General features: G+C 34.7%; 3 protein-coding genes and 1 non-coding gene across 6 annotated transcripts; 2 read left to right on the plus strand and 2 right to left on the minus strand.

Moving 5' to 3' along the window:
- Positions 1-12,441: 12,441 nt before the first annotated feature.
- Positions 12,442-12,523, minus strand: TRNAS-AGA (transfer RNA serine (anticodon AGA)). The gene has a single exon. It is a non-coding gene; the product is annotated as a tRNA-Ser (tRNA).
- Positions 12,524-23,143: 10,620 nt separating this feature from the next.
- On the plus strand, positions 23,144-28,176 carry LOC145092656 (uncharacterized). 3 transcript variants are annotated; one of them, XM_079030620.1, is made up of 6 exons: positions 23,479-23,595; positions 23,692-23,924; positions 24,308-27,013; positions 27,353-27,427; positions 27,677-27,821; positions 27,911-28,176. In XM_079030620.1, exons 2-5 carry the CDS (start codon positions 23,907-23,909, stop codon positions 27,794-27,796), a joined length of 2,919 nt encoding a protein of 972 aa, XP_078886746.1. In that variant the 5' UTR covers positions 23,479-23,595; positions 23,692-23,906; the 3' UTR covers positions 27,797-27,821; positions 27,911-28,176. The 3 variants fall into 3 exon arrangements, with proteins under 3 accessions (XP_078886744.1, XP_078886746.1, XP_078886745.1); XM_079030618.1 differs by lacking the exons at positions 23,479-23,595; positions 23,692-23,924 and adding an exon at positions 23,144-23,461; XM_079030619.1 differs by lacking the exon at positions 23,479-23,595 and having other exon boundaries at positions 23,620-23,924.
- Positions 28,177-31,524: 3,348 nt separating this feature from the next.
- LOC145094522 (uncharacterized) lies at positions 31,525-33,608 on the plus strand. The gene is made up of 2 exons (XM_079032683.1): positions 31,525-31,851; positions 32,408-33,608. The coding sequence occupies exons 1-2, from the start codon at positions 31,696-31,698 to the stop codon at positions 33,353-33,355; spliced, it is 1,104 nt and encodes a 367-aa protein (XP_078888809.1). The 5' UTR covers positions 31,525-31,695; the 3' UTR covers positions 33,356-33,608.
- Positions 33,609-55,342: 21,734 nt separating this feature from the next.
- LOC145092657 (kirola-like) lies at positions 55,343-56,163 on the minus strand. Its single transcript, XM_079030621.1, has 2 exons — positions 55,921-56,163; positions 55,343-55,787 (listed from the first exon to the last, which is right to left on the minus strand). Exons 1-2 carry the CDS (start codon positions 56,102-56,104, stop codon positions 55,519-55,521), a joined length of 453 nt encoding a protein of 150 aa, XP_078886747.1. The 5' UTR covers positions 56,105-56,163; the 3' UTR covers positions 55,343-55,518.
- Between the last annotated feature and the right edge of the window lie 15,926 nt (positions 56,164-72,089).

A 72,089-nucleotide genomic window follows, 5' to 3' on the forward strand; every position in this document is an offset into this window, starting at 1 on the left:
TCGCCCACACTCACCTTCCTACCAGGCACATACATGCATCACACAGACAACAAGTATACTCTATCATGCAAACCATTCCTTGGGCACCCGCTCGACATTGGACCTTGGTCCTGAATATTATACAAGCAAACAGTGCCTAGGGCTAACCCCTGGGTCTTCCTACTCATAACTACATGGGTCGACATTGTGGCCTTAGACCCATTCACACAAAGGGAAATTCACCTGCACTGAGGAACTCTTGCTGATAACCCTCTAACTGCTGACCGACAATTCTCTGAACCGATGCTCCACTAGCTCCCCGAGCTACCAATATCAATATACATAACACTTAGATCCAAGCAAAACTCTTAGAAGCCATCTAAGTCCACTCTTGCCAAAGTCAAATTCATGGTCAAAGTCAACCCTCTTAACTGAATCTACTCGCCGAGTCACCCCAAGACTCATCGAGTCCATGAATTCAGATACTCCCATAAAACGACTCAACTCGTCGAGTCACCCCAAGACTCGTCGAGTTCAACGATCTCTGAGTCCTATCCTGCCCAACTCACTGAGTCACCACTCAACTCACCGATCTAAGTCTTAACCAGAAAAGGTTGAGGTTTTGCGACCCAACTCATCGAGTCCAAGAACAGACTCATCGAGTCTATGGCAATATTCAACAGACTCGCCGAGTTGTTCTTCCAACTCGTCGAGTTCCTGCCTATCTTCATCCAACTCGGCGAGTCCACCCATGTGACTCGCCGAGTAGCTTCAGTTCTTAATCCATACAGTGGATTTTCGAGCCATGCAGGGGCTCCATCTTGTAGATCCACTCTTCCAAAGTCCATTCCTCACGTAAAGTTGCAAACTTTACGTGAAACCAAGGAGCTATAGGCTTAAAACACTCTAGGGCTATGGTTTGGGGCAACCATGCTTAACCAAAAACTTATTGGCATAAACTTTATGGCTTTCTGGATCCTTAATTGCCTAGATCTGAGGTAGCAACCTCAGATCTACTCCAAACTCGAAATAAACCTTCTCCATACTCAAAATGCCCAAATCTCAATCATAAGATAGATCTTAATGCAATAAGGTTAGCTTATCACCTCAAAGGATTTGAAAAGTCACACTAACTCTGTATCCAAGGCTTCCTCTTGCACAACTATGAACCTCCTTCTCTTCCAAGCTTCAAATCACTTCACCAAGGCTAGATCTTGCTCAAAATGGATATGGTGGCTAGGGTTCGGTATTCTGGTTGAGAGAGACTGCATATGTACCCTAGGGAAGAGAATGAGACGTTTAAATAGGGCACCAAGTCCCGAACTTAGGGTTTCCCAATCTACACCGGACTCGCCGATTCCACTCGCCGACTCGTCGAGTCAGTCACTTACTCTTCGACCCGAATCTCACTCGTACTCGTCGAGTTCCACCCTGGACTCGACGAGTTGACCCCTTGACTTAGGGTTTTCCTTTCCTTTCTTAGTCTTTCTGATTCTGGGTGTTACACCCTAACCCTAAACCCTCCCTTATGTAGCAGTCGTCATCCCCCCTTATGCCCCCTCACCGGAGCCGCCACCACCACGTTCCCGATCAGCCAACGACCATCGGACGACCATCCTTTTCCCCTTATTCTCCTTCTTCAGTCGCTGTCAGTTGAGCTTCATCCACTCACCACTTCGCAGACCGGAGTTGTCGCCGCTGTGAGGTCGAGTTCGATCACCATTGTTGCCGTTGAAGTCGAGGAGCCACGAGCCGATGCGGGTTGGTCGGGAGATCAAGGATCGTGCTACTGCTGTTCGCTATTTGGGTCGCTAATCTCCTCCGTCTCTATTTCTTTCCACTGTGGTGTCACTGCTATTCTTGGCAGATGTCTCGCCTCATTTTGGTTGCCGCCGCCGCTCACGATTCTTTCATTTCACTGCTCCGGTCAGCGTTTACCGCTCTGTGTTCGTGTAATTAGGCTTCAGGTGAGTAGGGTCGTGAAGAACCACCATGGCAGCTAGCTATGGTGGCTGCTACCGCCTTATTGTGGTGCTGTCACCCTCATTCGCCATCGGGTGGGTGGTAGGCTTCCCTTTCCGAGTAAAGAAGTGAAGATGTGCGTGTTTCAGTTGGTGTGTGTGTGTGTGTAGTTGAAGTTCTCGGAAATGGCATCACCACCACCATAGGGTGGTGGCTGCCGCCATGCACCACCGTCGGCCACCATAGTGTGGCTGTGTGTGTGTGTTATTTTATGAGTGTGTGTTATTTGGATATTATTGTAAATTGTGTTGTAATCAGAATAATCATAGAAAATCCATAACCACCACCGTGAGGTGGTGGCTGCCGCCTCCTGCCACTACCGGCCATCGTGTAGGGTGGTGGTGTGCTTAGTTGTGTTGGGATTGCTTGTTGGATGTTTGGACAAAGGACTAAAACCCTAATGGGCCTATTAAATCCTAATGGGCCTAATGAAGCCCTAGTGGACCTAAAAGCCCAATAAATTGATAAATGGGCTAGTATTTGGATTGGAAAACCCTAATTGACCTAAGGAAAACCCTAATGGGCTTAAGGACTTGGTTGTGGGCCTATTGGGCTAAGATGAGATTGGAAACCCTAATTAGGGTTTAGAAAACCCTAATATTGGATTTATGGGCTTAGACTTATCGGGACCCACTTTTGGGCCATTGGAATGGAATTGTGTAATTAAGCCTAACCACACCATATGACTTATTTAGAAGAATGATGGACTTAATGGATTAAGACCTTAATAGATTAAGTCTTTAATGGGTTAAGTTTGAAACACTTAACCCTAATCATCATTTTATGTGAAAACCCTAATTTCACTTGGGCCTTGAGTTGGGCCTTTCCATTGGGCTTTAGTGATGGTATTATTAATGGGCCATCCAAGAATAATCATATGGACTAGAATATGTTGTTGGGCTTTATGGTAAGGCCCATATGAGGAGTTGGGCCCAATTTGAAAAATTGGGCCATAGTTTTATGCCTTAATGATTATATGATATTGGCCCAGTTGAATGTCAAAGGTTGGACTGGAATAAATGGTTGGGCCTTAGCATGAGACCATGTAGATGTTTGGGCCCAATTTGGAAAATTGGGCCATATGTTGGGCCTTGATTCACAGATTGACCTTTGGGCCTTTGGATTGGGCCTTGAGCCTAAATCAAGCTAAGATATGGGTAAAATAGTCTTTTACCCCAAGAATGGACTTATGATTTTTATGTTGGGGCCCAATTATTAATTGGGTGTTATTTTGAAGTTGACAGATTCAGGAATCTGTCAGCCAACAACCACAACTTTATCCGTGGGACTTCAGCAGTGTGAGGTGAGTCTCCTCACTGTTTGTATGGGTCTAAGGCACCAATGCCGACCCATTTAGTTTATGTATGATAGGAAGACCCGGGGGTTAGCCCTAGGCATTATGCATGAAAGACCAGGAGGCGGCTCCTGGCACACGCCACACAGTATGTTATTATGTATGGTAGGAAGACCCGGGGGTTAACCCTAGGCAATATGTATGAAAGATTAGGAGGTGGCTCCTGGCGCACTGTATGCTATTATGTATGAAAGACCAGGAGGTGGATCCTGGCACACTATATGCTGATTAGCTAAGTAGAGTAGTATGTATGCTAGTTGTCTTTGTGATGCTTGCATGGAAGACCAGGAGGTGGCTCTTGGCACTTGTCTGTGAGACCGAGGGGGTGGCCCCTGGCTTGGCAAGGAAGACCACGTGGCGGTCCGTGGCATAATGGCAAGACTATGTTTGGCACATAGCATCTTTAATGATTATGATATATGTATGGATCATGGTTATGTATGACAGTATGCGAGTATGTATTTATATGTTAGACAGTATCCGGTTGAAAGAGACCGAAGGGGTAGGCCAGCACCCAGATATTCTAGGCAGTACGTGTTATGTATGGTATGTGGTATGATGGGGGAACTCACTAAGCTTCGTGCTTACGGCTTACAATTTTGGTTTCAGGTACTCGTTTTTAAAGGAAAGGAGCCGACTTGATTGCAGCGCATCACACTATGTTTTCTGCACATGAGATCTTTGGGATTACATTCTGATATTATTTTATGATAATATGTTTTGATTACTGACACTTTGGTTGACACGAGATATTATTATGAATGTTTTTATACTGATGGTTTTATGCAATAACTTAATTAAAACAAAATTTTTGGCCTTGAATTTTGGGATGTTACATGACCCTGCATGGGAGGGTTTGGGTACCGTACAGGGGAGGAGTACGGCAAGTATTGATGGATGAGGCCCACAAGTCCGGATTTTCCATCCATCTAGGGGTGACGAAGATGTATAGAGATCTCCGACCCGATTACTGGTGGACCTACATGAAGTGGGACATAGCTTAGTACGTGGAGATATGTCTGACCTGTAGAAAGGTCAAGGCAGAGCACCAGAGGCCTCACGACAAGATGAAGCCGTTAGACAATCCTGTGTGGAAATGGGAGGATATCACTATGAATTTCATTACTAAGCTTCCCAAGATCACATGTGGGGTCGATTTGATGTGGGTCATCGTGGATCGGTTGACCAAGAGCGCTCATTTCATACCAATCCAGGAGAGCATCTCGACCGAGAAGCTGGCTGAGATTTATGTGCGAGAGATAGTGGCACGTCATGGAGTGCCTGTCTTGGTGGTGTCAGACCAAGATGTCCGTTTTAATTCCAAGTTTTGGAAGCGGTTTCACGATGAGATGGGTACTCGTCTCCATTTTAGCACCGTTTTCCACCCTCAGACAGACGGTCAGAGCGAGAGGACGATTCAGACTCTCAAGGACATGCTTCGTGCATGCGTGCTAGATTTCGGTGGTAGTTGGGATACGTATCTTCCGTTAGCGGAATTTCGTATAACAACAGCTACCACTCCAGTATAGACCGGCCTCCTTTCGAGATGCTTTACGGGAGGAAATGTAGGACCCGAGTTGTTGGGGTGAGGTCGGTCAGAGGTTCATAGGGAGTACGGAGGTAATACTCAAGACCACAGAGTGGATTCAACAGGTCCAGAGCATGCTTCAGACTGCTCAGAGTCAGCAGAAGAGTTATGCCGACAAGCGGCGTTTGGACTTGGAGTTCCAGGTGGGCGATATGGTCCTCTTGAAAGTGTTACCCTGGAAGGGTGTTATCAGGTTTTGGAAGCGGGGCAAGCTGGGCCCCAGGTTTATTGGTCCATTTAGGGTTTTAGCCCGAGTGGGTCGGGTTGCTTACCAGTTAGATCTTCCAGCAGAGCTCAGCCAAATCCACAGCACTTTCCATGTTTCTCAGCTGCAGAACTGCTTGGTGGATGATTCAGCAGTGGTACCCTTAGAGGATATTCAGGTTGATGATAACCTGAATTACATAGAGAGACCGGTGGCGATTCTGGATCGCAAGACTAAGGAGCTGAGGAACAAGAGGGTCGAGCTAGTGAAGGTGCAGTGGCAGCACCGCAAAGGTTCAGAGTGGACGTGGGAGCCCGAGGAGGAAATGAGGGAGCACGACTCAGAGTTGTTTTCAGACATAGCAGACTTCGAGAACGAAGTCTAAGATAAGTGGGGGAGAATTGTAACGCCCCGTTCCTGGTACACAATTATTTAAATTATTCATGTGTTTAGTTGAGCTACTCGACAAGTTGGTAGCTCTAACTCGTCGAGCAAGTGGCAGAAAGGACGTGAGATTTAAAGAGTCTACTCGGCGAGTCCAAGCATGGACTCGACGAGTAGTTCTGCCAGAGGGAAACCCTAATCTTTAGGGTTTGCACACTATTTAAGCAACATATCAGGCCTCCATCCCAACCTCCGTTACCTCCACCCCTTACTACCGAAACCCTAAGCAGCCATTGAGTGTTCTTAAGCTTTTCTTGCCATTTTTGTGTGATTTGAAGCTAGGAAAAGGAAGGAAACCCTTGGTGATTCAAGAAGAGGCAGTAGATCCAGTGCTTGTGTTGCATTTCAGAACCTTTGAAGGTATAAAGCTTATACCTTGGCTTCTTCTCACTTAGATCTTCATGAAAGCTTGCTTGTTGTTATTTTTGGGCCATTTCTAAGGTCATTTTTGAGTTGTGAGCATTTGGGGATGTAAGGACTTCAGATCTAGGCACTCATGAGCTCTAGAAGCTCAAAGTTGCCACCTTTATTCGGCCATGTCCCCATTCTATGCATTAAGCCTTCATTATTAGCTAAGTTTTTGTGTTTAAGCCTCATAACACCATGCATGCACGTAAAGTTAGCAACTTTACGTGTAATGCTAGTCTAAGAAGTCTAGATCTATGAGTTAGAAGCATTGGAGTGGTTTAGAATTGACAGAATGGATATGTCACATGGAGGGATCGACGAGTTGTTCTTGGACTCGGCGAGTCGGGTCGTGAACCCCAACTCCTTTTCTATTTGTGAGTGAAACCACTGAGTTAGGAGGCGACTCAGTGGGTTGGACATGATTAGGGCTCGGGAGCTGAAGAACTCGACGAGTCCAAGGAGGGACTCGACGAGTTAAGGTCAATATGTCCCGATATTTTGGCAAGAAGAACTCAACGAGTCTGGGAAAGGACTCGACGAGTTGACTTAGTTGACCATGTGTTTGAATTGTTCATGAACTCGCCGAGTTGGGAGGTGACTCGACGAGTTAGGGTTGACTAGGGGTTGACATTGACTTTGACTTTGACCAAGACGTTGACTTGGATCAGGGCTAAAATAGTCATTTTACCCTAAGGAGGATTATCAGATTTTGATTCAGTATTATTGTGGAATTGATAGCCGGTGAGTCGCCGAAGCAGCATGCATGGATTCCTCACTCGAGTTTTTAGCAGTCAGTCTTGCGAGGTGAGTTTTCCTCCAGTAGGAACGGGTCTAAGGAACTAATATCGGCCTGTTTATGTAGTTGCAGTATGTCGGGGTTAGCCTGATGCAGTTTATATGTTTCCGGACTTCGGTCCGATGCCGGGGTGGTCCCGATAAATAGTTATGTATTCTTGATGTCTTTGTGATTCATGCATGTTTATGATATGTGTTATATGTTCCGGACTCCGATCCGATGTGAGGAAAGCCGATGCAGTATATGTGATTATGCTATATGTCCGTGTTTATGTTATGTTCAGACATTCCGAACTTCGGTCCGATGCCCGGGGGGGCGATGCAGTTGGCGGGGCCCAAGTTATTCCGGACTTCGGTCCGATGCTCGGCGGAGCCCAATTTATACCGGACTTCGGTCTGATGCCGGGCGGGGCCCGATGCAGTGGGCAAGGCCCAATATGTGTTATATGTGTTTGTATGATATGTGGTAGTTTGGGGGAGCCCACTAAGCTTCGTACATACAGTTTTTCAGTTTTGGTTTCAGGTACTTCCACTAGCAAAGGGAAGGGCTCGGGATGAACGCATGACACACACCACAATCACAACCTAGGAGTTTACTCTGATGTTTGTTATGAGATTTTGATTTGAGACAGATACTATGATGTTTTATGATACATGATTTATGATTTTACTTATAACTTTGGATGGTTTATGATTTTAATAATGATTTGAAACGAAATTTTTGGGTCTTATTTTTGGGATGTTTCAGTTTACAAACGGTCAAAAATGTGACCGTTCCCCTCAAAATGCAAGCCAATTCAAGCGTTTCCTCCCGTTACCACCATAACATGCAATACCCAAACGTTGAAAAACGCGAGCCCGAGGTGGTACTTTTGCCGTGCCACATCGGAGTAACGCGGGTGCACATTGCTCATTCTTATACAGGATCTAAGATCGGGTTTTTTTTCTTATTAATATTAAATTTTTTATTGAAAATTGAAACCTATAGTTTTTGTGTTTTGTATTTTTGCATATTTAATACTTAATGTTATAAATTATACTTTATTTTATTTTTTAGTTATATTTTTATTCATTTATTTGCAAAAATAATAGGTTGTATTTTATAAATCTTCAATTTGTAAGCATCAATTGGTCTTAAATGTTCGATTTTTTTTCTTATTAATATTAATTTTTTCTATTGAAAGTTGAAACCTATAGTTTTTGTGTTTTGTATTTTGTATATTTAATACTTAATTTTATTAATTATAATTTATTTTATATTTTATTTATATTTTTATTCATTTATTTACAAGAATAATAGGTTGTATTTTGTAAATGTTCAATTTGTAAGCATTGATCTTAAATGTATAATTTTTTCTTATTAATATTAATTTTTTTATTGAAAGTTGAAGCCTATAGTTTTTGTGTTTTGTATTTTTGTATATTTAATACTTAACTTTATTAATTATACTTTATTTTATTTTTTAATTTTATTTTTATTCATTTATTCGCATAAGTTGTATTTTGTAAATGTTCAATTTGTAAGCATCAACTGTTTTTAAATGTTCAATATTTTTTTTATTAATATTAATTTTTTTACTGAAAGTTGGAACCTATAGATTTTATGTTTTGTATTTTTGTATATTTAATACTTAATTTTATTAATTATACTTAATTTTATATTTTAGTTATATTTTTATTCATTTGTTTGCAAATATAATAGGTTGTATTTTGTAAATGTTCAGTTTGTAAGCATTGATTTTAAATGTTCAATTTTTTTTCTTATTAATATTAATTTTTTTTTATTGAAAGTTGAAGCCTATAGTTTTTGTGTTTTGTATTTTGTGTATTTAATACTTAATTTTATTAATTATACTTTATTTTATTTTATTTTATATTTTTATTCATTTATTCGCAAAAATAATAGGTTAGTATTTTGTAAATGTTCAATTTGTTAGCATTGATCTTAAGTGATCAATTTTTTTCTTATTAATATTACTTTTTTTTATTGAAAGTTGAAACCTATAGTTTTTGTGTTTTGTGTTTTTGTATATTTAATACTTAATTTTATTAAATATACTTTGTTTTTTAGTTATATTTTTATTTATTTATTCACAAAAATAATAGGTTGTATTTTATAAGTGTTCAATTTGCAAATTGATTTTAAATGTTCAATTTTTTCTTATTAATATTAACTTTTTTTATTAAAAGTTGAAACCTATAGTTTTTGTGTTTTGTATTTTTGTACATTTAATACTTAATTTTATTAATTATACTTTATTTTATTTTTTTAGTTATATTTTTATTCATTTATTCGCAAAAATAATAGGTTGTACTTCTCTGTCCCATATTAATAGTTTATGTTTTATTTTTGTTTTATCCCAAAATAATAACGTATTTCTAAAAATAAATATAATTTTTACTGAAATACTCATCATTATTAGTTAACTTACAATGAAATTAAATTCAATAAAAGAATGAAATTAAATGCAATAAAATGATATGATTGTAATTTAATAAAGTTAATGTTAATTATGTTTTTGACAATATTATAGGATAAAGAGTAATGTTCATTTAATTTAATAATCATAATTTAATAAAGTTAATGATAATTATGTTTTTGACAATATTATAGGATATGGAGTAATGTTCATTTAATTTAGACAAAACTTCAAAAATAGTCCTTGTGGTTTTTGAAAATATCAAGTTTAGTCCCTAATTTCAAAAAACCTCACAGATGGTCCCCGTGGTTTCAAAACTTTTAACATTTGGTCCTTCCGCCTAACTCCGTCAGCTTTCTACCGTTAAGTGAGGGGTATTTTCGTCATTTCAACACCAAGGGACCATTTATGAGGTTTTCTATTTTTTTTTTGAAAAAAAAAACATTAAATTTAAAGGGGTCCTCTCTCTCTCTCTCTCTCTCTCTCTCTCCAACTCCCAACACTACCTAAAACCATCACAAACCACCCCCCCCCTAAACTGACCCTACACCACCTTATAATCCCTTTTGATCATCAACACCTCCAGCCAACCCTTCCCCTCGTCAGCATATCCTCCAAAACAGAAGACAAAACGATGGAAGCAGCCACCGGAGTCCCTCCTGCCACCTCTTTTCTTCCCACTGAAAAACGCACTGCTACCTGGCAAGCTTCCTCCACCTCCGAACTCGCTTCCCCTTCCCTTCATATACACCAAACAACAAGAAGAAATCGATAACAGGAGGCTGCCGGAGCTCCCCGTCATCATCCAGCCACCCTTCTTCCACCGAGCATTGCCACCATTTTCTGCCACTCCATAAATCCGAAAACCACCTCCAATATTGTCTAACACCTCTCATCTTCTCCCACTTCTGTAGCTGTCAACGAAACCCAGAAGAAAACGATGGAGGCAGTGGAGCTGCCACCGTGGGACCCACTGTGGACCACCATCACCACCTCTCACAGCTTGCTGCTACTGTAAAATCATCCCCACCATTCTTTTTGCTATGTTTCAATCTAATCATAAATCAGAAGTCTCAATTGAATTAAGGGCCATTTGCGTTTTTTTTTCTTTTGAGTCGATGATTGAATTAAGGGCCATTTGCTATGTTTCACAGCTTGCTGCTACTGCGAGGAGAATAATGCACTCCAGGTGCTCGATGAAACACCTGAAAGAAATGTTACTTCACAAAACTAAAAGTGTATAATTTCAAACCTGGAGAAGAAGATTGGCTCTCAATTCGAACAGGCCACACTCGATGAGGTGTTTGGGTTACAACAACAACAACACCACCCGTGGGGGTGGTGGTGTTTCTCGGTAGTGAAGGAAAAAGGGAAGGGCAGTAGAAAAACGTGAATGGAAGGCAGTAAGTGGTGGTATTTGAGGGTGGGTTTGAGTGATCAAACAGGATGAAAGATGGGTGGCTGGGTTGTGATTTCCGGTGGGGAAGGAGGTGATGGCAGTGGTGGTTTTATGGCGGAAGGTGGTGCTACCGTGTAGAATCGTAAGAGAGAGAGAGAGAGAGAGAGAGAGAGAGGACCCCTTTAAATTTAATGTTTTTTCAAAAAATAAATAGAAAACCTCATAAATGGTCCCTAGGTGTTGAAATGACGAAAATATCCCTCACTTAACGGTAGAAAGCTGACGAAGTTAGGCGGAAGGACCAAATGTTAAAAGTATTGAAACCACATGGACCATCTGTGAGGTTTTTTGAAATTAGGGACTAAACTTGATATTTTCGAAAACCACAGGGACCATTTTTGAAGTTTTGTCTTTAATTTAATAAAGTTAATAGTAATTATAGGTTTCACAATATTTTAGAGACAAAATTGCAAGAATGGTCCCTGTGGTTAGGTGGAAATTGTCACTTTGGGCCAAACAGGTTTTGACTAGCACTAATGGTCCAAAAGTTTCCATTTTGTTGTGAGTTTGGTCCAAAACGATTTAAAATGATGAATTTGCCCCTTTCTATTTGTTTTTTGCTTTTTCTTTTTGTTATTTAATTATTTTCCAAACAAAAAAATAAAAAATAAAAAGAAGAAAGGAATCTCTCTCTCTCTCCTCCCTCTCTCTCTCTCCAGTTTAAAGAACGTCACCGTCCTCACCCCTCCCCCAACCTTCACTCCTGCTGGGAAGCTTGAACACTACCGCCGGAAAAAGATAAACGACACCATATCGAAGCTCTGGCAGCAAAACCCTAACCCTAAAAGTTTCAGGTGGCGGCATACAGATCGAAACTAAGGTTTCTAGCAGCGGCGGCCTCTAAAAACCCTAAGATTTAAAGAAAAGAGAATGGCGATAACCTCTAAAAACCATAGGGTCTCCTTATTTCCTTCTTCAAACTCGATTGAAGCTCACCCGAGGGTCATTTGGCGTTCTTTCCTTCTTCAAACTCGATTAAAGATCACCTGAGGGTCATTTGACGGAGCCAGGAGAGTCGAGAGACGGTGGGGATGGTGGTGAAGAGGGGTGGCGGTATGTGTTTTCAGGGGTTGCCAGTGGTTTGGTCTTCATCGTTGTGCTTTGGTCTGTAAAGATGGAGCTCTTTGATTCTTAGGAGGAGGCGGATCTGAAACCCCCATTTACAAACCTTCGTTTCAGAGTTAGAACAACAATTAGGGTTCTCCCCTCTTTATCTCACAGAAGCTCGTCTGAAAACCATTGGATCTTGCTGAGATACAGATTAATGGGCAAAGTTGCTTTTGATAATGGAGATTACAATTAGGGTTTCTTTTTTCTGCATATCCTTAAGAAGAAGAGGACGATGAAGATATAGGGTCTGCAATGAAGAGAGAGAGAGAGAGAGAGAGAGAGAGAGAGAGAGAGACGGGTGTGAAAGAGAGAGAGAGAGAGTTTAAGAGAGAGAGAGGGGTTTTTTTTCTTTTTCTTTTAATTATGAAACTATTTAAATAAATAAATAAACTAAAAAATTAAAAACAAAGGGCAAAATGGTCATTATAAAAGAATTTAAAGTAAATTGGATCAAAGTGGCAAGAAAATGAATACCTGTGGACCATAAGTGCTAGTCCAAACTTGTTTGGCCCAAAATGGCAATTTCAACCTAACCACAGGGACCATTCTTGCAATTTTGTCTATTTTAGAAGGGTGAAATAATGTTCAATTTGTAAGCATAAACTTATATCAAATTAACCATAATAACTTTAAATATGAACTGCATAAATAAAAAGACGTGGACGGCAGGATTCGAACCTGCGCGGGCAAAGCCCACATGATTTCTAGTCATGCCCGATAACCACTCCGGCACGTCCACATTATTGTACAGCTCTGGTTCTTGGTACTATTAATACAATGTATTATGGTAATTTGGGAATATGCTTATATGCAGTTTACGCATTATATCATTTAAGATTTTATCATTCGGTATTCTTTTTTGTTTTTTTTCCTTTTTAATATAAAATAACTCTTAATTATTCAATTAAATAAATATTTAATCTTTAAAGTAATAAAGTTGCTATAGTTTATAATTTATATTACATGTATGTAAACAAGATGTATAAAATATGAAAAACAATAAACTCATGAAAAAAAAATCAAAAAAGCATTATATTTTAAACAACTGCTTCAGCTTAATTTTATTCCATAAAAACTACTTATATTTTTAAATATATTCTAGAAAGACAATTCATATCTAAAAAAATATTTTCAAAAGAAAATTTATCTTTTAAGAAAAAAACTTTTGTATTCATAATACAATGTAGTATTTTCTAGGATTTTCCAATATGAAGCTTAGCACGTTCTTATATTTCCAAATCAATCGCCACATTGTACCGATAATCGCGTTAAGATCATCCTTTTTCAATGTGGCCATTTCTAACATCCATACTTTTCTTTACATAAATGGGCAGTGGTTGTATAGATATAATGATGAGCCATCACACTAAAATAAAACCTTTCAAAAACATTTATCAATTACTAGAGTTACTATCTTTGGTGCTACAACTAATATTAATACACACAATAAAAGGAACGGGATTATACAACCTCTATTTGAGTTCGTCATGGACCAGGTAATGCTCACCATGCTTCATTTTTCGAACCTGGTTGTCGACACGCCACGCACACAAAGGCGATGCGCCACATTGACAAAGTAGAAACATTTTTCATCTTAAACCTCAATATAATTTTTCTAGTTGCAAAAAAGGTTTTAAAACTTTTAAACTTATAATGCCTTGATCTTATAAATCCATTATCATGCAAATACGGTTAGCACAAAGCAAATTGGAAATCTAATACAAAAATGGTGGACAAATGGCTTTGATACCATTTTTGGGGTTATGGGATACAAACATAAAAATAAAAGAGGCAACAAAGGCGGAACGGAAGCAATGAAATCACAATCCCATAATTCACTAGAGGATCGATGTTCAACCAAATCTAATGCAACTAAAAACAACATAGAAATATGAAAATCATACACTTTAAGTCCTTTGAAAACTTTCTAGTTCTTGATGGAGAGAGTATGTAAAGTGTAACAACCTGGATTTCTATATATCTAATCTAAAGGTATATCAAAGTTTTATCTAAAGGGGAGAAATTATACTCTAGTTAAAACCTTTACATCCTAGGAATAGTCACGAGTTTACAATAAAATCTTACATACAAATTAGAACAATAAGGAAAATACATAAATAGTAACATACTATCTAATCTTCCTTGTGCTCTTATCTTCTCTTATGGTACTATGGCTACAACTAGACCTGACAATTCGTGTATCCGTGTCATGACAACGCGTCAACCACGAATTTGATACGATACAATTACACGATGAGAAATAAGCTTTATCTCAATTTTTAAGGTGTATTCGTGTCGTATCGTGTCTCTCACAGATCCGTGTCTTCGTGTCTGAAATTGCTAGGTCTAGCTACAACTACCTGAACCTGCAAAACATAACATCTACGTAATATCAGAGTTGTGTCTGGTGAGTTATTCTTCTATCTTTTCTTATCTTTCATATTTCTTCTTTTCTCATACTCTATCATCCAACTCTTTCTCTAATAACATACACGATTATTCCTTATCTTTCATCTATCTCATCTCATACTCTTTCTTAGCCTCTTCCCAGGCTTTTCTCATACTATGTCTCTGTCTCTAACATTGTCTCTTCTCTACTCTAACTCTTAGGTGATGTTTGTTTTTTCGAAGCAAAGATTCATAAGAGTTAGAGCAGAGAAAAGACAATGTTAGAGACATAGATAGAGTATATATAGTGTTAGAGACATAGACAGAGTATGAGAAGAGCTTGAGAAGAAGATTCATGAAGGTGTTGTTTGTTTGTTATTTCGAAGCAAAGATTCATGAAGTCTGCAAACCACCTCTAACACTGTCTTTTCTCTGCTCTAACTCTTACGTGTTGTTTGTTTTTTCGAAGAAAAGTTTCATGAAGTTTGCGGACCTCCTCTACAACCCTTTGCAACAGAAGAGGTGGACCAAACAGTTGCAGCCTGTAATAATAAACATGTTTGCTTTTTAACATCTGCAGACTGCTGCAATAAACTGAAATTTAAATAAACTGATTTTACAAACTAAAAATAGTTCTCAACACTGAAATTTTAAAAATTCTAATCTTAAAACATTGAAAGAATACTAAAAAGAACATGTAAAAAATATAAAATTTCTAAAAAAATCTAAAAAATGTAAAAGAAGCTATCAATTTTTATAGAAAAAAAAGTAATTTTAAAGAGCATAAAAAAGGAAAATTATAAAAAAAATTTAATAAAATATTGCAAACAATGTTTAGAAAAATTTGTAAAAGAATCAGACATGTTAAAAAAAATGCAATCGAAATTGAAAATATTATTAAAAGAAACGGTAAAAAAAATTAAAAAAAATAATAAAGTATTTTTTTTAAAAAAAAAGTCAAATTGTAATAGTTATGGAAACTATAAAAAGAAATTGTATCAAATTCGTAAATTATAGTTTTTTTAAATAAAAAAATCAAAGTTTAAAGAAAAGTAAAGTTATACCAAATTTCTAAAAAAATTACTTGGAAAAAATGAAAGTTGAAGAGGTTTGAAGAGGCAAGTTAAGTGTTGTTTGAAGCATAATACACACAGAGGTTTTGTAGTCCGAAGATTTTCAAAAAACCAACTACTGCGAGATGACAAGTGTTGCTCGTGTGTTGCGTTGCACAATAAAAAGTGGTATGGAGAAGTTTTTCTAAAAAAAACAAACAACCTCTTACTCTGTTCTCTTTCCTATCTCTTCTTCACTCTATCTCTACTCTACTCTTTCTCTTCTCTATGCTCATCTCCAGTGTCGCAACACTTTGTTCTCATCTAGACCCAACACTTACATTTCATATCATACTCTAATGGGACAACATCCCACTAACAATATCAGAATCTTTGCTAAAAACAAACATGTTTCTTTTCCTCAAAGGAACCTATATCACTTGTCCTCGAAGGAACCTTTACCTCTTGTCTTATCAAGAGACCTTTTAATCTTTCTCTTCTAGTACTTAACTCATTAAGTACTTAATCTCCATCTATTCTACTAACATATTGGTATTCTACACAATACCAACAATGTCTAGACATACATACTTAACCTTATGATTATACTACATATAATCATTTTCTAAGTATTTATTCTATCTCTTAGGTATTTAGCAAATACCTATCTCATCTAAACTTACATATTCTAGGTATACATACATGCTCTGCTACATGTATCGTGCGCATACCTCATGTATCCTCTTAATATATGTACATGCTCTAATACATGTTCTTGTACGTATACTCTTAATCCATCTTCATCTCATTACTTGGGAATATTCACTTAGTGCCTCTAAATTCTCATATATATATATATATATATATATATATATAACTCACCCTCTATATAACTAACTAATAAGGTGAGTTATTACTCTCCCTTTCTATATAACTCACATTATCAGTTAGTGAAGACTAACTGATAAGGTGAGTTATATAGAGAGGGAGAGTAATAACTCACCTTATTAGTTAGTGAAGACTAACTGTCCCATTCCCCTCTACTCAGTCATTGATGCATCTTAATCCATCTTTGCTCTTAGGCTTATTCATACATATATGCAACCATCTTAATACTTGTCTTAGCCTATTAAGAGCCTTTGACTCTGTAAGTTACCACAACCACTTAATGGATCATAATTCTATCTTTTCATTCTTTATTTCTTAATCTCATCCAATTAATGAATCAAGAATCTCATAATACCTATTTCATTACAATCTCTTATAATGCATCAATTCATACTCTTATTAGTTAGGGTTTTAAACCCTAACTTCACATACATAGATTTCATCATGGAAATCACTTTCTAAGCTTGATTAAAGCATCTACACACATCCATTAATATCATAATCAAGCTATAGGTTGATCTATTCAACTAATCTACTCTAATCATACATTTTAACAAAATATAGAAATCTTACCTTATTGGAGAGAGGATGAAAATCCTTATCAAGCTCCATCTCTAGCTTCTCTTTCCTTCATTCCAACATCAAAATTTCCAGCATTTAACTCACAACTGATTGGGGTGTTTTGATTCAGAAATGAGGCTCTAACAGGTTAGAACCCGACTTAAAATCGTCGACGCCGCGTTGTGACATCTATTCATTACGTCGTAGTGTGAGCTTTTTAGTCGTGGTCAGCCTTTTGCCAAGTCGTGGTGCCTTCTCCAATAGCATCCTACTTTGGCCATCGTGTTGCGGGGAAAATTACATTGCTATTTCTTTCTCTATGAGAAGAACACGTCTGAATCCATCATAACTCTTACCACGCGCGTGGTGAGCTATGTACCGCCACGTGGTAACTGCTTGGCAACGACTCTTAGCTAATTTCATTCCAGCTTTGGGAGATTTTTTTCCTAACTTCTAACCTTCATAACTTCTTCACTTCTTACCCATTTCTATGATATTTATATCCACGAGAAAGTGTGAACATACTTTAAAAATCTGTTAAGTCATAACTCACTAACTTAATATGAGTCTTAATCTATTAAGTCACAAAGTTGGACAAAAAAGCATAAAATTCCCTTTTTACCCTTTTGAACAAAAATGCATCTTCTCATGTATTCTTTCTCTTCAACTTACTTATCTAACATTTTCTAAGTGACTTCAACTCTTATTATCCATTTTCATGTAGTCACAACTTCGTAATCTCATATCTTTCTTACAGTTGAATATTTTACCATTTCGGTCAATATTTGACTAAAAGTCAACCTTCTCTAAATTTCAAGTTCTTACATAAAGAACCCAAACTGGAAATCCTCTTTTCTAGTCGCACTTAAGGAAGACAGACCAACAACCTTGACAATCATCTTGAATCGCAAAGCTCTGAACCCTAAATGATTAGTGTTCTGCCATCACCGACGCACAACATAATCAAGGTTTTCGGAGGTTTTTGAGAGTGATGAAACGATATCCGATTTTAGGGTTAGAAATCACTTACATTTAGTTCCTAAGGCTGCTCTATTTATAGGGAAAGGTTTTGAACCCTTATGAGATAATTACATGGTCACCTCTAATTAATTATCAATAAGTTTAGTAATTATCCTAAAAGAAATTTACACTTAAACCCTATCAGTCTACATGTTTCTTATTAATTAATTAACAAACTAGACCCAATAAAATTTCATGTCATTTGTTGCTAAAATCTATCTTTGCATGTAACCCAAAAAGACTACTATTAATAGTAATATTGCCGAGTCATTGTGGATACTATTTCCAATAAAAGTAGTTTTTGATACCATGTAATGTGGAATATATTATGATAAATATTTCATTCATTTAGAAGTGTTTAAATACAAAGTAATTATAGCTACTCTCAGGCTAACATGGGATATATACATTGAAGTCCCAATAGTTTCAACGATTTGACAAGAAAATCCTAAACTTTATTTTTTTGATAGTAAAGTCCTAACTACCAGCAGTTTTTGACACGCTTACCTTTTTTTGCCGGTTAGCCGGTAATCAGGGTTTTACTGTCAAAAAAAATAAAGTTTAAGACTTTCTTGTCAAATTATTGAAAATATTGAGACTTTAGTGTAGCAATAGAGAACTAAGAAATCAGGGTTGTGTTGGCTTTTTGCAGTCTTAACAATAGAGAACTAAGAAAGCTGAAAAGACGAAACTACCCTTCTTACCCCTTCTCCATATTCACACCCTTTTGAGTAGGAGTGTGTTGTTTGTGTTTGTACAATGTGTCCCTTCTTTTCAGTTCAAGATTTGGTGGTGAACCAAGAAGAAAACTTTACAAGTCTTCTCACCCTCTCTCTTTCTTTATTTCTCTCTCTCTCTCTCTCTCTCTCATTTGTTGCCCTTGCTCGTGATTATAACAAGGTAGAAATGATGATGGTAAGAAAAATAGCGGTGTTGTGACGAAAATCACAATTAAAAGTTCTTAGGATAGGAATTGGGTCTCACAAGGCTGATAAAATTATTTGTTTCTAGGAAAACGAAGACTATACACTAAAGTCCTAATATTTTCAACGATTTGACAAGAAAATCCTAAACTTTGTTTTGTTGACAGTAAAGTCCTAATTTACAATTTGACAAGAAAAGTCTTAAACTTTATTTTTTGACACTAAATCCTAATTACCGGCTAACTAGAAAAAAAGGGTAAACATGTCAAAAACTGCCGGTAGTTAAGATTTTACTGTAAAAAAAATAAAATAAAGTTTAAGACTTTCTTGTCAAATCGTTGAAAATATTGGGACTTTGGTGTATATATCCCGGCTAACAATGTACATATTAAAGATTATAATATAACAATGTACAACACACTAATGAATTAATAAATCTGATCTAATCTCCAAATTTTTTACACTTTAACTGTTATGTTATTTCAAAACCAAATTTAATCATGAAATTAAATCCTTCCAATGTAACAATAAGGGATAATTTGACGATTAGCTATGTCATAGTCTTTTCGCTCATAACGAAATCTCTTTATGTTTCTCAGAACGGGAAAATGACTTGCGAGGTTAATTACATTTTGGTCTTGTTCACGTTTAGGTAACTTCATTTTTTTTGTACACATTTGACCATTTAACTTGGGTACAAAAAAATGAAGTTACTTAAACGAGAACATTTTTTTCTTATAGATTTCTTATATTTTTTCATGATTTCTTACAACATTTTTATGATTTTTTTTTTCTTATATGTTTTTCTAATACAATGTTTTAAACTATATTTATAATTTTTTTAAACTTTTTTTATACTTTCATATAATTTTAATACAAGTGCTTTTAAACCAAATATTTTATAAATGTTTTAAAATTTTCTTACAAGTTTTTTTTTCATATAATTTTTTTATAACTTTCATACATTTATTTCTAAAGTTTCTTTTATAATCATTTTAAAGTGTTTTACAGATTTTATATGATAATTTGATATTTTTTTATAACATTTTAAAATATTTTCGTTAAATACTAGTTTAAAACGTTATACAAAAATTAACAATTTATAAAATTCTAATTAAAAAATATTAAAAAATTGGAATAATTTTAAAACATTTACATTACATAGATTTTTTTTTGTTTTTTATTTGCTAAGTAATATTTTCTTTTTATTTTTTTAAAAGGCCCTCCATATTTTTTGTTACATATTTAATTTTCTTGTTAGATATTATTTGCTTTAAAAATATTATATATGCTTAAAAACAAAAGAAAAAAAAATATAAGAGACTATATAAAATATTTCACAAAACAAAAGCATATTTATTAATTAAAAGGTAAAGTTTAAAATTGATCAATATTTAGAAAATTATGGATATTTTAAAAATAACATTTGAAAAAAATAATACAAACAAATATGAAAAAATAAAATCATTATTAAAAGTAGGGAAAATGATTTATTAGGCTAATTAACTTTTCGTTTTGTTCACGTTTAGACAACTTTCTTTTTTTGTACATATTTAACCATTTAACTTGTTAATTTGTTCACATATTACCATTGTCACCTGCTATAGCCGGTGACCAGGGCCGACCCGAGGGGCGGGCGAGCTGGGTCATAGCCCAGGGCATCAATGAGTTTGGGGGCATCAAATTTTCAGTTCCTCTTATCGGTACGTACATTCGCAAGAACGAGAATTAAGCGGCTTTTCTGGGGTCATCTTGGTAATCTAACTATTGCATGCCTAAATCGAAATCGAGGAGTCGGACATAAGACGAGGAATTGGAATATAAACACTTCTGATTCCGATTAATGATATTGCTATATTCTTCTCGACTTCTTCCTTAATCCCTAAATCAGACACCTGATTTTTTTATTTCAACTGGTATCAAGCTTTTGGATTTCCTATTTCTGATATAGCTATGAGATATTCTAATTCTGATTTTGATTTTGATTTCGACCTAATCTACTATCAGTGAAAATTCTGGAGTGTCGATTTTTGAGTTTCTCGTTCTCTTTCTTGGGTTTTGATTTTTATATTCTGATTTTCTAGTTGATAGTTTACTTGATTTCTGATTCTGAATCCTGAATTCTGTTTTTCATAAACTAATTTATGTTTTGTTTGCTTCATTTTTCACATACTAATAGTGTTTATAATATATGTTTTCAATAGTTCAGTGATTTGGTCAATACTCAATGAAATATATTTTTAATTTAAGCATTTCCTTCCTCAAATGTGATTGGTTGGATCTGTTGCTCCAACTCGGTCAAATGCAACTGCTATATGTTGCTGGGGCTAAAAGTGAACTATGCCAATCACATTGATTAGGACCCATCGCATCATTAGGAAGCTAACCAAGGTACTGAAAAGACAATGGCAAGAGGTAGAATGAAGGAGGTTTCTCCAAAGCGGGATGAATCGCTGCTCACGGAATTGATACATATAGCTCGCCCTTATAGCTTATGGGGCACTTCACAGATTCCTCTTAGGAGGAAAAGGTCAGGCTAGTCGCTAAAGGCTTTGGCTTTACCCATCTTTGAGCTCAGAGGTTATGATCGTCCACTTTGTACGTTTGCTAAGCAGACCAATCCGGCTCCCGAGAAAGCTATTTCAGCCTTCCGGACAGTTAAGGGCAATTCCTACGCCCACGCGTTACACACCCGTTCGCCACTTTGTTCTCCAAGGTCAATAATTTCTTTCTGGTCCACCAATAATTTTTTTTTCAACTAAGAAGCAGCTTTTTCAAGTGTCAGTAGCGGAACGTTCTGTCAATCGGGGAAGGTTTTTGGTGACAAGGCTTTAGATTACCAGATCCTGGACACAATCTTCCTAGAGATGGAGAGCCCCTGCCTTTTCTAGCCTCTCCTTCCTATTCCTATACATACCTTGGCAGTGCGGTCTCCCCCGGATTTCTAAGATGAAAAGTGTTATGGCTAATTTATTATGGGATTCCAATGGTGAGCACAGGCAGAAGGTATGGGACGACCAGTTTCAAAGCTCCTCACGTTAGCATATTGTTTGTAGGATTTAAGTTTTGTTCTTCATTACTCATTACTTATTATTAAAAATTGAAAACACTCCAGCATTCTGATTTTTGAGTAGTTTGACTTTAATTTTTTGGTTTTAGGATTTAAATTGTTTGTCTAAGTATTTTGTTCTTCTAACTTTTTTAGTAAACATATGCTATTATTTTGGTTTTTTGTTGACAAACTATCGTGTATAAAATGGAGCTCAACTACATATGTTTGGATCATGCTCTTTGTGTTCATGTTAATGTTAGACCCACATGTAAAGGTACTTATGTAAACAAGGGCAATGGTTTTTGTTGCTGATTGGATAGATTATAAGGAGTTCATTGCATTTTTGGGGGTGTCGGTGAAACTTGGTTGTTGTTGATGTTATCATTTTTAATTTGAAAGCATGGGCTTTATCATGAGATGATAAGACTTTGATATGTTTTGGTTTTTCTGGAAGTTTGTTGCTACTTTAAGGTGGATTTACAAAGTTCATTGCTATTTTTGGGGTGTCTTGTTCCACAAAGTTGCAATTTTTCGTTGAGATCCTTAATACATTTTAATGTTTTTGATGATGTTGTTGATTCCATTTTTAGTGATTAGGAGTTGCTCTAAATTGTAAGATCTTCTACAATTATCCTAATTTCACATGTTTCATTTACAATTATCCTAATTCCACATGTTTCATTTGGTTGTGGTTTTGCTTTGGTGTTGCTTTTCATTTTTTTATTTGTTACTTTAATGTAACTTTGAAGCTTTCAAATGTTTGTCTATTGTTAGTGTAATGTTTGTTTCTTGTAATCTTTGTTCTTTAGCTAGTCCGATCTGTTTTTTCTATGAATTTTGTTTTTGAGGTTCTAAAAAACTTAGTACTTTTGTCTTAAATAAAAAGACTTGCTTATAAGTTTTCTATGTAGAAACTTTGGTGATATGGTTTTTAAGAAATTCTATTCCATGGGGGCAAATTTACAACTTTTCGCCCAGGGCATCGAAAATCTATGGACAGGTCCTGCCGGTGACAATGACAATATATGAACACATATAACAAATTAAATGATCAAATGTATAAAAAATTACATAAATATGAACAAAACAACAAAAATAATTAATATGATAAGTGATTTTCGCAACACATAACCCCTAACAAAACATGAAGTTTGAACCCAAATATCTATTCCCAACCTACAACCCACCTCTAATAGGAGCGAAAATGTCATTTTACCACTGGCTAACTGTGGGGGAGTGATGCATTTCAAAACCATGAAAACCACCCATATCACTCTTTCAATTCAAAACTTGAATAAAAATACAAACGAATTAACTGCATGTAATTTACTCAAATATATTTAGCATTTTACGTTAAAACAACACGGCATAAATTGCAGCTGCCGTGTTGCTGTTGACATAATAGTATTGGTGGGACCCATCTAATGCAACGGAGCTCCATTCACCGGTCAACATAAGTTCAACACTTTCCCCGAGCTTTTCCATTTTTTCTATCTCACTCAACAACTATGGACCCCACCTACATTCCACCACCGTTACCAGAAAAATCTCCCCCACCACCGCCACCGCCACCGCAGAACCCTCACACTCCTACTGCAATAATCGATGCATCGCCCGTCGATTGTTACCAGAAAGACGACCCGAGTATGAACGGAAACACGAATAACTTCAAGGCACTGGTGTCGAAGCTCACCGAGAGATTATTACCAGATAATCAATCGCTTATCGAACGACGCTTAGATGATATTTTCCCGGATGAGCCTCGCGTCCCCGATCACCCTCCTTATGCCGATGTAAGTCGTTATTATGATGCTCAATTTCAATTCTTTGGATGATCTTACATTATTTGCTCAAATGCATGCCTGTTCGACCTCCGTTTATAGATGTTTACTTTTGGTTATTCTGGGGGGTTACTTCTCAAATTCAGGTATGAAAGTTCAGCATTTACAAGGAAAATTTTGCATTAAGTATGTGGAACAGGTGTTCCGAATATAATAATGTTGGTATTAAATCTGGAATGTAGTGTCTATCGTTTTGAAAATCAGACAGCAAATGTCCAGAAGCTTGAAACTTTTTCGAAGGAGGGAATGAGGGATTGTTATTTGATGTGCTAAGCCCTCGAACTGAGATTGAAGAGATTTTGTGCTCAAATTCTGATCTTATCTTGTGTAGAAAATAACATTAACCACTAATATATTGGGGGAATGCCTTTGGGAACTGTGACATTAGGATGAAGGAATGGAATTCGTGTTTACAGTTAAGTTGATACTCAGTTGTTTGGAATCTTGTTCTTCATTGTTTTCAGTTAGATGAAACAATAAGTAGGAGATGACCTTACCCTAGGGTATCACAGAAGGTAGACAAAAAACAACCACAAAGAAAAAAAAAAGAGATCAGATAAGATCAAATTATGGTGATTACATAATGCAGCACCCTTCCCCTTATCAACACAGAACATAGAATAAATGCACATTTCGTTTGTTCACAGTTCACACTCAGATATATTTAGAGGTAGAGGATAAAGGTGCAAATAGAAATTTGTTGATCTTAGGTGACTTTTTAGTTCTTACTTTATTAATGAATCTTATAGATGGCTTGTTACTAATTTGTATATTTATTGTTTTGTGGTTGTGTTACAGATGATACTAACAGCACTTTGGGAGTTAAACACAGAAGGTGGTTCAAGTGAGGAAGCCATTTCCAACTTCATTAAGAAGGAATACCATGAATTACCATGGGCACATGCTACAATCCTAAATCATCACATCAGAGATCTTCACATGAAGGGCAAAATCGTCATGACACATGATAGAACATATTTACGCTCTCTACCCAGCTCATCTTCAACTTCAAGCTCCATTTCAAGTCCTTCTTCTAGCTCCTCATCAGATAGTGATTGGCCTAGCCCCACTTCATCCAGCTCTAGCATGGGTTTGGGCCTTCCTCACAGAAAACACAAAAAGAAAAAGAGGGAGAGAAAGAAGGGTAGAAGGGTTAAGATTGTTCAGGTCAGGGGTAGGGGTAGGGGTAGGGGTAGAGGTAGGGGTAGGGGTAGGGGTAGAGGTAGGGGTAGGGGTAGGGGTAGGGGTAGGGGTAGAAAACCCATGATGATTCAAGTAACTTCAGATCAAAATGAAGCTACAGATATGGAGGTTGAAGAAGATGATAGTGATGGAAAAAAGAAGGGAGAAGTGGTAGGATTGAGGCGATCAGGAAGAAGGAGAAATAGTGTTAGTGAGGAACAGAGGGTAGGGGTAAAAGAGGAATATCAACAACAGTCTGATGATGTCATCAATAGTGATGGTGATGAAGTAGATGAGTATGTTGAATGTATAAAACATGAAGAAGAAAGAGTAGTGAGAAATGTTGAACATGAGGAGCAAGAAACAGAAGTCAATCAACAACCGATTCATCTACAAGAACAGTGTGTTGAAGAGACTAATAAAAAACTTGAATCTTGTGGTCAAGATTTGTTGAAAAATGAGTCAACTGAAGAGCAACCTCAACATGAAGAACAAGAATCAGAAGCAAATCAAGAACCAATAATTCCACAAGAACAATGTGTTGAAAGGACTAATGAGGAACAACAAACAGAAGTCAATCAACAACCAATTCATCTACAAGAACAATGTGTTGAAGAGACTAATGAAAAACTTGAATCTTTTGGTCAAGATTGTCTGAAAAATAAGTCAACCGAAGAGCAACCTCAACATGAAGAACAAGAGTCAGAAGTAAATCAAGAACCAATGATTCCACAAGAACAATGTGTCGAAAGGACTAATGAGGAACTTGAATCTTGTTGTCAAGATTTGTTGAAAAATGAGTCAACCAAAGAGCAACCTCAACATGAAGAACAAGAAACAGAAGTAAATCAGAAAGAAAGTGGAGTAGTTGTGATGGAAACCGATGAACAAATTGATCCACAAATAGAAGTTGAAGTTTTTGAAGATGGAAATCAAGAAGAACAACTAAACAAAGTGAATGAGAAAGAAGAACAAGGTGATGTAAAAAACGAAGAAACTGTAATAACATCTGAACTGCAACCCAAACGTAAAGAATCTAAACCCAGAAAGCCAGTTCTTAAAGTTGTACTAGGTTTAATGAAGGTTGAAAGAAGATCCCAAGATGACACTGTTGTAGGAAAAAGTCGACCACAAACACCATTAAAAGAAGGTGTTGTAAGAAAAAGACAACGAAAAACACCATCAAAAGAAGGTGTTATAGGAAAAAGTCAACCACAAACACCATTAAAAGAAGGTGTTGTAGGAAAAAGTCAACCACAAACACCATTAAAAGAAGGTGTTGTAGGAAAAAGACAACGAAAAACACCATTGAAGAAAGGTGTTGTAGGAAAAAGTCAACCAGAAAAACCATTACAAGAAGATGTTGTAGGAGAAAGTCAACCACAAACACCATTACAAGGTGTTGTAGGAGAAAGTCAACCACAAACACCATTAAAAGAAGGTGTTGTAAGAAAAAGTCAACCAAATACACCATTAAAAGAAGGTGTTGTAGGAAAAAGTCAACCACAAACACCATTAAAGGAAGGTGTTGTAGGAAAAATTCAACCAGAAAAGCCATTACAAGAAGGTGTTGTAGGACAAAGTCAACCAGAAAAATCATTGCAAGAAGGTGTTGTGGGAAAAAGTCAACCAGAAAAGCCATTACAAGAAGGTGTTGTAGGAAAAAGTCAACCAGAAAAATTATTCCAAGAGGGCGTTGTAGGAAAAAGTCAACCAGAAAAGCCATTACAAGAAGGTGTTGTAGGAAAAAGTCAACCAGAAAAGCCATTACAAGAAGGTGTTGTAGGAAAAAGTCAACCAGAAAAGCCATTACAAGAAGGTGTTGTAGGAAAAAGTCAACCAGAAAAGCCATTACAAGAAGGTGTTGTAAGAAAAAGTCAACCACAAAAACCATTCCAAGAAGGCATTGTAGTAAAAAGTCAACCGGAAAAGCCATTACAAGGAGGTGTTGTAGGAAAAAGTCAACCAGAAAAACCATTACAAGAAGGCATTGTAGGAAGAAGTCAACCACAAACACCATTAAAAGAAGGTGTTGTCGGAAAAAGTCAATCACAAACACCATCAAAAGAAGGCGTTGTAGGAAAAAGTCAACCACAAAAACCATTACAAGAAGGTGTTGTAGAAAAGAGTCAACTACAAACAACATTAAAAGAAGGTGTTGTAGGAACAAGTCAACCACAAAAACCAATACAAGAAGGCGTTGTAGAAAAAAGTCAACCACAAAAACCATTACAAGGTGTTGAGAAAACTGAGAAGAAGAGACCAGTGAGACAAGGATTAAGGTCTAGCATCAAGAAACAAGAGACAACTCCAATTCCAAAGGTACCCCTACATTTTTATAGAACAAATGAGGGCACAAATTATAGAGAAAACTATTATGTCTTTGGGTAAATTTTGCAGTTTAACCACTTATACCTTATTTTTTTTCCCATGAAACCATAAAAGTTTCTGATATATTTTTTTTAATTTAACCATTTTGACATGATATAAGAAGCTAAAAACTTAAAATGGTAAATTCGGAAAATTACTAGTGAAACCTGATAAACTTTTATGGTTTGATTGGGAAAAGTTGAGGGAATTAGTGGTTAAACCGCTTGCAAAAAACTGAATGTTTTTTTTTAGTAATATGCGACATTTGATTTAATTGTTTTTTATTTTTAGAAAAAAGAAGAACAAGTGGTTCCCGTTCGAAGAAGCTTGAGGTCTAATAATACAATTGCAGAAGCAATAAATGAGGTATTCAATGCTACAAAATTAACAATATATATATAGATTTTTATATATATAATCCTTATGTTGGACTGGTTTTTAAAGAAACCAAATAAAGGTTTTAAGACCAGAAGAATTGCTTTGTTCCAGTTTATTGAGAGCTACAAGAGTGTTTAACTGTTTTTATACACAAGCAAACATAACATAACTTAGATGATAAACATAAAACTTTAATACAAATTACTTTAGTTTTGACTACTTTTTTCAATTAAAAAGGAACCCGATTCTTCAAAAGAGCAACAAGAAGATTCAGGACGAACAAGGTCCTCCAAGAGAATATCAAAAACTTCTGAAGCAGAACAAGTGTCAAACTCAAAGAAGACTAGAAGGATCTGATTTATGATTCCAAAAAATGAGAATGGTAATTTAGTTAGTTACATTATTGTGGTATTTATTTATAAATAATTGTTTGAATTGTCCTGATTTGGGTGTTTTGGTTTAATTCCACAGATATTATTTCATTCTTTGTTGCTGCTCCTCCTTGGATTTTCATCTTTTCGAAGGTGGCAGGTATTGGAATTTCTTAGGTATGTTATGATTATTTTGTTGTATTCATGTATGTTTGTAATTTGTGTAACGTTTGTTTAATTAGAGCATGGAAAGACTGATCTATATCAGTATGTATGCAATTGATGATGTTTGTAAATTGTATCTGTAAGAGATATTTGTTGTAAAATAGGGGTTTTCCGATGAAATATCATTAAGATTTAACAGCATACTCCATTATGGTAAAAATGATATATTTTAAGATGTGAATATATGGTGTAATGTAACTAAAGGTGAAAAAGAAAGGAGGAATTGTGCTCCAATGTTGATGAAAGAAATTCGAGGAATTAGTTTTTTGTAGTTTAAAACAAAGTTGTAGAATAATACGTTGCAAAAACAACTTTTACTATATTGCTTAAAATTTAGGAAAATACAATTGAATAATTAATTTGCATCAAAATATAACAAAAAGAAAATCCTATAAAAACGGGGTAAGGGGAGTAAGATGGTAGGCAACCTTAACTTTTTCCAAATAAGATATCCGACAAATAAAAAGAAAAAGTGGAAAAAAAAACAAAGGAAGAAAGGAAACAAAAGAAAAAAGATACGATGCAGTGGAAATGACAAAGAGCATGCGTACTCAAATAAGATTTCATGCATAATAATTTCAAGTCCATGGTCAAACAAAACAAGAAAAACGAATAGTTAAATAACTTAAACATATCAAGGTCAATGTATAAATAGTACAAATGGAAAACATGTAGTTTTAGAGGTAGAATACACACAACATTGTAAATAATTAGTAAAGAATAAGGAAGGAGTACACATGTACACTAGAGCAAATACATCCAACACTTACATGGAAACAAATGGGCAGGCTCATAGGATGAGACGAACAAACAAAAATCAACCAGAAAGGGCTACTTATCACAATAAATTATACAAATACTCAGTGGCAGACGCAAACTTTTTTAGTAGGGTTGTCCCTCGTATTTCAAGCCGGTGCACCTAATAGAAAAAAAAATTACACTACGTGCCGGGAATTGAGCAGTGGTCCGGGACCCCCAATGCTCCACTAAGGTCTGCCACTGCAAATACTAGGAACGAAGCGTGGAACAAATGTTGGCACATCACTTGAGGTGAATACTAGAAGATATAAGCAAACAATAAATTGGGATAAATGTCTAGGCAACAGGTAGAAACATAGGTTAGACATAAAGAACTATTATATTACTCCACTACATTGATCATATGCCTCTACGCGCTCCTATACGAGGTCATGTCCTTAGAAAGATCTAACTCTTTAAAGTCTATCATCACATTATCAATCTACTTTCTTCGTAGGTGACCTTTCATCCTTTCATCATCTACAATAATCATCTCCACCTTCCTAAATATAATTTACTAAAAATAGAAGTATATTACCATTTTATGTTTTAAATGGTATGATATAATTTGAAAAATAATCAATTAATACATTTCATTTTGTTATCGTACTATAAGGGGAAATTTAAATAAACTTGCAATGATGTGCCATTTGTTCCTCATACCTACACTCACACATACATGTCAAATTATTGGTTTTTAGTAACACCCGTATTATAATATATTGATGTATATTTATTTTCCCATGGCCTTATTGTGTATAACCGATATAATTGTTGTACTCTTATCTATATAATGAGATTAATCATGGGAAAATATTCATTATCATGGTATAAGAGCATATTTCATGTTTTTCCTTAAATTTCTCATCCTCTCTCATGTCTCTAAACCTAATTTTTGGCTTTCCTCCTTTTTGTCTACGATCAACCCTCTTTTTCTCTATTTTGCCATGACCAATACCACAACCCTCTTCTTCTCTATTTTGATCCTTCACCTTCAACGCCTCAAATGAGATGCATTGAGAGAACAAATTGAGTCTCACTGCTTAATGCACTCGTATTGATTCCATCACCAAGATGTATCCGACTATTGTACCCATATCAAGATAATTATTAGTTTATTAGATAACATTGCTGCTATTATCATCGAAAATGAACATAGTTACATATACCATTAACGTTCTCTCACTTAAGTTCGACTACATTACGCGCTTACTTTGCGATCGAATCCCCATCCCAACTTTTCTAGAGACCTGCTTAATGCTTTTTCTCAAGGAGCAAAACATGAAACAAGTGCATGATCGGACACACAATTCATTTTAATCATATCACTCATCATCTAGCACAGTTCTCATTATAAAAACTTTCATAACAGACAACAATCCTATGCAATAAACAATTATCTTAGGGAGAGGACGTAGTAATCAGGGAGGTCGACGGTCTTCAAACAAAGATAATCGTCTGAAACCCTAGAAAATTGAGGAGAGAGGATAAAGGATAGCAAAACTGAATTCTCAGCCTTACAGAAGGTAGGATCAAATTTTATGAAGGCTAAATGGGTCTTTATATAGGCGAGATAACTTGCAGATAAAACCAATTTTAATTAATTAAATAATAAGATTTAATCATAATTTAAATCCTTACCTTATCTATTACCTGGATCGATTCTAAGAAGGTTTCTAGAACCTCTCAAAATCATCCACCCTCATAGGATTCCAGAATGTTTATCTTGCTTAACTATTGAATAATTAACATTCAGTTCTTGTAGCTTTTAAATAAATTCTGATTAATTCTAATTAATTCCAAATTAATTATAACTAGTTTCTAATTAATTTATTAGCTTGTAATAAAATAATAAACTATTTATCTCACAAAAGATAGCTTCTATTTTTGGAAGACATCTTATAAGTTACAACCATAAGTTGTTGTTTCCTTTTCCACCACCACTACATTCGCCGCCACCACCACCATAACCACCACCACCACTGCCACTTAATCAATCAACACCTCGGCGGCGACACCACCTTCACCACCACCACCTCCAACACATTTGCTTCCTTTGCTACTTGTGTCACCACCGACAACGCCACCACCACCACCACTAACGCCACCACCACCTCTATTGCGTCACCACCATCGGTATGTACATATGCTTTGTTTATTTAGTATTTGATATGATTTAATATAATTTATGTAGTATATGAACTTTAAAATATAAATAACTTTTTTGCAGACTGCAAACTTGTAATCCACATCGTGGTAAAAAAAATTGTATATATATTTTACCTCATCAAAAACAAATAACAAATAACAACTAAATTTATAGATTTATTAGCTTAGGGACAACCGCTATTAAAAAAAATAAAACCATAAAAACTATCAATGTTAAAACTTAAAATTTAAAATCACGAAATTCAGCATGACACATGAACCATTACTGTAATTTACTCTTTTAAATTTCAATAATAAGTCATCTCTAAAAAAATAAAAAGAAATAATATATTCTTTTTACATTTCTTTATTCCCATCATTCTATCAATCTTATCAATGTTAAACAATGACAAATATCATATTTAATAAGAATGAAATTTATTTATTTTTAAAAATCAAAGTAAAAACAAAGATATTTTATTTATTTATTTTTAAATATATGTGTTCGAGGCGCCAGCTGCTCCTCAAACGGTTTCAAAAATTCAGGCACAAGTTAAGTATGTTGACACATTCTTCTCTCTCCGAATCTTGAAGTCAATAATATATTCTCGTTATAATCCATGGGAACTGTATCCAATCATAACCCTCGATCCCATAACGCAAACCCTCTTAACTACAGAACCGGTTACACCAAAGGGAAACCTCAACGCAGCCATGGAGAAGTTGAAAGAAGCTCTCATTAAATTTGCCGATTCAAACCCTAGTTTATTCCGACATGACGGTTTTAATTCCTATCCGAGCTTAATCGAACAGCGCTTCTCTCAATTCTTCTTCGATTTTCAGACGCCTAATCATCCGCCTTATGCAGCTGTAAGTACATTGGTGGTTGTTTTTGAATAAAAAAAAAGATCTCAAACGCCCATGATACAATCTTCTCATTTAGGGTTTTCTTTTTGGTGTTTGATTGACGGAAATACTCTTTTGCGTTACTTTTGAGTTGTTTCATTGATGAAGGTTTCGTTCGTTGCAATGTTTTTAACTAAAATTTGTAATTGCATTCTACTGAAGCAAGTATTCCCTCTGTTACAGTCAAATACACAATCATCTTTTCCAAGATCAAACATTTTTACGTCTTCAAGAATTTTCTTTTGATTTTGGAGAGAAATTGAATGTGATCAAATTAAACGTTGTAAAAACTTAAAAAGGAACTATTTTTCTTGAATCTTGTTACAAACCCATGCGTACATACTAGTTTTAAATCTAAAATATAACTGGGTATATATTACAACATTGCTATTGATTAGTGCTTTTATTTGATACTGACAGAGGATTAACCCAATTTATTCATATCAATTCTTTTTGAACCCTAAACACGTTTATTTTGATCAATGTGAGCTAATTTTATCTATATCATTCATGGATACAGATGATTCATAAAGCCATTGGGGAGCTGAATGAGAAAAGAGGTTCTAGTGAGGAGTCAATATCAAATTACATAAAACAGGAGTTTGTTGATTTGCCTTGGGCCCACTCTACATTGCTGAAACACCACCTTGAGAAGCTTTGTGATTGCAAAGAAATTTCCATAACTCGGAAGAAACGTTATTTGCTTGCTGGTGTAGATTCTGGCCCAATTTCAAACCCTAAATCTGAAAAATATTTGAAAAGGAAGCAAGATTCAGACACAGGGAAGAAAAGCAGTAGGCATAACAAGAAACGTAAGAAGAACACGAAAAAAGAAATAAGCTTGTTGGATTTACAGGAAACCAAGAAACAGATAATTGAAGTGTTTCAAGATCAAGAAAATGTCACACACAATGAATTGCTTGAACCAGAATGTTTAGAGATTGAACATCATCAAACAAATGAGGAAGGAGATAGTTTGATGGATGTATGTGTTCAAGAAAATGGAGTTTGTGCAAATGATAAGGAGCAAAAAGAAATACAAGGCAAAAAGAAGCGGAAGTCAAAAAAGAGGGGTAAAAATGGAAAGAAAAATGAGGACACTCAACTTCAAGATTCGAGTGAAGCAAATTTGAAACAAAATAATGAAGAGATTGAGTGTGAATTACATGAGAAGAATCCTCAAACTCAGGGCAAACAAGTTTGGACAAAATCAAGAATAAAGAAAATGTCGAATATGCCAAAAGGTGTTGAGTATTTGTCTGAAGAAAAGCAACAGAAAAAAAAGACATCATCAAGTGCGGTGTCTAAACTTATGAATGGGCAGCGATCAAAACTACGTAGTTTTAAGAAGAAAAAAGGCGTGTCAATTGACAAGGATCAAAAGAAGCAGAAAACGCGTGGTAGACATCATGATAAGATGCCAAGGAGGAGCATCAGGAAAAGGAAAGCTCCAAGTCGATTGGATTAGAAGAAAGGTATGATATTTACTCAAGATTTTGTGAATTAATAGGTATTTATTAAGATAAGTTAATTGCTATTTCTTGGTTGTTTTAAAAAATGGGTACTTTTAAAGATTGTTTTGTAGTAGCAAGGGAAAGTAGTTTTTGAAGTCAAGTAGTTTGAATCCCAATTTACATCTCTTCCAATTTGGCTTTTTGAACGTTTACTTTAAGATGATGTGTTGATATTTATTATTTTTATGTTAATATTATAATTTGTTAGTTTCGTTTATGTTCTTGTTAACGTTTGATATTTTGAACCAAGAAGTTTTGTTATATCTTTGAGTTAACAATTGTGATTATTGTGAAATCTTTGTGAAGATCTTTTATTTTAAATTTCAATGTGAAATTTTTACGGGTTACAATTGTAAGTTTCTATGGTTTTTTCGTTTATTCTATAATAAGAAAACACTAAAAAAAAAAGTAAATAATACCTAAATAGAGCACTATTTGTGTCTATATGGTTTATGTAATGATATCACAAAGGAATGGAATGAACAAATGTAATGAAGTTTCAAAAGGAATGGAATGAACAATTGTAATTTGTTATATACAAATAGAAAGTTAATTAGAATTAAATTGATAAATAAATAAAGAAAATTATTGTTTTATAAAAATAATGTCTAATTAAATAAACTATATTGCTAAATAAATGGCATATAAGAATAAATTATTTCTCTTGAAATATATATTATATGTATTTAAATAGTTAAACAATAATTATATATCAACTAAAAAAATTGTTTAGAAAATTAAGAAAAAAAGTTACCATAAAATCTTAAAATAGAATTATGATTAAAATTTGTTTTAGTTATTTTTGGAGAAGAAACTAATAATAATTTAATTGAAGTTTCAAAAATTAATTTAAAAAAATTTATTATTATTAAAGTTTACATAAATACTATTTATCAACTTAAGAATAATACGGTAGACAATGCTACACCTTTGGTCCCCTACAATTATGAAATCTTGCATGGTTTTCCTTTCAATTTATAAGTCTATTAAAAATTGGAGGTTAAATTTGACTAAATGACCAAAGTCGAAGTTATGACCATAGTTGTCACACTCGTATGAGTCATGAGTCGACTCGTACGAGTCATTTAAAAACCCAAAATAGGCGACTCATTAGACTGACTCATTTTTGTATGCGAGTCGGTAAGAATTAACAAGTCATGCTTGACTCGTAGCGAGTTGAGCCAACAAATGACTCGGACGAGTCATGAGGTATGTGGGTAATCATGTGCTCAAATGGGTAATCGTTAAGCCCATTGGTTATTAACCATACTTGGGAGCAAGACCGGTAGATGTTGGGTTGGGCCGGAGGAAACAATATATATACTTTCTTAAAGTTGAAATCAAGTCCAAAAAAAAAAACAAAAAAAAAATCTCACTCGACTTCTTCAATTATTCTTTTGCCGATTTCTTCGTCGTCTTTTTAGTCGACGCTTTCTTCTTTTCTCATTGGTAACCGGTAACTCCGTAAGCATAACTTTATTTTTATTTTTCTAAAAAGACATACTTCTTATCAGTTATGAGTTTTTGCCTTTGATGATCACATTCTAGTTTCTTACATTGAAATCAAGAAGAAAATCTTTGCTAGGACTAGATATGTCTTTTTAGGGAAATCTCCAATAAAGTCCCAATATTTTGGGTTAGTTTACGGTTTAATCCCAACATTTATTTTTTGAATAGAAAAGTCCCTATTATCTAATTTTATACGATAATTTGTCATTTTCTGTTGAAAAAAATAAGAACTATTTCGTTAATGTGGGTAAAATATAAAATAATTGAGACTTTTCTATTCAAAAAATAAAAGTTGAGATTAAACCGTAAACTAACGCAAAATGTTGAGATTTTATCGGAGATTTTCCTATCTTTTTAACGAGAAAGATTAGAGTTTGACAACTACAATAAATTAGTACACACACATCTCCATTTTTTGGTTTTAGGTTTTATATAACTAGTAAAGAACCCGTGGCTACGTCGCTTTTGGGGTAATATGAAAAAATCGGCCAACTTTAAAAGATATGTGCTTAAATTGTAAATCACCATAAATAGGGGAGAAAGTCGACAACCCCTAAAATTAGATGTCAAAAGTGTACAACAAAAAGAAGGGACATTGGTGGAGAAAATCCAAAAATGTTGTGCCAATAATGTTAAAGTTGTCAAAGTTGGAAAAATATGGTGGCAAAATTTTAAAAGAGTTTTTTTTTTTTTTTTTTTTTTTTTTTTTTTTTTTGTGTGTGTGTGTGTGTGTGTGTGTTTTTTATGTCAAAATGTATAGTTTTGACTACAAGGATGAAAAGTGTCAAATTCATTAAAAATTTGTGGGAAAAACACCAAAATGTAAAACCTTTGCTGCAAGGACTAAAAGTGTCAAAGTCGTTAAAGATTTGTGGCAAAAACCTTAAGGCACAAAAACTTAATCAAAAAGGCAAAAATATATATTTTTTGACTTTAGGGACTAAAAGTGTCATATTCAGCAAAATTTTGTGGCAAAATCTTAAAGCCTAAAAAAGTACTATTCCTCCTAAGCTACTTTGGATTTAATATATATATATATATATATATATATATATATATATATATATATATATATATATATATATATATATATATATATATATATAATTTATGCTCAAGTTCCATACTCTTACTTCATAGTCTTTTGTGTTGAGGTCTTTCTCACCCTTATATATTTCATATGGGAACATCATCTTCATTACATAATGCATATATTTCTCTGATTAGTTTTAACTGTCACTATTCAGTTCAACAAAACGAACATTTGTATATCCAAGTTGGTTGTTCTTAACTTCTTATAACATTGTGACATTGTATTTGATTTGTAGATATTAATCATGCCAAAAGAAAAAGTAAGGAACATTGTACTCGAAGAGACCCAACAAATAGAAATAACATGCAATGTAACTACTGCAACAAAGTTATGTTTGGAATACAGAATCACCTTGTCGGAACAAAAACAAAAAAAGTTATTTGTGCATGCCCCAAGGTTGATGAAGATATAATACAAATTTTCAATAATTGGTTGATGGGTTTTGAGGGAAAAAAAGTCTAAGGCATTGGATGATGAATGCTTTCAAGCTGAGAGTGATGGGACATTGAAATCATTTTTCAAGAAAGGAACATAAAAGACAATAAATCAAGCAATGAAGAATAGAGAACTAGTAACTCTTGCTTCATGATCATTTTTATATGGTGAAATGTTCCCATTTAACCTGGTGAAGTCACCATATTATGGAAAGAAGCTTTGAGACTATGAGAAAGGATTGAAACTTTCTTCCTATCATGAGGCAAGAGTGACATACCTAAAGAAAGAGGTAGCATGTATTGAATGAGTATAAGCAAGAGTGGATGCACTATTATGTGTGAGGGTTAGGTGGATTAAAAATAGTGACCAATCATAATTTTTTTAGTCCAAGTGGCATGATATTTGTGAGATTGATTAACACATCCGCATTTGCTAAAGATGCAAATAAATGATTTAAAATGCTTAATTCGATTGTTGAAGAAATTGAAGAGAATGTGGTTCAAGTCATCTTGATAGTGTTTTAGCTTATGTGTTAACCTGTTTAAGCCGCAAGAGATTATCCTGATAATAGGTATATGTTGTTATTATTTCACTAACATTTATTATTTAGCCACTAAACACATAATTATTTTTCTTATTTTATAAAATAGTTTTTATTTCGAGAAGAACTTTCATTCCGATTATGAAGTAAAATGTGGATCGTATGATGTCATTCAAAAGATGTATGATAGTCCAACAATGATGAAAATTCATGAATAACTTATAAAGTCCAGTGAGAGCTTAGAATGTTTGGCATATTTGTGGTCGTGCTAACGAGGAAGAAAATACATGGTAATTTATTAGTATTAGGAATTTCACGTGTTCATGAGTAAAATAAATAATACTTTATTAATTTGGTGAAGTCTCCATTATGGAATGAAGTTTTGAGACTTGCGGGGGAGTATGGGAAATGATTGAAACTTCCTTCCTATCATGAGGTGAGAGTGATATACCTAAAGAAAGAGGTAGAATGTGTTGAATAAGTATAAACAAGAGTGGAAGAAGAGTCGGTGATATAATTTTATTATTTCACTAATATTTATTATTTAACCACTAAACACTTATTTTTATAAACCGGTTATCATTTTGAGGAGAACTTTCATTCCGATTATGATATAAATTGTGGATTGTATGATGTCTTATGATAGTCCAACACCGGTAAAAATTCATGAACAACTTTGTACGGTTCAATGAGAGCATCAAAGTGGTTTGGTATATCCTAGTTCTTTCAATTGAGGAATAAAATGCAATCCAATAATTTATTAGTATTAGGAATTTCAAGTGGTCATGAGTAAAATACATAATAATAACTTTATTACTTATTAGTCTTTTAATATATTAAATTGTAGCCAAACGGTGGCCAAATTATGTAGACGAGTGCCTGGAACTTCAACATCTTGCTATTCATGTCTTGAGCCTCACATGTAGTGCCATGTGACAACCCGAAACTTCCACCTGGTACATCTAGTCAGTTAATCTAAGTTAAACTCATTTCTTTTAACTTCTAACACTGATTAAGGGTTCATTTAAGCGTTCTAAACTTGAGTACAACCAATGTCAAGATTAGGAACGAACCAACAAGTCAAATAGTGACGAAATCGGGTGTACGGCCGCACATATGGGTGTACGGCCGTATACACCCCTCATGGCCACACACCCACCCCTATATAAAGGGTAGACCCTTTTCCCTTCATTCCTTTCACTCCTTGGCAGCACACTACTCCTTTTCTCTTAAGATTCTTTAACCACAAACCCTCTCAAGGCCTCAAAAATGTGAATTTTCCATCACCTAGCTTATCATACATGAAGGACCTATTGATCTAAGCCTTGAATCATCATGTTCTTCACTCTTTGAAGGAGTATGGCCGCGCACCTTCATAAGGTGGGCCACACACTCCTAAAGACCCTCCAAAGTAAGAGTTGGACTTCCATATTCGAGTTGGACAAGAACCTAGTTTTGTTGTACCTTGGAATTGACATTTTGGGCATCTTCATGTGGAGTTTATGACCGCACATACCTTTTTACGGCCGGACACACCCTTGTGCGGCAGCACACTCCCGTATGCGGCCATACACACACCCTAGGACCACAAACTCATTTCTAAGACCATAAACTTGTACTACAACTTAGTACGGACATAGAACACTTCATGGACACAAGTATGGACCTTGAAAACACCTCAAAAGCACCTTCTATCATGAGTGTACAGTCGCACACCCATTGGGCCGCACACCCATGGCCGTACACACCTTTAAGGTGGCCATACACCTCCCTCACGCAATCCTTTAAGGTTCTAGCACTTAGTGTAGGTAGTCCCAAGTTCTTAGAGTGGTTCTCCATCATATTTAGTAGAGAAATACCTTCATTTAACTCCTTTATGTGTCCTTACATGTTAATTAGGATCAAATCGTATTCAAGGCTTCACTTGAACATCCGACATTCCGTATCGATCTTTCCTTCAAATCGCCCAAGGTGAGTTCATACCCCTTCGTTTTTCCGAGTTTTTCATGTTTTTAGCGGGGAATACAAGCAAAAGTACAAGGAAACTTGTGCGCAAAGTATATTATTTTGTTTAAGATAATTATATTTTTAGAATGCTTTTAACACGGAAAATAGTTTTACCAAACGATTAACAGATCAACTCGTAGAAACAATTTTCAAAACTATAACAATGAACTTATGAATCATGTAGCAAAATGTATCATTTTATAAAGGATTTATGTTAATCACAAAAGGATTTTCTATATTATTGCTTGTAAATTTGTTAGTCTAAGTTAGAGACACGTCCTTGGTAACACTCACCACAAGAAATAGAGTGTAGGACTAGCAATTATGACCAGAATCTCTTGTAGGGAGAGCATGACTGTTGTGTATAGATCTATATCGGACTGACAACCCCGCACCTGACTGCTAGCTACAGTCGGACCGACAGGTTTATGGGTGACAAAGTCATAAAGGATACCGGCCATTGCGGGGCATAGCCCGTCAGTTATGGTTATGAAACTCGCAACCTAGATAGCAGAAATTTACTTTTGTAATAATGAATCAAGTGAACTAACCTCATGGTAATAACCGATTTGATTACTGGAGGGTATTAACAGTACCTTCAGGATTTAGTTAATCATGTTTTCTTTTATTAGTTTTATTTACGTAATAGGGCTAATATACCTCACTGGGAGTAACCAGGGTTTTTAAATGAAAACTACGTTTATCGATATAAGTATGGTAGATACTTGTACACCTCAGTTTAGAACGGATAACCAAGCATCAACTTTTAAGGAAAATATAGGATTTTCCCAGGATAACTCAGCTTTTCATAAACAAATTGTTTAGCATGCAACTAACGGATATTCATATCCATTCCACGAACCCTTGGATTGTACATACCTTGTACGAATCTGGAAGTCATGGAAGGAATGGGCTTTCAAACACGCTTTTCATAAGAAAATATAGGATTTTCTTGAATAACAGTTTTCAAAAAGATCAAAGAGACATTTTCCCACCAAAACTAAATGCTTATGAACTCACCAACTTTATGCTGATATTCTTTCAAAACTGCTTGTATTCTCAGGGAATTAGTAGACAGGTACTTCCAGGACTTTTGGAGAAGTCGGTGCGCTAGAGTCACGTCTTTCTATTTTATTTTCGATAAAAACAAAACTTTGTATTAAGACATTGTAAACCTTTTTCATATATGTATTCAATGTTTGGTTGTTTTTACTATGCTTGCTATGATACAACTGTTGTGATACTACGTATGACGTCAACCACCCCCGAACGTTTTCGCCGTTCCAGCTTGGGGGTGTGACAGATTGGTATCAGAGCCCTTGTTTATAGCGAACTAAGTATACCAAACCTTACATGGTATACAACTATAAATACTAAGGGGCCTAAGTTCTCTAAACTAAAAGCATACTTTCCAAAAAAATATTAGTATTTTTATAACAAAGTATATAAGTATACCCGAGTACCAAAAACCGTGTCATAAGTAGAACAAAACAAAAGTATTTGGATGTTTGATATTGCGGTAAAACCTGGGCAGTTATGTAATCATGTCTAGGGTCAATATAGCCTGATCAACTATATTCATTAGAGACATGACTAACATGTGTTTGGGAGTGATTGTTGTGTTGCAGCAAGCCTAAAACTTACCTAAACACCAGAAGAGTTCTAGAATCAAGCATAAGGGTTAAAATACTATAGGAGTATTTTAGGATGCTATAACGGTCGAACCGAAAACTTACCCAAGGATCCATTCTTGAAGAATCAAGCATGTAACTATAATACATTGGAAGTATTATTAGATTCAATTCCTATTAACTATCCCTTTACCACCATCTCGCATAGATAGCATGGCCAGATTCCATCTCCCTGGCGAGTTCGTACTTTCCCAACCAAGGAGATGATGGATGGCTCGAACTAGCGCTAGAAGAGAACCATGAGATTCCTTTGGACGATGACTTCGCCGAACCATTTTTTGAAGAGAATGACTCAGAACTCGAAGTCGAGAGCCTACCTCAAGTAGCCCCGATACCAAATCCTAACCCCCGACCTGAGTTCGAAGGCCCAACGCCTATGTGGGTCGAAAGCCTAGATAGGTGGAGTCACGAACAAGGCCAACCCCGCCCGTACAATGGGGATCGCTGCTTCTACAATATGAACGAGAGAGGCTACGCAGACAGATCCCTTCCAATCATAGTCCGCTGAGTGGCCCGCAATGTTGAACTAAACGTGGCGGCCATTCTGCGAACTATGGAGCTTGAGGGAGACTCGGATGCCAACACAAACTGTATTCACAATCTTGAAGTTGCTTACGGGAGAACTATGAGGGACAATGAAGCTCTGCAACAAGAGCTAGCTACCACTCGAGCTGAGGTCATAGAGCTCCGAGCATGCTAGACAGTATACGAGGGTCGCCTGCTTGACATGGAGCGCCGGCTGGCTAACTTAAGGATCCGTCCGAGGAGTGCCCATCGGCGATAGGAGAATACTCTACTCATCCTTCCTTTTTGGTCTAAGGAATAACTTTCATATTTATGTTTTAAGTAGCTCTTATCCGTAAACATCTCTGTCCTTCATGTTGCCAAGATTCTTTCCCTATTAGAATCACTTAGACTTATTTTTAGGTCACGAGTTCCGAAATATGTGTAATCTCAGTTTCAGTTATGATGGCAACGATCATATTTCAGTTAAAGATTATCTTTGTGAAAAGTATACTTTAGATCGATAGCATGCAAATTAAGCAACTTTATCAAGGTCCTATCACTGTTTTGGCCTCAATACATGTCTCATAGGATGTACTTAGACGATCATTCCTTTTCCCCATAAATTTCATATCAGTATCCATAAAAAGCTACGATGTCATAATCGACATGAGATGGTTGGGCCCCAAATCGTGCTGATGTTCTTTGCATTCGAAAGGGTGACTCGTCTCAATCTTTCCCCCTGACGAGGCTCTCACTGATTATAGTGATAAAATTTGTTCAAACCTTCGTATCATTTCCTGCGCCAAAGCCCAGAAGTATCTACGAAAGGGATGTCATGCATTCCTGGCTCATGTGATTGATGAGACGCAAAAGGTTAAAGACCTCAAGAGCATCTCTGAAGTCTGAAACTTTCCTGATATCTTCCCCAAAGACGTTCCAAGGATTTCTTCCGAGTGTCAAGTTGAACCCCGTATCGACTTGATCCCCGGAACTACCCTTATAGCTAAAATCTCCATAGCGTCTAGAGCCGACGAGAATTTGAGAGTTATCCAGCCAGCTCAATAAGCTTAACAACAAGGAGTTCGTAAGTTTATTGTATGTGAACTTTATTGCGATCAAATATTTATCTATTCTTATGTAACAACGTAAATTTTCAAAAGAAATTTTTCATTTAGAATCATATAAATCCTCATGACACATTTTATTAAAATCTCATTTGTTCAATTCACAAAACACAACTCCATGTTTTAGTAATTAATAATCCAGGATCCTCATAACTCTTTCTTTGGTGTGTACAATCAACCGGTGCCGTCCCGCGATCCTGAGAACCTGAAACACATAACACATAACACGGTAAGCACGAAGCTTGGTGAGTTCCCCAAAATACCACATAAAACACATATTAGCCACTCGAGGCTATAACTCTATGGACCCTCTGGTCCTAACTCTGTGGACCTTTCGGTCCTAACTCTGTAAACTCTGGAACACACACACAACATAAATCACATAAAAATAATGTAGTGCATCACATCACATAAATAGCATACAAAACACTCTGTCACATAACTCTAATTACCACTCTAGGTAAAGTATAGTGAGAAGACTCACATGACAAGCAGAAAGCAGCTATCCTCACACTTAAATCTCGAACTCGCCACCGCCTAACACATAGGATGAATATCTCTTATAATAACTCTTTTTCATGACTCAGATAATCGAAGGCAGTTCCTTCTCTTTTTGACTCTCTAAAGTGGGTAAAAGACCATTTTACCCTTCCAAGGCCTCTATTACTTTTGTTGACCAAAACCCCAAAGTCAACAAAAGTCAAGCTCAAGTCAACAATCCACATTTGACCCTACTCGTCAAGTGCACCCGTGCGAATCGTCGAGTCCCCTCGCATCAACTGAACTCTACCTAGGAGTCACTCAGCTCGTCGAGTTGACTCCCAACTCGGCAAGCCAACACTGGTTAAGACTACTCGGTCAAACCCGCTACGACTCGTTGAGTCACCCATGGACTCGGCGAGTTGGCTCCCACAGATTTCTCATTCAGCCATTTGGGGCCAGATCTGCAACCCAAAATCATAGATCTAACCTTCTACTACCCAAAAGTCATGCAAAGGTCTGAACTTGAGGCTCATGCATGGTGTATTTTGCTCTATACACCATTTTGACTCCATTGAAGCTCCATAGCTTCCAAGCTCCAAGGTTACTCACTCATGGCTGCCTACTTTCTGGATCTCTGGACCTCACAAGGTCCAAATCTACAACTGACTCGAAAAAGGGTTTGGATGCACCCAAAACCCCATCAATATGGATACAAGCCCAACTTTACAACCAAGGAAATCTACTCAAACACAAGGGAGGCAAGAGTTGTACCAGATCTGAAGCTTGAAATGAAGATGAGACTGATCCACCAGCTCTCCTATGAGATCCTTGCAACTCCCTTGATCTTCTTCTCAAAGAAATGACCTCCAAGAAGCCTCTTTCCTCTCTAGATCATAAATAATTCTAGGGTTTCTCTCAAGGGACAAAGACACTATTGGGAAGGGGCCAAGGAGGCTATAACTGCCTTTAAATAGGTCCCAAACCCCGGAGATTAGGGTTTCTCTGCCCAACATCTACTCAACGAGTCCTTCCTCGGACTCATTGAGTCCATTCCTTAAATCCACGGGAGAAACCCGACTCGACTCGGCGAGTTGGACCCTCAACTCGTCGAGTCTCTCCTTTAATCACAAGATTAACCTACACCGTAATACCTCTGAAAATCTGGATGTTACATCTTGCTAGGACCACATCATAGGGATGTGAGTCGAATCAATGATAGTCAGATAGCAAAACATGAAAATTTAATGCATAGACAAACATTTAGGATACATCTAGAGGCAACCATCGTTGCTTACAAGCTTCTTTTTTTGACATGTGGCAGATCATGCCTCCGAAGAAACATAACCAACCCACCGGTAAGACGCCAATCCTCCAGATGGACTCAGCTACGTTCCAAGCTATTGTCACAACAGCGGTGACAGCCGCCCTAGCTGTTCTTAACGCCAACAATACAAATGTGAGTGGAAGTGTTAATGGAAATCCAAATCTTGGTGTTAACCAATCTTAAAAACAAGTGCCTACTAGAAGGGACACACTTGATCTCCAACCTAACATCCTAAAACGAAAGTTCAAAGGGAGTTGTTCAACCCAAAGACCTACTGAGAGGCAAAGAATCGGGATAGTCAGTACCCCAGTCATCCCTGCTGTTCCAACACCAACCATACCCTACTGTGGAAATCTCCCACACTGCAGCAAATGCAACTACCATGATCATGGAGTCTGCCGAGTGCTGCATTGCACTAGATGCAACAGGAAGGGACACACCGCCCGCAGTTGTAAAACCCTAGTCAAGTTCATAACTCCGACTACCAATGTTGGGATAAGTCCAACCTGTTACCTCTGTGGAAGTGTGGGACATTTCAAAAGAGACTGCCCAACAGAGAAGAACAATGAGGAAACAGGAGGAGTCCGACCTCAGAGAATGAGGAGGCGTTGAAGGACCCTGCCATATTTTGATACGTTTTCGAAAACCCCGATAATTGTTCATAATTGTGATTACTTTCTCGTCCGGATTAAATCACGAAATCCTTATAAGGTTTAAAGCCATAATGAGCAAATTATGATAGTTTAGTGAAAACGCTAAGGTCAGTTGTAGTTATACATGACTTGTATACACCAAGCGATTATAGGAAGATCTAGTAAGCATCATTTCATAAAAAGTTCATGATTTCGAAGTATCAGATGTGACATCCCCATTTTCACGGCCAGAAAAGACCGATTTTGTTTATGCTTTATGAAAATCAGAGTACCTATTTTAATAAAAATGTTGCGGAATTTATTCCTAGAAAAACACGATAAATACGTTATCAAAGCATTTCCGAAGAAACGTATTTTATTCATTTTAAAACATTTGGGATGTCATTGTCAATACATAAACATAAGCATAAACAGAACTTACATTCATTATCACTAGTGATCTACCTCTCTTTTAAATCTCTTAGTGTAATGTAACTTGATATCGACACCTGTGATACAAATAAACTGAGTGGGTCAGGTTGGGAAACCTGGTGAGTACATAGGGTTTTCAGCCCACAATAATATAATTATTATGTTTAAACATTAAACAATCAACCAAATTACCCATCCCCATTATCTTCTTTACTCTTAAGGATCTACCCTAAGAATAAGCTATTCCTCATTCATTTATTCCTAAGGATCATCCTAAGGAATCTTCACGAAGTCCATCGTTGCCACGATTTACACAACAGACAATAAGTCTGCATAGTCGCTAGGGGTTAGGCATCAAGTTTGCATGATCGCCAAGGTTTACACAACGGGCACTAAGTCTACATAGTCGCCATGGTTTAGGTATCAAGTCTGCATGATCGCCAAGGTTTAGGCACCAAGTTTGCATGGTCGCCAAGGTTTAGAGTACACCGGGTGAACACATCGTTCACAACACCTACAGGTTGCGAGCCTGCTAGTGTTCTACTGGACTGTCTAGAATAGTCCGTGGTTGTCATCCATACTCTGTTGAATGACGGGGCCATCGTTTGGGAAAATGCTTCTCACGTCGTCCACCTCTCACCCTCACCTCGTGGTCTATAACACCTCTCAACTCATCATCCAACTCATATTCCATCTATTACATCTACCCATGTTTCACCCCAACATTATCGTATATATAAAATACATATACAGTTTAAATCATTTAAAACATGTATAAAATCGTTCATCCAACATAGACAACAAGTATTCAGATAATATGCACACATAGCACGTAATTTATATAAAATACTTCATATCTATGTGTAAGATGAAAGTAACTATGCACTCACCTGAGAAGGTGGTGACTCGGTACTCGGACAACGCTTCGTTTACTTTAAAATAATTTCCTTCGACGAAACCTAGTATTATTACCACTAGATTTTAGTCTAATATTTATAGTGGCTAGTTATTATTATTATTATTATTATTATTATTATTATTATTATTATATAAGCGTTTAAACAATACTTTCTAACCACTATGTACAGACAGGGTCAGACATAAAACATCGGAGGGCAGGACCATTTTGGCGTATAACACTTCTGAAATCCAACAACCCTATGCGGCCCTTTAAACCAGATTCCCCATACCACGAGTAGTTAAAAAGATATTATAACGACACTTATATAAGTCAAAATAATAGCTCAAATATTTATTATAAGTTCATAATAACAATATTAATTTTAAATATAAGCTATATTAAAATAGGGTAAGCATAACTTCCTTACAAGGAGATTTTAGCTAGGAGTCGGGCTCTGCAGGGGCAGAACTTTGTTGTTGAATCTTTCTAAGAAAGATTCGTGAAGCGCTTCAATGCTCACCTTACTATACTAAAACTACAGAAAGAGAAGTCGAATCACGAGGGACCGAAAATGCTCGGGGGATAAGAAGAGAAAGACTCTTGAATCAAGAGAATGGTGCAAGAAATATGAGAGCTAGAGGCCCTTATTTATACTAATTGAATTTTTAAAAACTACCCTCCATAATTACTTAATGACATTTTAGTTATATAAACAACTAAACACCCCTTTATAATGCTATTTTAAATAGATTTAATGATATTTGTACTAAACTAATGTCGAAAGAACTCAACATTAGTCTTATAATGACCGCATCGTCGATACATTTCTAATGATATATACATATGTATATATATATATATATATATATATATATATATGTGTGTGTACGTATATATGATTTATATTTTATTTTCATACGTAAATATGCTATTATAATTTTTAACTCGTTCATACGAACTCCGTTTTTGACGTTATTTATATCCACATGTAGGTAGAGACGTACTCTACAACTTTCGTTTAGACTCCGTCGGCTAATTTTGACTTTATTTTTGAAGTTATATTTTTAACAGGCTGGGACAAGATTGGTCCGTTAAAATCTCATAACTTTTTCATCCGATGTCCATTTTCATATGTCTTTTTATCGTTACGCTACTAATAACGAGATCTTCGATTCTCGTTTAGGTTGTGTCGGCTAAAAACCGCTCGATCTAATACTCGAACTTCGGGCTGTACACCGCTAAGCCGAAACTTCGAAAAATCATAACTTCCTCATAAGAAATCAGATTTAGGCGTTCTTTTTATGAGCATTCTCAAGTTAACATATTCTATGACTTTCATTTAGATCTCTAAGGCTAAATCTCGCTCTATCGTAAATTCATTATTTACGTTTCCCGCTATCGTGCTGGTTCCGTCGCGAAACTTCGACGAGTCATAACGTCTTCGTTATAACTCGGATTTCGGTGGTCTTTATATGTACGGAAACCTTGTAACATATACTAAAACTTGGTTAAGATTATTTATTCTAAATAATATTTTGCCGAAAAGTCATTTTCGACATTTATTGCCTCTAAATTGACTAGCCCGAATCTACGGGCGTTACATCAGAACCCTCGTACTTGCGGTACTCTACAATTTTGAATCAAACACAGCAAAAACCATAGACATTCACCCAAGGGCAACAATGTCCTAACAAAACGATCCTTCCAAACTAACTTAACGTGCGACTCTACGACGTCGTCCCGCTTAGTCCGACTAGGTCTATGTATACCAAACCCTTTTGTCTTAAATCATTCGATCGCAAAACTCCTGCCGCTCGTAACGACAAATTAGATGTGAACTTCGAAAATTCATCTCTCTTCGAAACCCAAAAGTATTCATGCAAAGAGTATCACCCACAAAGAAATGGGCAAAGTAAGAGACAATCCGGATAATTGTAGATAAGTCGTGGGACACTCATCTACCGTTACTGGAACTTTCTTGCAACAACGACGACCTTTCTAGCATCATGGCTTCGTCGTTCGAAGCCCTCTATGGCTGTAGGTATAGATCCCCTCTGTGTTGGGCCGAGGTGGGCGACACACAACTAGTCAAGAGTCAAGTCCACGCCAGTACCCTCACGAGTCCTGAAATCATACGAAAGGCGACTGAAAAGGGATCGTACGAAAGGGATACGCCGATAAGAGACCAAAACCTTTGGAATTCCAAGTTGGTGACCCTATCCTTTTAAAAGTCTCACCCTGGAAAGGCCTGATACGCTCCGGAAAGCGTAGAAAGCTAAATCCAAGAATACGTTGGACCGTCTGAGATCCTTGCTAGGATCGATCCCGTAGCATAAAAACTCCAGTTACCTCGAGCACTTAGCAAGCATTCATCTCATCTTCCTTATGTCGGACCAAAGAAGTGTCTGTCCGATGAGACACTTGTGATTTTCACTTAACGATATCAAGCTAGACAAGAGTCTACGCTTCATTGGATACACAAATCGAGAAGTTAAGCCAGCGAAATAACGTCACGTCCTGATAGTGAAGGTCCGCTGTAATGCCAAGCGGGAACCTGAATTCACTTAAGAGGAAGAGAATCCAAGGAAACAAAATTACCCCCATCATTTCCAAGTCCATGAGTTATATCTTTGTCCTTGAATTTCGGGACGAAATTCCCTCTAACGGGGGGATGATGTGACAACCCGAAACTTCCACCTGGTACATCTAGTCAGTTAATCTAAGTTAAACTCGTTTCTTTTAACTCCTAACACTGATTAAGGGTTCATTTAAGCATTCTAAACTTGAGTACAACCAAGGTCGATATTAGGAACGAACCAACAAGTCAAATAGTGACAAAATCAGGCCATACACCCCTTTTGGAGGAGTGTGTGGCCGCACACAAGGGTGTACGGCCGTACACACCCCTCATGGCCACACACCCACCCCTATATAAAGGATAGACCCTTTTCCCTTTATTACTTTCACTCCTTGGCAGCACACTACTCCTTTTCTCTCAAGATTCTTCAACCATAAACCCTATCAAGGCCTAAAAAATGTGAGTTTTCCATCACCTAGCTTATCATACATGAAGGACCTATTGATCTAAGCCTTGAATCATCATGTTCTTCACTCTTTGAAGGAGTACGACCGCACACCTTCATAAGGTGGGTCGGACACTCCTAAAAGACCCTCCAAAGTGAGAGTTGGACTTCCATATTCGAGTTGGACATGAACCTAGTTTTGCTGACATTTTGGGCATCTTCATGTGGGGTGTACGACCGCACACACCCTTGTGCGGCAGCACACTCCCGTATGCGACCACACACACACCCTAGGACCACAAACTCATTTCTAAGACCCTAAACTTGTACTACAACTTAGTATGGACCTAGAACACTTCATGGACGCAAGTATAGACCTTGAAAACACCTCAAAAGAACCTTCTATCATGAGTGTACGGCCGCACACCCATGGCCGTACACACCTTTAAGGTGTCCATACACCTCCCTCACACAATCCTTTAAGGTTCTAGCACTTAATGTAGGTAGTTCCAAGTTCTTAGAGTGGTTCTCCATCACATTTAGTAGAGAAATACCTTCATTTAACTCCTTTATGTGTCATTACATGTTAATTAGGATCAAATCGTATTCAAGGCTTCACTTGAACATCTGACATCCCGTATCGATCTTTCATTCAAATCTCCCATGGTGAGTTCATACCCGTATGTTTTTCCGAGTTTTTCATGTTTTCAGGGGGGAGGGGGGGGGGAATACAAGCAAAAGTACAAGGAAACTTGTGCGCAAAGTATATTATTATTTTTAAGATAATTATATTTTTAGAATGCTTTTAACACGGAAAACAGTTTTACCAAACGATTAACAAATCAACTCGTAGAAATAGTTTTCAAAAGTAGAGAAATGAACTTATGAATTATGTAGCAAAATGTATCGTTTTATAAAGGATTCATGTTAATCACAAAAGGATTTTCTATATTATTACTTGTAAATTTGTTAGTCTAAGTTGGAGACACGTCCTTGGTAACACTCACCCCAAGAAACAGAGTGTAGGACTAGCACTTGTGACCAGAATCTCTTGAGCGTGACTGTTATGTATAGATCTATACCGGACTGACAACCCCGCACCTGAGTGCTAGCTACAGTCGGACTGGCAGGTCTACGGGTGACAAAGTCATAAAGGATACCGGCCGTTGCGGGGCATAGCCCGTCAGTTATGGTTATGAAACTCGCAACCTAGATAGCAGAAATTTACTTTTGTAATAATGAATCAAGTGAACTAACCTCATGGTAATAACCGATTTGATTATTGGAGGGTATTAACAATACCTTCAGGATTTAGTTAATCATGTTTTCTTTTATTAGTTTTATTTACGTAATAGGGCTAATATACCTCACTGGGAGTAACCAGAGTTTTTAAATGAAAACTACGTTTATCGATATAAGTATGGTAGATACTTGTACACCTCAGTTTAGAACGGATAACCAAGCATCAACTTTTAGGGAAAATATAGGATTTTCCTGGGATAACTCGGCTTTTCATAAACAAATTGTTTAACATGCAACTAACGGATATTTATATCCATTCCACGACCCCTTGGATTGTACATACCTTGTACGAATCTGGAAGTCATGGAAGGAATGAGCTTTCAAACACGCTTTTCATAAGAAAATATAGGATTTTCTTGAGTAACACTTTTCAAAAAGATCAAAGAGACATTTTCCCACCAAAACTAAATGCTTATGAGCTCACCAGCTTTATACTGATATTCTTTCAAAACTGCTTGTATTCTCAGAGAATTAGTAGACAGGTACTTCCAGGACTTTTGGAGAAGTCAGTGCGTTAGAGTCATGTCTTTCTATTTTATTTTCGATAAAAACAAAATTTTGTATTAAGACAGTGTAAACCTTTTTCATATATGTATTCAATGTTTGGTTGTGTTTACTATGCTTGCTATGATACAACTGTTGTGATACTACGCATGACGTCAACCACCCCCGAACGTTTCACCCGTCCCGGTTTGGTGGTGTGACATGCCGATTCTTGAGAGGAATTGGATCACTTTTGATTTCATAAACATTGAAATGAGACTCCACAAGATATAAAAAAAAGAACAGAGACCTATGATCCAATATGTTTATCGAACATAGAGTTGGATGGTGAATAGATTACCGAAAGTCTCCCCAAAGACATCTCATAGATGAGATGTTCATGAATGCTTTAAAGAGGAAGAAGAAACTAGTGCCAATAAAAGGAAGGAGAGATAAATTATACACTAAGATTTCACTATATATTATAAGAACTAATAAGTATTAACCTTTTGGAAAGTGCCAACAAATAACAAATACTACTTTTATAAATTTGTAGGACCAAGGAACCTAAACAAAGTGTCTAACAAAGCACAATTGATGGTTTAGAATTTAGATGATGATGAGGAGGAAGATTGTTTTGAGACAACTTTGGTTGAAGATGAAGATGAAAATGACGACCAATTTAATCCTAAAGATTATTTCTATGATTATAACACTACAAGTCTTTTGTCATTTGCTTTTATTTTATATTTAAATACTATATATGTGTCTTTTGATACATTTTGACGCGTATACGACAATGAATTGTGAGTGTATGACTCCTATATAGCTAGTGTAACATATTAGTGAATGTGCTTAAATAGTCAACTTATATTTTGTATATACATGATGTTATATAATTTTTTATATTTTTAGTGTCGTGTAACTCTTATGAGTCGAGTTACGAGTCGACAACTATGACTACCACCACTTAACCAACGATAACCGTCAAAAAAACACCAAAACTAGGCCCATGCACTCTCTCTCTTTCTCTAACGACAACCATCAAAAAACACCAAAACTACTCTCTCTCTCTCTCTCTCTCTCAAAAATAGATAAGAAAAAAAGAGAGTAATTTTAATACCGTAAATTATGTTATAAATGTAAAGAGCACATTAGTATTTATAAACTAAGATTATATGTAGAGTTACTTTGAGTACATGTTTATACTAATTTGAATCCTTAAAGGAGTTTATTATTTGAATAATAACCAATTAGATTATTCATTGACTTTCTTATTTGACTTTTTATGTTTGTACTATTTCAACATCCCCTCACAAGCGAAATGGCAAAACGGCATGAGCAACACGAAACTTGTTACATACAATCTTCAAAACGAGGGACATATAAGCCCTTAGTGAGATTAATATCGGCTAGTTGAGCAACCAAATGAAGATAACAAACTCGTAAAGTACCAGAAAACACCATGTCACTAATAAAATGAACATCGATCTCAATATGTTTTGTGCGTTGATGAAAAATAGAGCAACTAATTAAGAGGGTGTTTGGCAAATGAGTTTAATAACTTATTAGTTGTTCTATACAGTTTTAAGCTAAAAAATGTTTGGATAAAAAATAATTTATAGCAGTGAGAAACCGTTAATAAAATTTTTTTTTATAAGTTACATCACTCTAACTTATTAGCTTATAAGCTAATAAGCAATAATTTTTTTTTACCGTGAACACCCTAATTATATAACACAACAAGAACCAAATCAAAACAAATCAGGCAAGTATATGCTCAAAAGAATAAAAATCAATCCTCAACTATGTTATACTTATCACAAAGAAAACCATATGAAATAAAGGTTTAAAGAGGGAAATATAAAAAAAACATAAGAAAAACCATGGCATTAACATTTTATTGGGAAGTTTTATCAAACACTTAAAATCACAAACATATGGTTTATTTTTCCTTTCCTGTTTAAAGAAAAAATACAACAATACTTTATAACCAACAAAAAAATCATCAAAAAACACATACACAATTAAGTAGAAAAATCGTATAATCTACTCATAGATTACAACACAATTAAATACAACAATATATTATAAAAATAATTTATTTAAATTCAAATAATTAACCTTATAATTTCATAAATAACATACGTAAAAAATCCCAAATAAACTTATTTTGCTATTAACAAAGACAAAATATGCTATTTTTTTCAGGGGCGTATATATCCATCATATGCTTAGTTAGGTCCTAGGACCTACCTAAATTCTTAATTTTATTTAAAATGTATATAGTAGACAAATTATGAACTACCTTAAAAAAAATAGAGGACCTATCTTGAGTTTGTTTTTTAAAATTTTTTCTTAAAAAACCAATTTAAAAAGAGAAAAATATAAGTTATTAGGGACAATTTGTTATTTTAAATTATAAGATTGATAACAAAAAGTTAACCACTCTTAATAGGCACTCTCAAAATATTAATAAATAAATAAGCTCTAATAAAATGAAAGCCCACATGCCAAAGACTCACTTTCAGTTCGCTGTTTTATTAATGAACTAATAATCAACAGTTTTTCGTTAAACCGTACGTATTTTTTAGTTATATTTCAATCGGTTTTTTTAATTTTTAATCGGTGGCACAAGGTACATGAGTCGATTGATCTGGTTTAGTTCTTTTAAGGTACATGAGCCGATTGAACTGGTTCAATTCTTTTAAGGTACACTTTCAGTTCGCCGCTTTATTAATGGACTAATAATCAACTAGTTTTTCGTTAAACCGTACGTATTTTTTAGTTATATTTCAATCGGTTTTTTAAAATTTTTAATCGGTGGCACAAGGTACATGAGCCGATTGAACTGGTTCAGTTCTTTTAAGGTACATGAGCCGACCCGACCCCAAAAGTGTTGTTGATTTTTTTTATTGATCTCATTTAATTTAGGAACCACGTGATTTTTTGTTCTAGATTCGCCACTGATTTTTTTATTCTTTTTCTTTGTTGCTGTGTAAGGTTTGAAAGAGAAGCAAAGTAGCAAACCTTCTTTTTTTTTGCCGACTTGGTTTTTTGTTTCTGCGGAGTTGGTTCTTTTTTGTTTCTTTTTTATTCTAACCAAATTAAGGTTGACGCCACCACTTATTTGGGGTGACAACATTAAGGTCATGATAATCGAAAAAAAATCATTGTCGTTATAGAAAGAAAGGAAGGATTGAAGCAATAGTACCAAATCAAGTCTCTCTCTCTGGATTGAAGCAATAGTACCAAATCGAGTCTGTGTGTGTATCGATCTTTTTGACATGAATCTGGTGCTAATAATGTCGTTCTTTGCTGTAGATGGTATGTTGGTGGAGATGAACTGGTCTGATAATGGTGGTGTTGGCTGATTTTGAGATATCCGATGATGACGTGTATGGTGATGTTGAACCAAATGATTGATAAGGTGAATTGGTAATGACGATTGTTCCAGATCGAAAAGGTTTAGAAGATCTTAATCTATATAATTTGTAACTGTTGGGAAAATTTATAAATATATGATTTATTTTTGTTTATTAAAATAATTATAAACAAAATTCCAAAATTGCCTTTTTTATGTTGATTTAAGGGAAAATAATTATATAATTTGTAGCATCAATTGTTCTTTCATGTCATGCTCTAAATTTACCATGATGTGTGATTAATTACTTTGAAGGTTTCAAATGTGCGGAGGTTTCAAATGTAAGGTGCTTGTAAATTTGTATGAGGCTTTAAAATATATGAAATGATAGGAAAAATGCTTTATTTATAAATATAATATGATAATATGATGATAGAGTTGGTGGTGGTGAACAGAGAGAGGAAGAAAGAGCCGAGGAGATAAGATAACCAATGGGTTCTTATTTATAAATATAATAGGATAGATAGGAAAAATGCTTTATTTATAAATATAGTACCAGATAAAATAACCAATGGATTCTTAGTTGACTTTCCTATTTGCCTCTTGTACTATTTCAACATACTCCTTTATGCTTTCTTTGATTAAGACGTTTTAGTTCCTATGATTACAAAATGTTAAAGATAAATATAAAATGGAAAAATCTATAGCTAAATCATAAACACGCTCGCAAAATAATGGAAAAAACGACATATTTGCATCAACTAGGCATAAAAAAAATGATGGCAGAATATTCCATCACAAAATGCTTATATCATCATAAAATTATGACAAATTTTATCGACGAAACATCAAGGGACTTTTAATCACATTTAGCGACAAAATATACATCAATAATTGCAAACAAATTCATTCATCAGTAATCAGTCGGTAGATGGCTTGAGAGAGGTTAACTATGGATCTTAGTTTTGCTTAGAGTCATAGCATGTTACTAGTTATTACTAGTTACTAATAATACCATTAATTTGCTGTAAAAAAAGAAAAAAAATTAAACCAATTTCTATAAGTACAGTAGTTTGCTACATAATTAAACTTTAGCATATAAAATTATTACGATTTCTTAAAGCAACACCATTTTTACATATAACACAACCAATAAACATAACATAAACAAGATAGCGCATGCAACATGTGACGCATCCAAAATCAATTATTAAATGATGCGATCTAGATTTTGGTTTATTTAATTTCTAGAGATGGAGACTTAGATTAATTCTTGAGATGGTGAGTCTCTATGTCTTTGGTGACCTTCTCGTAAAATTCCATAAGCGTATCTGGATCAGGAACATCAGGACTTAGCTTCTCATACTCCACAGTCCATGTGACAAGGTTGCTTAAACCATGTGTGTCTACATGAACATGTATAATAAAGGTCTTATATAATTCCGTGAGATCACCTTCAAGTAGCTTGAAGGTGATTGACTTTTTGCCCTCATCGATTTCCATGATTTGTGTTTTTGAAACACGGTCTTTTCCATCTACAACAAAATATATATCAACCAAAACTTTGATTTCAGGTGTAAAATGTGTCGACAAAGAAATTAGTTTACATCAAATTTCCATCTAACAGATCATAAAGAAAGATTTCAAGGGTATATATGTTTTTTTTACCATGAAAATAGTTCCATAAAAGTACAGCGCCCACGGTTCCAACTTCACCTTCATGGGTTTGACAATTTTGGATGGTAGTCGGGGTCAAGCTCGGAACTTGATGGGGGTCTGTCTTCCATAACTCGTGAAAAACATCACCGCTTGACTTGATCTTAATCTGAACTGTTCTACTACTTAGCCCCATATCTCTTTAGTTAGAATTTGAATAAGAATTACTTGCTCACATCGTTACCATTTATATATAGATGTCCTCCCTTTGATATATACCCCCCTCCCCCCAAAATAACTATGTTAATTAACAAATATTATCTACTCATAAGATTTTTTTAAAGTACTATTTGATCATGTGATTCATGGTGGTTGAATATGCATGTCTTACTGTTCATGTTTCTATTAAAAAATCGCGAAGACGTAATTATAAATTAATTAGCCTTAATCAATTTTAGTTATTATAATTAATGAACTAAATTTAAAAGTGGGTTTTGAATGCACACAAGTAGTACTCCTCCCCGTATAGGAAAAGTTGCTAATAAAAATAATAAGAAACTCCATAATCCTTGTTAAATTAAAAGGATTCTAGTCGTTCTAAAACATTCATAGAAGATAATTAGTATTTTACACCAAATGGTCTTTGGCCTAGTGGTAACGAGACACTCTCAAATGAGAGGTCATGGGTTCAAGTCTCACTACAAGACTTAAATGATGTTTAGAATTAAATTAGGAGTAGATAGTTTGCCGTTTCAAAAAAAAAAACTAGTATTTTACCCGCTGCGCGTTGCAGCGGCGGTAATGAATTTAAGTAGTAGTAGAAAGTTTGTTGTTATTTTTTGTAAGTATACGCAAAAAGTTGGTTATATTTTCATTTTTTTGAGTATATGTGTCTTCCGACACTACAAACAGTCAAACACCATATTATGTAGAAAAAATTATGTACATCCAAACATTCAAAAATGTTGAAAACAAATGAAAAAGTTGTTTTTGTTTTCATTTCTTTTGAGAATATATGTCTATACTACATACACCATATGAGACAGGAAAAGTTATGTACATTCATACATTCAAAAATTCAGTTGCAGTTTTAGGAAGTACCAACGTATAATGATCTCAGCTATAATTCTAGGATGTAGTTAAACACGAAATTTAAAAAATAAAGGGGGGGGGGGGGGGTTGAAAGTAACATTGTAGAAGGTTCAAAGTTAAAGGTAAAAAACATTTTAAAAAGTAAATGTACCAACTCTAAGATATAGTTAGACATGGAAGTTTAAAAAATAAAAGGTGAAAGTAACATTGTAGAAGGTTAAAAGTTAAAGGGTAAAAAATAACATTTTAAAAAGTAGATGGTGAAAAATAAAGAAGAAGAAAATGATATTTTAAAGACATCGTAGTTTATAAGCTAGTAAAAAAAAGTAGAGGAAGAAAAAACTTTATTTTTCAAAATATGGATGGAAAATGTTGGTAGATAAAAAGTTGAGGGGTGAATAAAATGGACAATAAGAAAATAAAAAAGAGGAAAAACAAAAGTATGGGCCACCATAAGTAAGTAATATTATTTTTTTCTGTCAATGAATAAAAGTTAAAATAATAAAAAACTGTATTATATGTAATCTGACTTATATATGGAAAACATATTTAAAAATAAGAACTAAAACGTAGAAAAAAAATTACAAAAAAACATAGAAATTTTTTGAATTTATATCAACATATACATATAAAGTAAAGTAATTTACTTTTAATTAATGAATGAAAGTTCTAAATTTACGCCGAAATGTTGATCATCTAAAATTTATATTGGCATATACATAAAAATGTAACAAGTTGTTTTTTTTTTTTTTTTTTATTAACGAATTTGATAAAGTCCAAAGTTGAGGGTGTCAAAGTGACATTATAAAATTGAAGCGTGGTAACCGTAGAAAAGTCAGATTATATATATTACGAGAATAAACACGAAAGTTTAAAAAATAGAAATGTTAAAAGTGACATTTTAGATATTTCAAAGTGGACGTATAAATTCTATATTTTAAAAAATAGGCGGGTGGAAAATATAATTTTACAAAGTAGAAAAAAAGTCAAACTTTATATACTACCGAGATAAACATAAAAATTTAGAAAATAAAGAGGTGAAAGTTATATTATAGTTGTTTTAAAGTTAAGAGGGTAAAATTGACATTTTATAAATTATAGGGACGAAAATGTTATTTTGAAAAGTAGAAGGTAAAATTTAAGTAAAAGATATTAAAGGGGTGAAAATTAAAAATAAAAAACTTGAAGGGGTTAAGCAAAAGATATTAAAGGGATAGAAAATTAAATTGTTAAAAACTTGAAGGGGTTGAAAACTAAAGTGAGGGACACCGACTTTGATTTTTAGAAATATATAATTACAAAAACACGAGTTAGGTGATTTTTTTAGTCTAATTCTTCTCTTCGAACCTTATCTTCCTTCTCTTTTCACTTATAATAATATATGCTTTAAATATTTTTCTTAATTATATGTCAATAACACATGTCCTCAATTTAAATTGTGGTATCAATGTTGATGTTTTATGCTTAATGGAATGTTTTATAACTTATTGTTAGATAACTTATTGTTATTACCATTTAATATCTCTATTTCTATCATACTATACTTATGAGATATTTTTCCTTTAAAACCCCACAAAAATTTCCAAGCATACTCATGTATTTGAAGCCTCCATACCTTTTCACTTTCAACGTAATTAAACACACATAATGAAAGGTTTTATAACTTATATAATATGTTTAATAAACAATTAATAGACAATCTACTATAAAAATGTCATTCTCTTTGAATTGACACATAAATACAAATCACATACAAAGTTCACAAAGAAAACAAGTTTAAATGTTTTGTGTTGGTTTGAGGCCTTTGGACTATTTTCGAGCCATATTATTATGTTAAAGTTTTTAATTTGTAAGTTTGTTATATACTAATTATTTATTTATATTTTTCTTGGTTTAAGTATTCTTTTAAGACAATCCTTGTATGTTGTGGTTGAAACTTTAATATAAATTAGATTAGATTCATGTTATCAATCATATATTATGGAAAATAATATAAATAATATTTAATTAAATATTGTATATATGTTTGTATGTTTGTGTTGCTTCAAAATAATAATTAATTAAAAATCATGGACATGCTATATTATCTATAGTATCAATGTAAGTCTTTTTTAAAATGCAAATTGTCTATCTTATCACTTTATATTTTAATAATGTTTAACATTTTATTATAATAATAAGTGTCTTTTAAAAGTTTTCTTTCGTTTATTAATAATAATAAGTTGCTTTAACATTAATGAACCATAATTATAAATAATAAAATCAAATTATAAAAATCATGGATATGTCATATTATCCATGCAAATCTCTTTTGAAATCAAATTGTCTATCTTATCAGTTGATTATTTAGCGTATGTTTCACATTTTAATAGTAATATTTGTTGGCGAGAGCATCTCCGAAGATTATGCTTAAGTTTGGTAATTATTGATAGCAATTGTTATCCATAGAAAGTGTATAGGTTGAGATTATCCCTTCCATATTTTGCTCCTAATTCCTTGGGTTAGCTGTTGTATTGTTTCCTATATATGTTCCTTTTGTAATCAGTTTTGCAATATAGAAAAATATCATTCAATCGAATCCTCTGATTGACATGGTATCAGAGCCAAGTTCCTAAAAAAAAAAAAATTCTCGAAAAACCCTTACTGCATTCTGTACTCGAATTCTTGGAGATCATGACAGACAAAGAAAACTCTCAAGAAACCCGCTATGTTGTTCAAAATGTCCCATTCCCAACCGGGATCATTCTGGATGATACGAATTATCAGTTGTGGTCACAACTGATGGAGATACGCATTGGAGCTCGAAACAAACTCGGATTTCTCAACGGAGACACCAAGAAGCCCGAATCCGGAGAGAAGCAAATCGAAAATTGGTTGACCTAAAACAACCGCGTGAAAAGCTGGCTTATTGACTCCATGAGTCCGACCTTGATCCCAAGATTCATTCGTTTGAAAACGGCGGAGGAAATATGGGAAGCGGTGGCCAAGACGTTCTATGACGGAACGGATGAAACGCAGCTGTTCGAATTGAATAGGAGATCGTTCAGTACTCGTCAGAATGGAAGAATTCTTGCATCGTATTACAACGAATTAATTGGTATTTTTCAGGAAATTGACACTAGACTGATGGTTCACGAGGATGATGTGAATAACGCGGTGTCACTCAACAAAATCCTTGGACGGCTCCGAGTGCATATCTTTCTAGCGGGATTAGATCTTGAATTTAATCAGGCCCGTGGAGAGATACTACGCAAGGATCCGCCTTTGGATCTCGAAGCCTGTTATGCCTTCGTACGAAAAGATCAAACTCAGCGGTCTACTATGGAGGAACCGAAGATTGAGCCCAACAGCATCGTTAACTTAGCCACCCGAAATCGGATTTCAAAAGGCAAGAACAATGGCAATAAACTTGTGTGTACTCACTGTGGAGAAGTAGGACATTCAAAACAGCGCTGCTATGAGATCGTGGGTTACCCGGAGTGGTGGGACTTCACTAAGAAACCAAGAAGAAAGGTGGGACAAGCCTCAACAGCCACAACAAAAATCGAAGAAAATCCTGTAGCAGCTCACACTGAATCCTCAAATGATTATGGTATGTCTAATACAACCCACTCGGTAAATAATGAATGGATTATAGACACAGGTGCAACGGATCACATGACCAATGACCCCTCCAAGCTATTAACCATAACACAACCTGAAAAACAAAAAATAAAAACTGCAAAAGGAGGCTTGGCCCAAGTTACATGTGAAGGTGTTGCACAAGTTTCATCATCGATGAACCTTGATACAGTTTTAGTGGTTCCATCACTTTCATCAAATTTATTATCTATTAGCCAGATTATTGATCAACTACATTGCTATGTAACTTTTTGGCCAACCAAATGTACGTTTCAGGACATAGCAACGGATCGGATGATTGGCTCTGGTATTAGAAAAGGGAAGCTATATTATCTTGAAGAAGAAAGACAAGCAGTAGCAAATCATGTTGAAGGAAAGAAATCTCTTTTGTGGTTATGGCATCGTAGATTAGGCCATTTATCTTTTGGTTATTTGAAGAAATTGAAACCCGAATTATTTTTGAATAAGAATAATGTTGAATTTAATTGTGATGTGTGTGAATTGGCGAAAAGTCATCGAATTTCTTATTTCCCAAGTGAAAAAAAGGTTGCTGTACCGTTTATGAAAGTACACTCAGATGTTTGGGGGCCAGCACGAATTCCCACTCCGAGTGGCCATCGATATTTTGTCACCTTTATTGACGAATGTACTCGTATGGTTTGGGTGTCTTTACTTAAACACAAGAATGAGGTAGTTCATGTTTTTCAAGAACTGTACAAGTTGGTTAAAACTCAATATAAGGGCGAGATTAACATTCTTCAATCCGATAATGGAGGAGAGTATGTTAATCAAGAGATGCAACGTTTTTGTGAAGAGAATTCGATTAAACACCAAACTTCATGTGCTAATACACCCCAACAGAATGGTCTTGCAGAAAAGGCGAAATAAACAGATTTTAGAGATTGTTCGTGCATCCTTGTTTGATATGAAAGTACCAAGGCAATATTGGGGTGAGGCAGTACGAACAGCAGCGTATGTAATGAATCGAACCCCATCCAGAGTGATTGATTTTCGAACTCCAATGCAACATTTACATGACATCATAGACCTTCCAACCGGGATGAATCTTGAACCAAAGATATTTGGATGCACGGCTTTCGTATACCAGGATAATGGAAAGCTTGAACCATGACCTGTAAGATGTATGTTTTTAGGGTATGTCGAGCTTAAAAAGGGATATCGATGCTATGATCCTAAAGAAAAGAAGATGTATATCACTCGTGATGTCAAGTTTCATGAGAACGTCTCGTTTTTTGAGCCGGATGTTTCCCCTCAGGGGGAGAGAACCACTAACCAAGAGGGGAATACAACCTGTCAAAACAACGAGTCATGTGAGTTTTTTCAAGACCACGGATATGACAATGATGATAGTAATGAAGAAGAGTGTGAAGATGACGGTGGGAATGAAGATGGTGACGATGGTGACGGTGGGAATGAAGGTGGTGAAGATGGTAGGAGAGATTTCGAAGCAGGGGAAGATAGTCCCGTACCAGAGCCAATCCCGATTCCGACTCCATCTCCGACTCCACAGGAAGGTACATCATCTAATAATATTCCTTCTATGTCTTCTGAAATGAATGATGAACAGGTAACCCAGAGGTACCCTATAAGAAAAAATAGGGGAGTCCCAAAGAAGCAATATCAACCGGAGTTGAAGTCAAAATCAAAATACCCGATCAACCATTATGTATCCACGGATAAGCTGGGAAGCTCGCAAAAAACCATGGTGGAGGAACTATCTACTGTAGTCATACCGAATAATGTACAAGAAGCACTTGAAGACCCAAGATGGAGGAAGGCTATTGAAGAAGAAATGGATGCTTTAAAGAAAAATTGTACTTGGGATGAGGTCGTCCTTCCTCCAAAGAAAAAAACGGTCGGTTGTAGGTGGGTATTTACTGTAAAGCTGGAATCATCCAGGAAGATCGACAGATTTAAAGCCAGGTTGGTCGCGAAGGGATATACACAGAAATATGGTATAGACTATGGAGATACCTTTGCTCCGGTAGCAAAAATCAACACTATTCGGGTTCTTGTCTCCATAGCCGCGAATAAAGAATGGCCTTTACGACAGTATGATGTAAAGAACGCTTTTTTGAATGGCAATTTAGAAGAGGAAGTGTATATGGATCCTCCACCAGGAATGAAATTTGGTAGCAAAGTGTGCAAACTGAATAAGGCTCTGTATGGCCTAAAACAATCTCCTAGAGCGTGGTTCGGGAGATTCTCGAAGTTCATGAAGAGCATTGGCTACAACCAGAGTGATGCCGACCACACGTTATTCGTCAAGAACAATAAAGAAAAAATTACAGCTCTCATTGTTTATGTTGATGACATGGTAGTGACAGGTAACGACAAAGATGAAATGAATAAATTAAAGGGTGTGTTGGGTGCTGAGTTCGAGTTGAAAGATCTAGGAAATCTGAAATATTTCCTAGGTATCGAGGTGGCTAGATCCAGTAAAGGCATTACCATGTGCCAACGTAAATATACTCTTGATCTTCTCGCAGAGACGGGAATGTTAGAGTGTCAACCGGTGAATACTCCTATTGAACAGAACCATGGGCTGACTATCCTCTCCAATAAGACTCCAACAAACAAAGAACAGTACCAGAGACTCGTTGGGAGGCTTATCTACTTATCTCATACCCGGCCAGATATTGCATATGCTGTGAGTGTGGTAAGTCGGTTCATGCACGCACCAAATGAAGATCACATGAAAGTTGTAACAAGAATCCTACGCTACCTTAAATCATCTCTTGGAAAGGGATTATTTTTCGCGAAAAACGGAAACCTTGGAGTAGAAGGTTATACCGATGCTGACTGGGCTGGGGATAAGTCGGATGGAAAATCGACATCGGGGTACTTCACTTTTGTTGGAGGAAACTTGGTTACGTGGAGGAGCAAGAAACAAAAACTCGTAGCACTGTCTAGTGCTGAATCAGAATTTCGTGGAATGGTGCATGGTGTCTGTGAGCTTTTGTGGATCAAGAGAATCATGCGAGATCTGAATTTTGAAGTTAAGGAATCGATGAGGCTCCATTGTGATAATCAGGCAGCAGTTAAGATTGCAAATAACCCAGTTCTGCATGATCGAACTAAGCACGTGGAGATAGATCGACATTTTATAAAGGATCACTTGGAGAAGGGAACGATTAAGCTACCATATGTTGCGTCGAAGGATCAGCTAGCGGATATGTTAACTAAAGCTGTGTGTACAGAAGTGTTTCAGTGCTCTCTTGACAAGCCGAGAATGATCAACATCCATTCGTCAGCTTGAAAGGGAGTGTTGGCGAGAGCATCTCCGAAGATTATGCTTAAGTTTGGTAATTATTGATAGCAATTGTTATCCATAGAAAGTGTATAGGTTGAGATTATCCCTTCCATATTTTGCTCCTAATTCCTTGGGTTAGCTGTTGTATTGTTTCCTATATATGTTCCTCTTGTAATCAGTTTTGCAATATAGAAAAATATCATTCAATCGAATCCTCTGATTGACAATATTAAGTGTTTCTTAAAAGTCTTTTTTAACTTATTAATAATAATAAGTGGCTTAAAACTAAAGAACAATAATTTTACATGATAATAACATCAATTTATAAATTACATAACGTTAACAACAAATAAATTGTATTTTAAATGAACATCACTATTGAAATTAGAAAATAATCTCATAAGTAAAAAATTTAAATTAATCAATCATAATAATTGTTAAAAGTAACATTAAATAGATAATTGTATTTAATTTTATTAATGAGGAAGGTGGGTTGATTTCAATGAATAATATTGTTCAAAATATTATGTCGAAGTTAATGTAAATAACATAACCATTTTAAACATATATTTTTCAACATTCTAACAATATATTTTTAACCAACACTGTGCAACGCGCGAGAATTCATCTAGTTCTTCATGAAAAAACCCTCTAAACCGCCACGTGTTCTCTTTCTACGTCCTTATTTTGCCACCTAATATATTCTAAAAAATCTATGTTTTTCTTTCTCGCCTATTTCTTCCTTAATTAGTTCCTGAATATTAGTAGTTTAATTTAAATTAAATTAGAAACAATGATAATATCCCAATAAATAAGCAAAAAGTTAATGTAATTATTTGAAATTAATTAGGCAATAAATCAACATCATAATCTTAAATTTTTTTTTGAAACGAGTAATAGGTTCTCGATGCGGTCTACATACATCCTTTATGAAACTGATATTGTGTGATCTCAAAAAGAAGATTGAACACAAGAAAAGTGTAAGAAAGCTGAAGATGAGGAATCGAAAACCAGCAAAAGTTGTTGAATGGCTTAACTGCGGCTATGGTTGTTGTAGCGATGGAAGGGAATGCATTTGATGGTAAGTGAAGTTTATTTGGGGGGTGATTTTGGGTTTTTGTTTTTAATTTTTCAAAACATCTCAGTAGAAATATTTGATGATGTCTTCAATGTAATCAAGAATCATGGACACTCCCACTTAAAAAATCATCAACTCTTATAATTTACACTACTCTTGTGGTGTGGGTAATATATATGCCTCTAAACCTCCATTCTTATGGTAACTTTCTCTTCATAATTTCAATTTCTTGATGAAATATTTCCAACATTTTTTCTGATTTTAAATTTATGGTGTTCCTTTTGCAATTCCTTAACTTAAATCTAGAGATTAAGTTTCACCGTATAAAAATACCATTTTTTTTATGGATTTGAATTTTCAGTTGTTCAGAAGTATTCGGTTTTTGTTTTCAAAATTCAATAACTTTCTAAACCAAGTTTCAAGAATAGTAAAAATAGAAGAAATGTTGATTTTGTGAAGATGTTATGTCAGCCCAAAAAGCTTTTGGTGAGATTTAAAGAAAGAAAACAACGATGGTTGGGTGAAGGCCTTATCTTATCAGGTTCTTGCATAAACTTTCAATTTGTTTTCCCAAAGATAACTGATTCACTGATGAAAATGATGGTTGAGTTTATTATATACACAAAGTTTATAGTAACACTTCCAACAAAGTAATCTTCCCTAAGAATGGAACTAAAGAAACTACAGACTTTTTAAGAAACGTAATAACTCTTCCACCAAAGTCATTTTGAATGTTTTTTAAGATGTAATACTTTTATTGATAGGGTTTAAGGATGGTTACTTGGTGTTTAATAATGAAGTGAGAAGGAAATGAGGATTCGGTTGAAAAAGAAAGTAATTTATTTTTTGATAGATTTTCATAAATTTACTTGATCTAAAGGGGTCTAGGATGCATTGTTGTTACTGGGGTTATTAATTTGAAGATGTCTGTGAGATTGAAGGTTTTTTTGGCTTATAATTTTAGTATTATATGGCTTTTTTGGAATAAATGAGTCAATAAAAATAGGAAAAAATATGACCAGGTGTAATAAATAAACATAGGGCACACAAAAAAAAAATTATGATGAAATTAAAAATGGAAGATGCAGATTGAAGAATTATAGAGTTTGAAAGCTCTGGTGAAAAAATTAGATTAAAGGTGAAAATGATCTTTTCTGGGATATGTTAGTTTTTACAAGTTTGTTCTCACTAGGTGCAAGAACCGTGACTATGCTTGGCACAAGAATAGAAAGGTTTGGTAATATCTTTTAAAAGATTGGTGCAATAAAATTATAAGAGGGTATTTCGGTTGTTTTATGGATTTTGATGGATCATAGATTTGGTGTAACAAAAATGCTAATCCTAATTGTGTCAAGTATGATGTTTTAAATAACTGATGAAGTAAAAGTTATGAAAGGGTGTTTTGGTCTTTTTTTGGAATGCTATAGGAATATGAATTTTTCTCAAGATATTTTCTAGAGTTTACATACATGTTGTGTTAGTCAATGAAGATGTAATTCGATTGAAATCGAATGATATAACTCTCTTTTCTGTAACAATTCAATTTGTTTGAAAAATTGGAGCAATTAAGGTCTTTTACTGTGATGATAAGAAATATTATATTTGATGCCTCAAAGTGGGGTTGCACTTTATGAATTAATGACTTATTTGCTAACTAAAAAAATGAGAAATGTAGAATAGATATTGTATATTTTTGGTTCTCATGCGATTTAAGGTGGGTCTTTTTTTGCAGCAAAAGACATTTTTTATGGAATTATGGTATGTATTTTTTATACTAACATTTTTAAAAAAAGATGGTTTATAAAAAAATGACGAATATTTTCATTTTTTCGGTTTATAGTTTATTATAGCATCAAACTTTAATTTATTTCTTTGTGATTTAAGTTTCTTTATGCAATATATAATATGTATGGCTATGCTTGTGTGTTACAACACAACGTACTTTGATTTGCTTACCTTATCAAGGCATTGAACTTGAACATATTTTTCTTATTAATGCTGTTGCGTTGCACATTGGTGGTAATGATAGCAACCTTTGTCCCCCAAAAATGACGAATATGACTACTTTTACAACTATTTATTTAATTTATTATTCTTTTGAGGTAGTTCTAGCAAATTGGAAATATCTAAAAAATGGGTTGTTGGTTAGATTTTGATGTTTATAAACTCTTTAATAAATTGAATAGAATAATTTTTGTTAATATGTTAAAGAATTCAAAATCAGAATGCAAAATCAATATAATGATCAAATAATAAATCATATATTAATTTTGTTATATAAATAGTTGGTGATGTTTGTTTCATGATTTCTCTGTAAGATCTTGGGTTGGCCATAACTCGGTCTTACCCATTGTTGTGACTAAATGTAATTACTATATTCAATATTTACTCTTTTTATGAGTGTGTTCGGCACGGAGCGTTTGGGAGCTTCTAGCTTCTAGCTTTTGACAAAATGCTCCGTTTAAAACAAAAAGTCTTGTTTGGCACTACAAGCTTCTAGCGTTTACTTTAATCAAAACGCTCCAAATCCAAAAGCTACTTCATGTAGCGTTTAACAAAATGCTACAAGCTACAAGCTACTCGCTACCTGCTACCAACTAGTTTTGCCGAACACGCTCTATATCCTTTTTGTTGAAGAGACACAACCATCATGCTTTAGATGATTATGTTTGGTAAAAAAACTATAGTGAATGAGAATGTTTATTTTCCCATGTAGCAGTGTAGTTTCATTTCATTATCTATCTTTTAACTTGATCCTGATTTGTAGATTTCATATCGATTTTGATAACTGGAACCTAGAAATAAGGAAGAAATTGGTATATAACCTTAAAATAAGGACCAAAATTAGAAATGACGAGAATTGAAAAATAACACTTTAGAACTAAACACAGATAAAACTTTAAATCACTAGGACCATTTTTGTACTTTAATAATTTTTCTATTTCTCTCGTTTTTGCTAATGTATTATTATTATTCTATAATTTTACTTTAAAATTTTAAGTAAAACAATGTTATTTCCATGATTGATTGTGTATGTTCTTTTTTTTTTTTTTTTTTTTTTTTTTTTTTTTTTTTTTCAATTTATATAATACAACATAATCATTTTATCATTAATCTAGACATAAAGAACGCTATTTATATCTTTAAAACACATTGCAAATGTATTATTAATTTTTAACGTCTATTACTTTCAAAGTTGTTTTATGTTGTTCTCGTGTGGTACACTGGTTATAACCTAGTGTTAGAATGAATATAACCGGCACCTCATCATGTATGCGAATCGATATAAATACCCCCAAAGAATCCAATAACTAGATAATTAATTGTGTTTAATTTAGAAATAAATTACAAAGAATATTTACAAAAGGAATATAATTTTTGTTACCGGATGGTACTTAAGCACTCAACCTTAAAAAGGGAGGAATATAAATACCCCTAAAGAATCCAATAACCAGATAAGTGACTTTAATTTAGAAATAAATTACAAGAATATCAGGTTTAATGTAGACCTTCATTTTGTGAATCCAACCAAGCGTACCTCTATTATGATGCTTACACAATATTTACTGTTCTCAAACGATCATTCTCTCTCTCTCTCTCTCTCTCTCTCTCTATATATATATATATATATATATATATATATATATATATATATATCCGGTGATTACACTAATTTTGGTGAGAACTGCGAAGAAAAATCTCGACCAATCGAGCTCATTAAGGGCATTGTTGTCACAAAACAAAATGAGCAAGGGATCGATTTAGGCTCATGTTTAAGAATGGAATCTAAAATGGATTCATGGACTCAGAACATATGCATTGGATTAGGCTAAAAGTTACTTCAATTATCAACATCATCACCTTCACAAAGCTCTGATCGTAAATCATGAAGAAGAGAATTTGATCCTAAATTCAACTACTAATCTGAAGATTCTGACTCGATCAGGTAAAATTGAATTAAATATTACATATTTTCATCAATTGATTGCATTTGAAACATTAATTCATCATCTTCTTCTGGCTCTGTTTTTTTTCCACCAAAACTGATTTTGAAATCTGGTTAATTTAATTAACAAACAATTTAGTGTTTTTCTCCAAATCAGGTTACTTTAGATTGATGTTCAGTATGAATCAATGTAGTTTTTCATGAAAAACATGATTTAAAGTTTCATTCTTTCATCTACTCATTTTTTTTATTTTTATGTTAAAAAAGCAAAATTTTCGATTGTAACTTGATGGTCATCATATTAATAATACGAATATAATAAATTAGTTGCTTTTATAGGGGTTTATATGTTTTCAAGAAGATTCAGTGAAAATTTTAAAATTATAAAATTGTTACCAATTTATATTCGGTGTCACCTTACAAGTGCTCGATTAAATGCCTAAGAGAGATTAGATTTTTTATAGTTATGGTCATACTTCCTACTTCAATTTAGTGCTTAGTGGGTGTCCTTTGGGTGTGTTTTCTTTCAATGGCATTCAAATATATGGGCTTCATGGTGTTGTTTGTGATCTTATTGATGGCTTGATGGTTCAACAAGCTCCATAGTCATGCTATTATGTTCTAAAATTTATGTTTGGTGGCTTCTAGATATATGTATAACTTTGTTTATGGTGGCCTCCATTTAGTTCTATGGTTGGTGCTTTCAAGATCATATGTCATAGGTCATGATCTAGGTAATATGCTTTCTCTTGGGTTCGTCTTATTGACATCTGCCATTATTAGTGACTTTGGTATCTCAATATCCATTACAAACTCGATTCCTACTATTGCTTTTTCTACTTTTTACCATGAGGGTTTAAAAATGAATTCATATTACTTTTGGGGGGTTAATTGTGATGGAATGTACAAAATTCATAGCAATTTTTAGCTCCTAAAGGTGCTCTTCTAATCGCCATTATGGATTAAAGTTAGATACTATTATTGGTGGGGACAACAATGCTTACTAGGTTTTAAATATGCCTAATCTTTATCAAATAGCTTCATAAGTGCAAGGTTTCTCAAGGTTTTTAAGCAACCTTGTTGTCAAGATTAGGTTAGGCATGTTTGTGGTTCAAAGTTTTTTAGTTTATCACAGGTTTGAATCATTTTATTGTTGGAACTACAACATTGTATAGTTTTGGAACATAATATTTTTGAATGATAATATTTTGAATCACATGATTGATTTGTTATATTGTTTGGGATTAGATAAAATCGTTTATTTGTTTATCATGTCATATGTAACAATGGATCATAAAATTTTGGATGATAATTTTTTTGGAGTATAAACTGTTAGAATTGGATCATTGTAGAGTATAATATCATCACATATTTGTAGATTTAAAACTAGAGCGTTGTAATGTTTTGGATCACAACATCTTTGTATCATATTAGGTTGGATCAAAATAATTATTTATTTTTATCACATTATTTGTAATATTGGATAAAAAAATGTTTGAATATTATTCTTATGGATCATCTTAATGTCATAATTTTAAATATTTTAATGGACAATCTTCCATAAAAATATGTTTTGGATCAAGCAAGTATGATTCATGCCATCCTTTTAAGTTATGGATCATATCACATTTATAACATATCATAAAAATAATGTTTTGGACAATGAGATGATTCCCAAAATCATGATCTAGATAAGTGATTCGCATTTTTTTTGATCCATAGTTTGTTAGTTTATCAAATGCTTGAATCATTTTGTTATTGGAATAGTAGGTTTGGAGTAAAATATTTTTGAATCATAATATTTTTTGAATTGATTTGTTATATTTTTTGGGATTAGATAAAATCATTTATTTGTAGCGTTGGATCATAAATTTTTTGGATGATAATTTTTTTGGAGCTTAAGCTGTTCGAATTTGATCATTTTAGAGTTTTAGATCATCACATATTTGTAGATTTAAAATTGAAGCTTTGTAATGTTATGGATCACATTAATTAATTATTTTTTATCACATTATTTGTAACTTTGGATCATAAATAATTTGATATTATTCTTATGGATCATCTCATGTCATAGTTTTAAACATTTGAAAAAACATGTCATCTTTTTAAGTTATGATCATATCATCTTTAGATCATATCCTAAAAATAATATTTTGGATCATGACATGATTCACAAAATCATGATCTTGATAAGTGATCCATAAAGTATTTTTGATCCAAGAAAAATAATAAGAACCAATGAACTTTCAGATCATGACTATTATGTTAACATGGACAATTATGTTATTAAGTGACCAATTTTCAACCTAGTTAACATGATCCACAATTAAAATGATCCATAAGAAGAAGATCCAAAATATGTGATCCATGACATAAAAATAGGACATGAATTATAAAGTATATTCTGTACAACTAATGTATTTCATATCAGAAAACCACATTACTAAAAATTAAAAATGTACCTTCGCCAAGTTCACAGCAACCAAATAAACGTAACCAGGTATAATTGTTTCTTAACCACTTAACATAAAAACAATAAAAAAATATGCAATTAACAACGAAAAATAAGAAAGATATTGAAATAAAAAGTCTTTATTAACCAAGTTCATAAGAGAACAACAATAAAAAAGTTTGTTGTCTTGAAACCTAACTTGAACTTCATGCAAATATGTTTCACCATAAATTTATTTCGTCTTGTAGCTTATCAAATTATCATAAGCCTTCTTAGTTTTCACAAAGGTAGATTAAAACGAAAACCAGGTAACACAATCAATTCCATGCCTTGACAATCAACATCATCACTATCCACTCTATTCCATGGGTCTTATCTAAAATATAACACACTCAACATCATTATTTTTAAACAAAATATCTATTTTCCACTTAGAAATCCTAGAAAAACATAAAAAATTGGAAGTGTTGTATTATTTTAAGTTATAAATCATAATTCATAATAAATATGGATTATTTTAAGTTATAGATCATAATAATTGAATATATATTATTGATTTTAATATTTCTATTTTTTACTGGAGTGGCCTAATTTTTTTTTAACAAAAAACTTACAGAAAGCAAAACCATTCATCCTAGTATAGTTGAATGATTCTTTAAAGTTTTTTTAATAACAACAATAGTTTTATAAAATGAAAAGTCGACCCCTTCATGCCAAC

Source organism: Lactuca serriola, chromosome 3 (assembly GCF_051521515.1).
Source record: "Lactuca serriola cultivar US96UC23 chromosome 3, Lser_US96UC23_V15, whole genome shotgun sequence".
Lineage (NCBI taxonomy): Eukaryota > Viridiplantae > Streptophyta > Magnoliopsida > Asterales > Asteraceae > Lactuca > Lactuca serriola.

What these genes read in the sequence shown, in the direction of transcription:
- LOC145092657 (XM_079030621.1), bottom strand. Translation starts at nt 56,104, where the DNA reads ATGGGGCTAAGTAGTAGAACAGTTCAGATTAAGATCAAGTCAAGCGGT. An exon ending in TTTATGGAACTATTTTCATG is followed by an intron (nt 55,788 to 55,920) that starts GTAAAAAAAACA and finishes ATTTTGTTGTAG; the next exon opens with ATGGAAAAGACCGTGTTTCA.
- LOC145092656 (XM_079030618.1), top strand. Translation starts at nt 23,177, where the DNA reads ATGGACCCCACCTACATTCCACCACCGTTACCAGAAAAATCTCCCCCA. An exon ending in ATCACCCTCCTTATGCCGAT is followed by an intron (nt 23,462 to 24,307) that starts GTAAGTCGTTAT and finishes GTTGTGTTACAG; the next exon opens with ATGATACTAACAGCACTTTG. An exon ending in TTGCAGAAGCAATAAATGAG is followed by an intron (nt 27,428 to 27,676) that starts GTATTCAATGCT and finishes TCAATTAAAAAG; the next exon opens with GAACCCGATTCTTCAAAAGA.
- LOC145094522 (XM_079032683.1), top strand. Translation starts at nt 31,696, where the DNA reads ATGGAGAAGTTGAAAGAAGCTCTCATTAAATTTGCCGATTCAAACCCT. An exon ending in ATCATCCGCCTTATGCAGCT is followed by an intron (nt 31,852 to 32,407) that starts GTAAGTACATTG and finishes TCATGGATACAG; the next exon opens with ATGATTCATAAAGCCATTGG.